The sequence below is a fragment of the Nomascus leucogenys genome, unplaced genomic scaffold, assembly GCF_006542625.1.
Source record: "Nomascus leucogenys isolate Asia unplaced genomic scaffold, Asia_NLE_v1 000994F_61778_qpd_obj, whole genome shotgun sequence".
In the NCBI taxonomy this organism is placed as follows: domain Eukaryota; kingdom Metazoa; phylum Chordata; class Mammalia; order Primates; family Hylobatidae; genus Nomascus; species Nomascus leucogenys.
In genome coordinates this window covers 1-61,541 of record NW_022096287.1, presented here as the reverse complement: position 1 = coordinate 61,541, position 61,541 = coordinate 1, and the positions used below count along the sequence as shown (strand labels likewise).

At 52.1% G+C, this 61,541-nt stretch overlaps 1 protein-coding gene and 2 pseudogenes across 1 annotated transcript; 2 read left to right on the top strand and 1 right to left on the bottom strand.

The window, feature by feature from the left end:
• Positions 1-9,577: 9,577 nt before the first annotated feature.
• LOC115833880 (succinate dehydrogenase [ubiquinone] flavoprotein subunit, mitochondrial-like) lies at positions 9,578-33,319 on the bottom strand. The gene is given in 15 exon segments (XM_030808691.1): positions 9,578-9,927; positions 11,980-12,093; positions 13,861-13,991; positions 14,225-14,336; positions 17,699-17,817; positions 21,978-22,041; positions 22,044-22,151; positions 23,285-23,480; positions 24,963-25,169; positions 26,806-27,005; positions 27,318-27,461; positions 28,361-28,522; positions 29,248-29,282; positions 29,285-29,333; positions 33,241-33,319. Coding segments are annotated over 15 exon segments (1,791 nt in total). The 5' UTR covers positions 33,304-33,319; the 3' UTR covers positions 9,578-9,840.
• A 1,594-nt stretch (positions 33,320-34,913) lies between these two features.
• Positions 34,914-39,316, top strand: LOC115833879 (annotated as a pseudogene).
• A 1,562-nt stretch (positions 39,317-40,878) lies between these two features.
• On the top strand, positions 40,879-42,366 carry LOC101177918 (annotated as a pseudogene).
• The last annotated feature ends 19,175 nt before the right edge of the window (positions 42,367-61,541 follow it).

Sequence of the window (61,541 nt, the reverse complement as noted above, 5' to 3'; positions counted from 1 at the left end):
GAAAAAACCATTCAGGCCACAACATGAAGTGGGGGCGGGTGGGACATGGCTGACTATGATCTCCTCCCTTTTGGAATTCAGGGAACGCCAACACAGACCTTAAGTCTAATGAGAAACACCATCTATTCTCTCTGAACCCTGCTACCCCAAGGCTTCATCTGCTGATAAAACTTTGGTCTCCACAGCCTCTTATAACTCAGACATTCCTTTCTATTGGTAATAAGTCTCAACTAATTGCCAATCAGAACATTTTTAAATCTACCTATAACCCAGAAGCCCCCACTTCGAGTTGTCCTGCCTTTCTGGACTGAACCAATATATATCTTAAATAGATTTGATTGATGCTCATGACCCTCTAAAATGCGTAAAACCAAGTTGCACCCCAGCCACCTCCTGAGGTCTGTGTCATGGGCGTGGCCACTCTATTTGGCTCAGAATAAATCTCTTCAAGTATTTCACAGAGTTTCAGTCTTTTCATTGACAAAGTATTCGTATCACTTGTTGAAGAATCCTTTCTAGAATCTTCCACAGCTCTTTGATCTGTAGTTTCTGAAGTCCATCTTTATTCTCCCTCCCATCACTGGCTCCTGTTTTGTTCTCCAGAGCTCTGAAAAATACTAACAACGATGATTTTGTGACACAATTTGGAAGTCCTTCTTACAGGGAAACCTCAGCAAGAAACAGCTCAGTGCTGGACGCAGTGGCTCATGTCTATAATCCCAGTACTTTGGGAGGCTGAGGTGGGAGGATCGCTTGAGGCCAGAACTTCAAGACTAGCTTGGGCTATTTTAAATTTTAAAAAAGGGGAAGCATCTCAGTGACTGCAGCAGGCCTCAGCCTCCACTCCAACAGTTAGTTGGGCTCTTACCAACTGTTGGCCGAGTCTCCAACCTGGACTACCACAGCCATCATCACCCATTGGCACCCAGGAGTGCTCCGTGATGCTTTCCCTTAGTTCTAGGGGTAGAAAATGCCTTCATTCAAGAGAGAACGCACTTAAGGAATGCAACCAGCTAGAATCCACCCTTTTAATATTTAATATAATTCCACCCTTATAATATTTAAATATGTGACTTTGTTTAATCCTCCCCATTGCCAAGGCACCACATCCACATTTTACGAAGAGAAAACTAGAGTTCAGAGAGGTAACTTGCCTAAGGCAAGCAGGCAGTAAGAGGAGATTCAAGCCCAGATCCTTTTGTGCTTTTTCTATGTCATCTCAGTGGCAGCAAGGCTGACTCTTGAAGGAGGGTTAATTACTATGGAAATTAAGGTTTAAAGAAAAAACACCCTGCTGGGCGCAAGGTGGCTCCACGCCTGTAATTCCAGCACTTTGGCAGGCCGAGGTGGGCGGGATTGAGACCATCCGTGGCTAACGTGGTGAAACCCTTTCTCTACTAAAAATCCAAAAAATTAGCTGGGCTTGGTGGCAGTAGCTGTAATCCCAGCTACTGGGGAGGCTGAGGCAGGAGAATGGCGTGAACCTGGAAGGCGGAGCTTGCAGTGAGCCCGAGATCGCACCAGGCACTCCAGCTGGGCAACAGAGCGAGACTCCATCTCAAAAAAAAAAAAAAAGAAAAGAAAAAGAAAAAACACCCTGCATACGTACTCATATGAATGTAACAAAGGGATGAGTCTGGAAACAAGAGATACTGGCCTGTTACATACACAAACATGCAGCTGCGTCCTGCTTCTTCTGCAACCCTGACCTCTAAGAAAACCTCTGGGCGCGATCCTGTCAGCACCTGGGCCGTGCTGCTTGGACAACACTGTCTTCACAAGTCCTCTTACATTCTCAGAGGTGGGGTATTGCCATTGATGGGGGGGTGCTGCCTGAGTCCCTCACCAGGGGACAAAGCTACAGCTGAGACCACCATCTGCCAACAAAAAGAGAGATCATCTCCCACCCCTGGTTCTGCTGACCAATCACTGGAAGCATCGAGGCACCACTATGTCCTCACCTACCTCGGATTCAATTTCCTCCTAGCCAGGTCTGTTCTAAGCTTTCCAGAAGTTGAGAAATTAACTGAAAGATAACACTTCCCTCCCTGTGTTAAGGTTAATCACATAAAGTATCCAAATACTGGTCAGTCTTTCCTTTGGTCTCGTTTCTCTGAGCTAATTTGAAAATGCCTTTTCTGTTTTCCTTAGAATTTTTCTAAACATTTCTGGGCACTTGTGTTCCTGAGGCTTTCCACAGTGCACCCTCTTGTGGCATCTGATGTCTTTGGCACATATAGGCCCTCGACAAGTATTTGTTAAATGAACAAGTATTTGTTAAATGAACGGATAACCATCCTGTCCTTTGTGTGAACAAGCATACGCAAGTGTACATTGTGTCTGTACATGTATCCAACAGCATCCGTCCGAAGCCACTTTGTTCACTTATTTTCTCAGGATGACTGATGGCTGCATCACGACATTTGCACACAGAATCTTTCCTTTTCCAGTCACTTTTCCTTTTTCCAGATTCCGGCCACAGAATTCCAGGGACAGAGCCAACCATGCCTGGCACCCCTCCTGTCTTGGGACAACGATACTTTCTCTGGTGGCTCTGGTCTTCCTTCCAACATTCTTCTGCCAGAATTCAGTAAGGAAGACAATGACTTACCACTTTTAATTTTTTCCCCTTTTTGCTTTTCTACCAAATACCACTTTTAACACAGGCTTTTCACTGAATAGTGGACAATCTATCAACTACGTGCTATTCAGTGTGAGGGGACATTTGCAAAGGTCTGCATCAGTGCTGGCTGATGGAACTTTCTAGTGATAGCATTGTTCCGTAGCTGCACTGTCCAGTGCGGAAGCTATTTGCCACTGTGTCTACTGCACGGGACGGCGCGGGCTGAACGTCTTACTCACAGCGGCCACTGTCTACTGCAGGGACGGCGCGGGCCTGACGTCTTACTCACAGCGGCCACTGTCTACTGCAGGGATGGCGCGGGCCTGAATATCTTACACACAGCGGCCAGTGTGTCTACCGCAGGGGATGGCACGGGCCTGAATATCTTACACACAGCGGCACTGTGTCTACTGCAGGGGATGGCACAGCCTGAACGTCTTACTCACAGCGGCCACTGTCTACTGCAGGGGACGGCGCGGGCCTGAACGTCTTACTCACAGCGGCCACTGTGTCTACTGCACGGGACAGCACAGGCCTGAACGTCTTACTCACAGCGGCCACTGTCTACTGCAGGGGACGGCGCGGGGCCTGAACGTCTTACTCACAGCGCCACTGTGTCTACTGCACGGGACAGCACAGGCCTGAACGTCTTACTCACAGCGGCCACTGTCTACTGCAGGGGACGGCGCGGGCCTGAACGTCTTACTACAGCGGCCACTGCTACTGCAGGGGACGGCGCGGGCCTGAACGTCTTCCCCCCACTCACCAACGGCGGCGGCCACTCACCCCCCTGTTCTACTGCACGGACGGCGCGGGCCTGAACGTCTTACTCACAGCGGCCACTGGTCTACTGCAGGGGATGGCACGGGCTGATGTCTTACACACAGCGGCCACTGTGTCTACTGCAGGGATGCACGGGCCTGAATGTCTTACTCACAGCGGCCCACTGTCTCTGCAGGGGACCGGCGCGGGCCTGAACGTCTTACTCACAGCGGCCACTGTTCTACTGCAGGGGACGGCGCCGGGCCTGAACGTCTTACTCACAGCGCCACTGTGTCTACTGCGGGGATGGCACGGGCCTGAACTCTACTCACAGCGGCCACTGTGTCTACTGCAGGGGATGGCACGGGCCTGAATATCTTACATACAGCGGCCACTGTCTACTGCAGGGGACGGCACCGGGCCTGAATGTCTTACTCACAGCGGCCACTGTGTCTACTGCACGGGACAGCACAGGCACTGAACGTCTTACTCACAGCGGCCACTGTGTCTACTGCAGGGGATGGCACGGGCCTGAACGTCTTACTCACAGCGGCCACTGTGTCTACTGCACGGACAGCACAGGCCTGAACGTCTTACTCACAGCGGCCACTGTGTCTACTGCAGGGGATGGCACGGGCCTGAATATCTTACACACAGCGGCCACTGTGTCTGCTGCACGGGACGCACAGGCCTGAACGTCTTAGACACAGCGGCCACTGTCTACCGCAGGGGATGGCACGGGCCTGAATATCTTACACACAGCGGCCACTGTGTCTACTGCACGGGACAGCACAGGCCTGAACGTCTTACTCACAGCGGCCACTGTGTCTACTGCAGGGGACCGGGCATGGGCCCTGAATATCTTACACACAGCAGCCACCTGTGTTCTACTGCACGGGACGGCGCGGGTCTAAATATCTACTCACAGCTCACCTTTTTGGTGCTTTCATCGTGTTAGGAATTATTCACATCTTCTCTCTGGGCATATTCTACCTTCTTTTTATATTGACCCAATATTTTACTTGTTTGTGTGTCCTTTCTCCTAAAACATATGGGTTCACTTGAACCTGAACCCACGTTTACAAAAACATTTGCAATATGAAACATCGGTCCATGACTCATTAGTGGAGTACCATTCAACATTACATTTCCAGACCACCCACTGCGCAGTGGTTTTCTTGTTCAGTACTCATGAAAATGGTCTAAGGTTTGTTTTGGGTTCCTAAGCAGTAAACACACACACAACACTGCCTGTCAGTTATTTCTCGGAAACGAAATCAGCCCTTCTGTTGCCATCCTATCATGCTTCAGGGGTGCCTGTGCTAGTTTTTAATTCTTTGTCCTAACACTTAAATGTTGCTCAAATGCCATATTAATACTTCCTCTTAGTTTACAAAAGGATTTACTTTCTTACTGGTTGGGATGAAGCTGCCTGAGGTTGCCACCTGTCATTTTTCCTCATTTATTGGACCATGTCATCCCATTACATGTCTGCCATGGAGTTTTCAAACTGTGGTCCCTGGACATGTTAGAATGCAAATTCTCAGGCCGAACCAGGACTGAATTGAAGATCTGGGGTAGGGTCCTCCAGGTGATCCTGTTACACAGGTTAGAGAACCATGGCATTAGGGTGGCAATTTGACAATTTTTTTTTTTTTTTTTTTTTGAGACAGGAGTCTCACTCTTGTTGCCCAGGCTGGAGTGCAATGGCGCACTCTCGGCTCACTACAAACCTCTGCCTCCCGGGTTCAAGCGACTCTCCTGCCTCAGCCTCCCGAGTAACTGGGATTACAGGCACCCACATCATGCCTGGCTGATTTTTGTATTTTTAGAGATGGGTTTCACTATGTTGGCCAGGCTGGACAATTCTTAAACTGTCATTCTTTACTCACTTATTTGCAGGATTTCTTATGTAAAGAACTTTCCCAATCAACAAGGTTTATCTGAATTGCAATTTGTAGAGAGAAGGCCAAGATAGTCACTGATCGTCCTTCAAGTGTCCATTCCCAGGTTAGAGTTAGTGCCCTAGGTACCTCCAAGAGTGACCAATTACATGTGTTGTGGTTGGTTTTGGCTTTGAAACCATCACTATGAATTCATGGTTTTCATGTATTAGAGACCAAGTCTAGGTGCTTGATGTGTCTACTGCTACTGGGACAGAGCTAGGAAATGTGTCTATGTGAAAAGAACAAGAGAGTTCACGCTTATATTTCTATTTCAAATTTAGTATATGGTTTTCCACCTTTTTCTCAGAAAAATCTTTTTTATTTTTTGAGATGGAGTTTTGTCCTGTTGCCCAGGCTGGAGTGCAGTGGCACAATCTCGGCTCACTGCAACTTCCGCCTCCTGATTCAAGCGATTCTCCTGCCTCAGCCTCCTGAATAGCTGGATTACAGGCACCTGCCACCATGTCCAGCTAATTTTTGAATTTTAGTAGAGATGGGGTTTCACTATGTTGGCCAGGCTGGTCTCGAACTCCTGGCCTCAGGTGATCCGCCCGCCTCAGCCTCCCAAGTGCTAGGATTACAGGCGTGAGCCACCACACCTGCCAGAAAAATCTTATTTTTAGTATTAACATAATTAGTTATTAGCTTTAACTCCCACCCCACATAATTTCAAAGGATTAATTCCAATAGACAAGTAACAGGAGATGATGGATTGAAATTTAGGATTTAGTGGCTCTATTTGTCTTTAGACTATGGCTCACTAATTCTGCACACTTGAAGTGCTGTGTTCTAGCCATGCTCTGATGACACATGAAGTAATAGGTGGCGTGACTGTCACCAGCCTGATGTGTAGTTGGGCTGCAGAACCCCATGCTGCTGCCTTAGCCCAGCCACCCCAGGTCACTCCTCAGACTCGAACTCGATGCTGACACCACCAGCACCTGGGACGCTGCCTAGGGGCTTTCTCTGGTGGCAGGAGCATGTCTGGAGCAGCCAGGGGTGCCCAGAATTGACCGTCCTGAGCCTGTGGAGCGTGGGCTGGTGAAGGAAACACACCAGCTCCCTCAGTGAGCACGGGCCCAGCTGTCCACATGGGACCCGGCTCCCGGACGCCCCGTGCTGCCACCTCTTTCTTGTCTCACCTCCTGCTTCCCTTCAGCTGCTGCTCAGGGCCACCTTCCAAATTTTGGTCTCAGGTTGGCGCCTGTAGAATGCAATCCAAGGAATTTAGATTCATTCATTTCAGATACTATTCTTTCAATTTAGGACTTCTTAATACAAAGATAAAAAAACTAAAGTGGTTGCTGTGGAGGACAGGGGTCAGTGGTGGAAGTGAGACCGAAATAGACTTTGAAGTAATATCTAGACTTTGAAATTGTGTTTTACGTATTACCAAAGTTTTGTTTTAAGAAAAAGCAAATATATATTTGCATTATATTATATGTACTCTGCCCTTATCAATAGGCATTCCTCATTCCTCCTTCTGGTACTGAGTTCCCCACTGTACGAATTAATGTTCCTAATCCCCTACTGATGGACATTTCGATTGTTTCCAGTTTTACAAATGCCACAGTGAAGAACTTTGTTGCAAACACATTCAGGCTGTGAAAAGAACTCTGTGTGTAAAGTCATTTCTTTGCCAGAGTTTTTTTGAGGCAGATTTGCTGAGTCAAAGGGCAAATGCCACATACTTTTGTTAGACGCTGCCAAATCCTCTTCCATGAGGCTGCAACGTTCTGCATTCCACAGTGACATATGAGAGTCCTCGTACCCCACAGCTTCATAAGAAAAGCACGATGGCAAACCTGCACATTTACAAATCACACAGGTGAGAAATTTTAAACTAGTTTCACCTTTTCTTTGGTTCGCATTTTTATTACCAGCTTTATTGTGGTGTAATGCGCAGAAGGTAATGAACTCACTCTACCCACAAGCTTTCTTCCTGTGCCTTTGGAATCTGCTCCTGCCAGTCTGCAGGGAACCACGGATCTGCCTTCCGTCACGTAGGAGGCATTCTTGACACCCTCTGTACACAGCATGCGCTTTTTTATTTGGCTTCTCTTACGCAGCGTAGTGACTTTCAGATTTATTCAAGCTGCTGCGTGTGCCAAGAGTCCACTCCTTCCTAGTGCTGAGGCCCCAGTCACACGAGCACAACTGTTTCCTGTGTGTGATATGTTGTTCTCTGGCTGTGCACTGCCAAAAAAGACATCATTAAAAAGAAAATCTAAATATAATGTAAAACCTGCCTTGCCTTAGGAAAAGTTTTTCTGGCAGTGGCTCACACCTATAATCCCAATACTCTGGGAGGCTAAGGCAGGAGGACTGCTTGAGCCCAGGAGTTTGAGACCAGCCTCTCGGCAAGATGGTGAAACCCCCTCTCTGTAAAAAATATAAAAATTAGCCAGGCATGGTGGCTCACGCCTGTACTCTCAGCTCCTTGGGAGGCCAAGGTGGGAGGACTGCTGGAGCCCGGGAGGTGGAGGTTGCAGTGAGCCGAGATCACACCACCGCACTCCAGCCTGGGCAGCACGGCAAGACTCTGTCTCTACCAAGAAAAAAACAAAAAATTAATAGTAGGAAAAACAAAAGGTTTTTCTTACCAAAAATACACTTTAAGGAACAAATTTATCATATTAAGTTGGTGCAACAGTAATTGTGGCTTTTACCTTTGAAAGTAATGGCAAAAACCGCAATTCCTTTTGCACCAACCTACTATTATTTTCTAATGACAAACTTGGAAATAATTGTCATTGTTCTCTGAAAAGAACAGCCTAAAAATAAAGCAGCAGCCCATTTACTTCTATGCCAGTGCTTTTGGTATTTGGTTATTTAAACTGGCAGTCCCTAACCTTGTTGGCACCAGGGACTGGTTTCATGGAAGACACTTTTTCCACAGACAAGTGTGGGGATGGTTTGGAGATGAAACGGTCCCACCTCAGATCAGCAGCATTAGATTCTCATAAGCAGCGCATAACCTAGATCCTTCGCATGCGCAGTTCACAACAGGGTTCCACTCCTATGAGAATCTAATGCCACCACTGATCTGACAGGAGGCGGAGCTCACACAGTAATGATCTGACAGGGGCGGGGCTCACACAGTAATGATCTGACAGGGGGCGGAGCTCACACAGTAATGATCTGACGGGGCGGGGATCACACAGTAATGCTGACAGGGGGCGGAGCTCACACAGTAATGCTGACAGGGGGCGGAGCTCACACAGTAATGCTTAATGGGGCGGAGCTCACACAGTAATGCTGACGGGGCGGAGCTCACACAGTAATGCTGACAGGGGCGGAGCTCCAGTATGCTCAGGGGCGGAGCTCACACAGTAATGCTCTGACAGGGGCGGAGCTCACACAGTAATGCTGACGGGGCGAGCTCACACAGTAATGCTGACAGGGGGCGGAGCTCACACAGTAATGCTCTAATGGGGCGGAGCTCACACAGTAATGCTGACAGGGGGCGGAGCTCACACAGTAATGCTCTGACAGGGGCGGAGCTCACACAGTGATGCTCTGACAGGGGGCGGAGCTCACACAGTAATGCTCTAATGGGGCGGAGCTCACACAGTGATGCTCTGACAGGGGGTGGAGCTCACACAGTAAGGCTCACTGGCCCGCTGCTCACCTCCTACTGTGTGGCCTGGTTCCTAACAGGCCATGGACTGGTAACAATCTGTGGCCTGGGGAATTGGGGACCCCTGATTTGAATAATTGAGGACACACTCACCTAGTAAACCATCTGCCAAGAAAAAGGAGGAAATGTTAGTTTTCTCCATTCGCTCTCAGGCGCCAACATTAATTCGAACTTAGAAATAAATTACAATAAGGCCAGGCATGGTGGTTCACACCTATAATTCCAGCACTTTGGGAGGCCAAGGAGGGAGGATCACTTGAGCCCAGGAGTTTGAGACCAGCTTAGGCAACACAGTGAGACCCTGTCCCTACAATTACAAAATAAATGAGCTGGGTGTGGTGGTGCACACCTGTAGCCCCAATTGCTCAGAAGGCTGAGTCGGGAAGATCACCTGAGCTGCCCAGGAGTTTGAGGCTGCACTGAGCTGAGACTGCACCACTGCACCGATCCTGTCTCAAAAAAAAAAAAAGAAAAAGAAAAAAACTGCAACAAAATATCTGGATTTTGATGTAACGGAATACAAAGATTATTACATTCAATTTTTAGGTCAACAAACATGACTAAAGTCATAACAGTAAAATATTTTAAATGGATTTGGAAATAAAAGTTTGTTCATTTATGTTTTATTTAAGAGCTGTGCCCAGTTTTATCATCTCAGAAGAATGAAGCAAGGGACAAAGGTAAGTGCCACACTCCCTGGCCACTGGGTTCCTGGCAAGCTCCCAGCCACTGGGTGCCAATCTCCCTTCAATGTACTCCTTCTTCCCTGGAGCACAGAAGCGCATGAAGACAGTTATGACATGGACACATGCATGAGCTATTACACATAATTACAAAAGCTGATTCTGTCATCACCGCATCTTGTCTCATCAGTAGGAGCGAATGGCTGGGGGGACAGTGGCACAGTCAGCCTCGTTCAAAGTTTTGTCGATTACGGGTCTATATTCCAGAGTGACCTTGAAAAAGAGTCAGTGGTAAGTTAAGCACAAAAATGTACAAAAAGCCATCTCTTGTGTTCCTTTTGAAACATTTTAACTATAAAAGTAGATTTACAGCATGGGAACTTAACAGTATTTGCTGCAGTATTTTCCAATAACAAATTTAAAAATGATCTACATGCACAACAGGGGACTGTAAATGACGGCAGATCCGCAGAGTGGAACAGAGCAACGAAAATGACACTGTACCAAATTCTCAGGGCTTTACAAAACTGCTCCCGTCATGAGAAGTGGGAGAACCCTTGTCTATACCAAGACACTTTATGTTTAACTATCTACTTCCAGTTTTTCTACTTCAAAGTAAATATTTATATAGGTTGAACATCTCCAATCCAAAAATCTGAAATTCTCCAAAATCTGGAACTTTCTGAGCACCAGCATGACATTCAAAAGAAATGTGCTATGGAGTCAGATCTTCCGATTAGGGATGCTCAGACAGTAAGTATAATGCAAATATTCCAAAGTCTGAACAAGCCTGAAATCCAAAACACTTCTGGTCCCAAGGATTTCAGAGAAGGAATACTCAAGCTGTGTATTAAATATGCACACACAGGAAAAGGTAGGCACATATACAAAGAAATTTAAACCATAATGGGTCGTCTCTGGTTAGTGAGCTCTTATTTCAATCTCTTTGTACTTTCTAAAAGAGTATGTAAACTGGCTGGGCATGTTGGTTCATGCCTGTCGGGGAGGCCAAGACAGGTGGATCACTTGAGCTCAGGAGTTCAAGATTAGCCTGGGCAACGTGGAGAAACCCCATTTCTACAAAACATACAAAAATTAGCCAGGCATGGTGGCATGTGCCCGGGAGGCTGAGATGGGAGGATCACCTGAGCCTGGGGGAGGTTGAGGCTGCAGTGAGATGAGATCGAGCCACCACATTTCAGCCTGGACAACAGAGATGAGACTCTATCTCAGAGAAACAAAAACAAAACAAAAAACCCAAACCCGGAAACATTAAAAATAGACTTGTGCTAAGCGAGTGAAATGTGATTTCTATACACTACCAGGAAATGGCCTTCATGATAAATCCTGAAAATGACCTACTGCCTGAATCACAGACACACCAGATGATAGTGAGAGTCCAATGGTAACTTCCACAGACACAGCTAAGTGATTATACAACTCTCTCTTACAGCTATGAAAAGCTTAAGGGTAAAAGCTTTCTATCTTCATTATTTCTGAATCTTAATGCCCAGCGGAAATGCCACACGGGTGAACCGTGCTTGTGTGGAACAAGGCTGCGACCCCCTACCACACCCTCGGCTGGCTGTTCCCAGGATGCTATGCTTGTGTGGAAGAAGGCTGGAACCCCCTACCACACCCTCGGCTGGCTGTTCCCAGGATGCTATGCTTGTGTGGAACAAGGCTGCGACCCCCTACCACACCCTCGGCTGGCTGTTCCCAGGATGCTATGCTTGTGTGGAAGAAGGCTGGAACCCCCTACCACACCCTCGGCTGGCTGTTCCCAGGACGCGGCTCACCCCCTACCCCGCCTCAATTTCGGCCCTTCTCTGCTTGCTCAGTGCCCGGGGGATGCTAACGGCTGCACCACATCCCCTCAGCTCCCCTGCAGATGCTTCCAGTTGGCCCAGCCCATGGGAGGAGAGGGGAGGGGTCTCTTCTGGGCTCCCTTGGCGTGGGACTGGTTTCTGGTAGTGGCTGTGTGTCCACCCGACAGATGCTGACTTTCTTGCTAGGTCCACAATCATCTCCTCCCCTGCCACCAGGCCTTGGACGCTTGCTCCTGCCCAGTGACTTCCATCTGGCCCACACCACGGAGCAACCCTTCCTTAACGCTCCTCTGAACCAGCTGCAGGGACTGGATTCTGTCTCCAGCCCGAAGCCTGACTGCTGTCAGAGTGCCTTTTTCAGTGGTGCCTCAAATCTGTCAGGAGTTGATTTAAATCTGGCCTGCTCCTCCCCGTTCACCATCAGCAAGGCCAGCCTGCAGACCTGGGCGGGGCCGTGCGGGTGCTGGGCTGTGGTGAGAACGAGCTCCACACTGACCTTCCCAGTGCTGACGTCCACATAGGACAGGGTGTGCTTCCTCCAGTGCTCCTCAAAGGGCTTCTTCTGTTGCCCCTGGATGGGCTTGGAGTAATCATACTCATCAATCCGCACCTGAGGCCAGAAACACCATCACATTTCTTATTACTCTAACAGAGCAATACAGAAAAAACACAGCAAACATTAAAATGATCTAAGAGACAGATGCCCTAGAACTCATTCCATTTCTACTTCAGCCCAGGAGGTTGGCACCATCAACACGTTCAGAACCCACAGAGGCCACATGGCTGGCCAGGGGGTGTGCAGCCAGCAGTGAGTCCACAGTAAGCCATGTCCGCATGTTCCCTTAGACATCCTTTATGTATCTAAGAATTTATCAAATACTTTGTCTTTTTACTCCATGCACTAGGAGACTACCTCAATCTTTTCTTTCAGCCCGTTTCTATTAAAAAAATTTTTTTTTTCTTTTGAGACAGGGTCTCGCTATGTCACCTGGGCTGGAGTGCAGTGGTGTGATCACAGCTCGCTGGAGCCTTGACTTCCCAGGCTCAATCATCTCGCCTCAGCCTCCTGAGCAGCTGGTACTTCAGGCATGTACCACCACGCCTGACTCATTTTTAAATTTTTGTAGAGGCAGGTTTCACCATGCTGCCCAGGCTGGTCTAGAACTCTGGGCTCAAGTGATCTGCCTGCCTCAGCCTCCCAAATGCTGGGATTACAGGTGGGAGCCACTGCACCTGGCTTCTATTCTAATTAAAACTTGCTGTGACCAACTAAATTTATGCTACTGGCTGGGCACAGTGGCTCATGCCTGTAATCCTAGCACTGTGGGAGGCCGAGGTGGTTCACTTGAGGTCAGGAGTTCGAGACCAGCCCAGCCAACGTGGTGAAACCCCGTCTCTACTGAAAATACAAAATTAGTCAGGCATGGTGGCATGTGTCTGCAATCCCAGCTGCTTAGGAGGCTGAGGCAGGAGAATCACTTGAACCCGGGAGGCAGAGGTTGCAGTGAGCTGAGATGGTGCCGCTGCACTCCAGCCTGGGGGACAGTGAGACTCCATCTCAAAAAAATAAAAATAATAAATTTATTATTATTCTGTATTCTGGCAAACACGGATTCATATACTTTGCAGGAAACTCTTAATATGTACAAGGAGACAAGAGCAAGTTCTGAGCAGTGATCACAGCCATCAGCATATTCTAGTGAAGGGTAAATCAGTAAAATTTCATGGTGAATAAAAATGGTTTTCCCATTCACCATGTTCAGCTGACTGGAAAGGCTGCCAACAGCCGCCCACACACAGTCCTGAACCAGCCTGTGTGCCTGCCTTGTGGAGCCTTTGTCCTTTTGCTGATGTGGTTTATCCTGAACTTGCATTTGCACCCCAAGTCTCCCTTTCTGTCATTTTTTGCTATCATATGTGAAAAACTCTTACCGGGCAGAATCCTACACGTGTGCTCTGCACAAAAATCAGTTCATCTGAAGAACAAGTGACCACAGGGCAGGCTCTATAATACCTTTTCCAAACCACAGGGCAGGTCTGAAACAGTGGCTTACTCATTATTTAATAAACTGGCACTTATTTCCTGGTCATGCCACTCTGGCTGCACTTCTAACCTTGGCCTTCTAACAGCAAAGCACATTGGCTTGGAGATGCCACTGCTGGCATCAGTGGACGCTGACCCAAAGCAAGGAAAAGGTCACAGTGATCCAGGAGATGGCGAGAACCCAGGGATCAAAGTTACTGGGGGGAAAAAGGCATTTTTTGGATTTACTTTTGGGGAAACGAAATAAAATGTAGAGAAAATGCAGGGGTGGGGCTGAGTCCCACCAGGTGGGAGGAAAAGGCAGGTGCAGGTGGGCGTGGCGAGAAGGCGCACCTTGTAGTCTTCCCTGGCGTGAGCGCCCCGTGACTCCTTCCGCGCCTCTGCTCCATTGATGGTCTGCAGCGCACACAGCATCAGGTTCTGCAGCTCCAGGGTCTCCACCAGGTCTGTGTTCCAGACCATTCCTGGGGACACAAAAAGTGCCATCGGGGCAGGCGGGACCCAGTCACATGGGCCCTCCGAGCTGTCAGCCTGGGCCTGCTAGTCCATGGAGTCACTGGTTGCGGCTTTATAGCTGAGGACCAGGACCCATCCAGACAGCAAGCACGGAACTAAGTCAGCACTGACGGGACAGACACCAGCCCACCCTGCAGAAGGCAGGGCCCAACAGTGTGCACAGAGCTCGCTGTCTGCTCACCCCGGTCGAACGTCTTCAGGTGCTTCAGGTCTCTGTAGAGCTTGCTGATTTTCCCACAACCTTCTTGCAACACGCTTCCCACACGGAACACGGCAGCATGATTTTGCATTGACTGTGGCACAAAATATTATTTGTAAACTTTTAATCCATAGAAGCAGCCATACCAAGAACTGCTTAACTTTTAGACCTGCTGTTTTGCATTTCGTTTTATGTAAATTAAACAGAAAAATTGGGAAATTCAGACTGTGAGTTTATTACTCTGAACTTAAAAATGAAGTTTTGACTAAAGCTTCTGAATAAATAAATGTAATGCTTCTATTACATACACATCTTAGACCCACACACATCCTTTCCAGCGGGATACAGCCAGGGTCCAGGACTCCAAGCAGACTATGGCACCATGTTCCATACGGCTCCATGGCCACCAGGCAGCGCTGCCTCCCTACACCCCTGGTGGGACTCCTGACGTGGGGTCTGGTGGTCAACGTGACATGAGCCAGCAGCCCTGTGGTGATACACACTAGGAGGAGCTGAGCAGAGCCCTGGTGATGGTCAGGTTGGAGCCAAAGGTCTTCAAGGAGAGGGAGGGGCGTGGGTGGCTGGGGCCCTTGGCCCGTCTGGCTACTGTCTTTTGCCTATTTTGTAGAAGTTCCTTGTACACTGAGTTCCTTCATAGTTTTACTGTGGTGAGAAACGTGCTATGCAGTGGACCTGAAGTTTACTGTAGGTATGCTGGGAACTGGACGTCAGCTTTTGCTTCCTGTGGGACAGACAGGCACCACCTCCGTTATCCCTCCTCCTCCTTGCTTCTCCCTCTAACTGTGCTTTGCTCCACTGACCCTAACTGTCTCTTCCTCTACCAACGCACCTCCATGGTTTAATTTGGACATTTCATCTGATTTTCCTTAGACTCATACGTAATCGTAACACTGTAATGCACATCAACCTAATGGTTTTTCAGGAAGAACAAATGAAAAACATGGCATCTCAGAATCTAGTATTACGTTCTTTCATGTACTTTAGCAGCCACGTTTTCATGTCCTTTTTTTGTATTTCTGGTTACATCATTTCAGACATTTTCAATTTCTTTTTTTGAAATGTGAATGAGATATTTACTGATGTCTGAGCAGATTACTGCTGACACATTGCAAAGCTACTGATTTTTAGATACAAATCTCTTACCCAGATACCTTACTACATTCTTGTTTTGTTTCTGTTAGTTTTTCAGTTTATTCTCTGGAAATTTTTTGGAAATTATACCTGTAAATAATGGCATTTGTATCTACTCCTTTTCAATATTTACTGCTGAGACCAGCTGGGTCGTGGAACCCTAACCCAGCGGCACTAGAGGAATTAAAGACACACACGGAGAAATATAGCATGTGGAGTGAGAAATCAGGGGTCTCACAGCCTTCAGAGCTGAGAGCCTTGAACAGAGATTTACCCACGTATTTATTGACAGCAAGACAGTGATAAGACTTACTAAAAGCATTCCTTACAGGAAATAAAGAGACAGGCTGAAATAAAGGATGGGTCTGGCTAGTTATCTGCAGCAGGAGCATGTCCTTAAGGCACAGATCGCTCACGCTATTGTTTGTGGTTTAAGATTGCCTTAAGAGGTTTTCTGCTCTGGGTGGGCCAGGTGTTCCTTGCCTCATTCCGGTAAACCCACAACCTTCCGGTGTGGGCATCATGGCCATCACGAGCATGTCACAGTGCTGCAGAGATTTTGTTTATGGCCAGTTTTGGGGCCAGTTTATGGCCACATTTGGGGGCCTGTTTCCAACAATTTACCTCATTTCTTTTTTTGATTGTTACTATTAATATCCAGAGTCAGCAGAAAAACCCCTTCCCCAACGAAACCCATTTCCACAAGCACAGGAAGCTCTGTTTGTTCAGTGCCGACTCCAGCATCTCACGGAGCCTGGGATACAGCACGCACCAAGACACACCTTGTTTGGTGAGAACACTTCTAGTATTCTCACGTCAAACTATCTCAGATTTGCCATTTCTATATCCTAAGGTGTGTTCCCATTCTCTAAAGCAATGGTTCCTTCTTTACCAGCTGGCCTCCAACCCTACAAAAGTACTGCAGGGCATCACTCGCCTTCTGTGCCTTAGTCACACTGTTCTTCTCACCGTTCCACAAAGCCCCCTCAAGCCCAGCCTCACTTGAAGACTGAAGGGCACAGGCCTCTGAAAATGTCAGCAGCGAACCTGTTCTCTTGTGTCTAACACCAAATGCCTTTCAGAATAGGACTAAAGCAATGGACTTCTTTTTAGAAATATGCAGAAATTCTTGCAAATAGTAGACAAGAGATCTCATTCTTGGACAAGAATCCTTGTTATTAGAGGAATTCAGTTTCTTAGACTGACTATATATCAGGTTCTCCACAGCCTCCTGTGGCTAATGGCTGCCATACTGGACGGCAAACACTCGACATTTCCATCATCACAGACGGCCCTACTGGACCGACTCCCAGCAGCACAGGCTGCACAGATCACTTTCCACCCACTGCCCACTCTCCCTCTCTTCCGAGTATATTTAGGGGCAGCAACAGGCCCAGCTTAAAGACATTTCCGAGCTGCTGGAAGCCAGGCATGATGACATGATCAATATCTGGGCCTGAGATGTAAGCACCAGGGTTGTGTTGAAGTCCAGGAAACCTCTAAGAGAAAGCTACCCTCCTGGGGACTGAGCTCCTCTGGCGGTCCTGCGGTTCCCTCTCCTCCACGCTGTGACTCATCCATGACAGCCGGCGACGGTCAGGGCACGGAGGTCACGCCCAAGCACACACGAGTGAACCACAGAAGGCTGTCCTGGATGCTAAGCGGTCACTAATTCTGCCCTAGCCTGCTGACCTTCTACGTGGAAAAGAAGTGCACTTCTGGTCTCTTTCACACTCTTGATACAGTGAGGAGTATGTCCTACTGCTGTTTACCTCCAGATACTGGTGCAGCCTTGTATGTTTATCACAGCACTAGTCACAATAGCAAAGTCATGGAATCAACCTAAGTGCCCATCAATGGACGACCAGATAAAGAAAATGTGGTACATATGTACCATGAAATACTACTCAGCCATAAAAAAAGAATGCAATCATGTCTTCTGCAGCCACATGGATGGAACGGGAGGTCACTATCCTAAGTGAAGTGACTCAGAAGGTCAAGTGTCACACATTCTCACTTGGAAGTGGGAGCGGAATGGTGAGTACACATGGACACACAGAGTGGACTAACAGAGACTGGGGGCTCCAAAATGCGGGAGGGGTGGGGATGAGCAATTACCTGCTGGGTACGACATACACAACTTGGGTGACAGGTACATGAAAAGCCCAGACTCCCACCACCTCACAGTACATCCACACAAAACTGTACCTGCATCCCCCTAAATCTATTTTTAAAAAAACGAAACCAGTGCAGGGCCAGCTATGCAGCCAGCTTGCTCACTCCCGAGCGAGTCCAGGCTCTTACCTTCTGCATGCTGAGTCGCAGTTCCGATGTTCTTATGCTTCCATCAGCAAAACTCAATTGGTCAAGATTCATGACAGATTCTTCCCCAGCATTTGGTTTAATTGGAGGGACTTTATCTCCTAAAACAACAACAAAAAAAGGTAGAATTTAACTTTTGAAAACCGTTTTAAAAAACCAAATGGATTTAGAATGACACACAAATACATAGCACAGCCGCTCAAGGAGCCTGGAAACTGTGTAAGTCTCCTGAGCTAACACACTGCCAGTCCACCCTACATCTGAGGCCATCTGTTGAGTTGGGGCCAATTTTAAAGAACAGACATGAAACGCAAAACTGTTGGCACACAGTAGATATCCATTAAGTGATCTTAGGGTGAATAAACTAGAAATCATCTCTAAAATTAAAAAATTAAATGTAGGCCAGGTGCGGTGGCTCATGCCTGTAATCCCAGCACTTTAGGAGACTGAGGTAGGTGGAGCACTTGAGGTCAGGAGTTCAACGGCAGCCTGGCCAACATGGCAAAACCTCATTCTACTAAAAACACAAAAATCATCTGGCATGAGAATTGCTTGAACCCGAAAGGTGGAGGTTGCAGTGACCTGAGATTGCGCCACTGCACTCCAGCTTGGGCAACAGAGCGAGACCCTGTCTTAAAAAAAGAAAAAATTAAATGTATACAAATTTATATACATTAATTGTATATAAATGTCACTTCGCTAAGGTGAAAAAAAGATACCTTCCAGATGGTGGTCCCGAGGGGCCAGCCACCCCACTGTCCTTCGCATTATGGGGAGGAAGGTGGCTGCTGTGTGCTTGAAAGTCACCTGCTGATTTGGACTCCTGTGTGCTCTCACCTATACTTCAAGATTTGCAATTCTTTTTTTTTTTTTTGAGATGTAACTTTGCTCTGTAGCCCAGGCTGGAGTGCAGTGGCACCATCTCGGCTCACTGCAACCTCCACCTCCTGGTTCAAGCAATCCTCCCGCCTCAGACTCCAGAGTAGCTGGGACTACAGGAGTATGCCACCATACCTGGCTAATTTTTGTATTTTCAGTAGAGATGGGGTTTCACCATGTTGGCCAGGCTGGTCTCGAACTCCTGACCTCAGGTGAGCCACCTGCCTCGGCCTCCCAAAGTGCTAGGATCACATGTGTGAGCCACTGCGCACGGCCCAGATTGGCAACTCTTGTGTTTCCACGACGTCTTGAAAAAAGTTTTAAAGTTTTTTTTTTTTTAAATAACATTATATAGATATATATTTTTTTCAATATGTAATACATATAGGAGGTATGAAATGCAGGAATCAAAGAGGCCCTGCCCTGCCTACCGCCTCTCCCCGGGCCCAGGCCGTGGGTCTCCTGAGGGTCTGCATCGCCTCTCCCCGGGCCCAGGCCGTGGGTCTCCTGAGGGTCTGCATCGCCTCTCCCCGGGCCCAGGCCGTGGGTCTCCTGAGGGTCTGCACCGCCTCTCCCCGGGCCCAGGCCGTGGGTCTCTTGAGGGTCTGCACCGCCTCTCCCCGGGCCCAGGCCGTGGGTCTCCTGAGGGTCTGCACCGCCTCTCCCCGGGCCCAGGCCGTGGGTCTCCTGAGGGTCTGCACCGCCTCTCCCCGGGCCCAGGCCGTGGGTCTCCTGAGGGTCTGCACCGCCTCTCCCCGGGCCCAGGCCGTGGGTCTCTTGAAGGTCTGCACCACCTCTCCCCGGGCCCAGGCTGTGGGTCTCTTGAGGGTCTGCTCAAATGCTTCCAGGCTCACTGGTGTTTCTCTTCCTTTTGATTATAATGCTTTAAAAATTGATCATTCAGTAAAATTGACTTTTTTCTTTTGGTGGACAGTTCTACAATTTATTTTTTCTTTTTTTCTGAGACAACGTCTCCTCCCTCTGTTGCCCAGGCTGGAGTGCAGTGGTGTGATCTTGGCTCACTGCAACCTCCGCCTTCCAGGCTCCAGCAATCCTCCCACCTCAGCCTCCCAACTAGCTGTCTAGGTGTGAACCACCATGCCCAGATAATTTTTGTATTTTTGGTAGAGACCGGGTTTCACTACCTTGCCCAAGCTGGTCTCGAACTCCTGAGCTCAAGCAATCTGCCTGCCTCAGCCTCCCAAAGTGGTGGGATTATAGGTGTGAGTCACTGCACACAGCCTCAGTTCTACCAATGTTAACACATGTATACATGCATATAACCACTTTGGGAGGCTGAGACAGGAGGATCACTTGAGGTCAGGAGTTCAAGACCATCCTGGGCAACACAGGGAGACCCTGTCCCTACAAAATATTTTTAAAAATTAGCCAGGTGTGGTGGCATGCACCTGATCGTACCATTGCACTCCAGCCTGGGCGACAGAGGGAAACTATGTCTAAATATACATATATAGACACATATATATATATGTCTAAATATATATATATATATGTCTAAATAATATATATATGTCTAAATATATATATATATGTATTTTTTTTGGAGGGGGGTGGGGGAGAAGTGGTGATGCTACAAGCATTTTTTCTTTCCTTTTCATTTTTAAAAATTAAAGCTTAAAGATACAGTAAAATAAACTCATCATTTTTAGTGTAGGGTTTTTCAAATTTTGACACACACAGAGCTGTGTCTGTAAGTATCAGCACAATCAGGAAACAGCCTCTGGCAACCACCAATCCCTTTTCTTCCCTAGATGTGCCTTTTCCAGAATGTCATATCAACAGAACCACAGGTGTGCAGCCTTTTGAGTCTGACTCCACAGCATTCTGCATGAGATGCTGCGTGTATGAGGTTTCTCAGATGTAAAGTATAGGGTATTCTTACAAAATGCTCTTTTTTGCATTTTCAAAGAAAGAGAAGCTCAAAATTTCTACATGGCTCTGAGAGAAGTCGTATCAGTCCTCACTGCTACAAAGTGCAGGGCTATGGAGTGAGACAAGCACAACCTGTGGCGTGAGGAACGATGGACCTGAACTCCGCCTTCGCCGATGATCAGCAACGGCCTGGGATAAGACGCCAGCTCTGCGTGTGCTGGCCTCCTGGGCTGTGGTCAGATCCACAGAGACAGAGTGTCTGAAGTAAGCCACCCTTTTAATACTATCTGTACCTTTCTAACTACAGATATAAAAGGGGGCATGTTTATAAGTTATGGCAGTGCTAGTTTTTATTTCACTTGAATCCATACAAAAAGCACCTGTTGTATAAAAACAGCAGAAATGATGCTAACAGTTAACACCAGAGAAAGGTAACGGGAAGAACGTGGGCCTGGGGTCCCACCATCCTTGCCACACAAACGTCCACCAGTGCCTCATCCACCTCACGCTGTTCTGAGCACACGAGGCTGGATAACCACCGTGAACATCTCTGAGGTGGGAGCGATGCTAACTGTCCTGTTCTTAGTGCACGTAAGACTCACACTCCCACACACGGTATTTCTTCTCCTGCACATTATTTGATGCTATCATGAAAAGAAAACCAGCAAGTGAAATCCAATCTGTCCGTAGAGGGTGGGAATCCTGTTCACTGTAAGTCATCCCTTCTCCTCTAATAGAGGTTAGTTGTACTTTGTTTTTAGAATGGCCTAAATTATTTTTCTAAGTACCAAGAAGTTACATATTCATTCATGCCAACTATTTTCAATATTTCACTGCAAATAAATGATTTTTATCAGGCAAGTAATACATAACGAATTTCCCCTAAAAATAACAACTTCCTAATAGTGCTTTTTCTAAGCAGAACATAATGACTGCAAAATAATTAAAAAAAAAAAATGTAACCACAAAAATGTCACCTTAACTGTTAAGATCCCCAACCAGCCTCTATCTAGTCTCAACATTACCACCATATAATCTCTGGATTTCTCAGTTTAATCACTTCTAGGGGAAAAAACCCAGGCTACCTCTGTATGATCACTAAGCAAATTTCCAGTAACAAATCAAGGCTTTGTAACCTGGCTGGGTGCAGTGGCTCATGCCTGTAATCCCGATACTTTGGGAAGCTGAGGCAGAAGGACTGTTTGAATCTAGGAGTTCAAGACCAGCCTGGGCAATATTGTGAGACCCTGTCTCTACAAAAAAAAATTTTTTGAAATTAGCCAGGTGTGGTGGTGCATATCTGCAGTCCCAGCTACTTGGGACTCTGAAGGTTGAGGTGTTGAGGACTGCTTGAGCCCAGGAGGTTGAGGCTGCCAGGACTGTGCCACTGCCCTCCAGCCTGGGCTGATCCTGTCTCAAAAAAAAGAAAAAAGACTTTGTAACTTCCAGCGCCTTCTCAAATAGTCTGGCTCCTGAAGAAAACACTTACCAGGCCTGCATGACTCTTCGATGCTCAGGGCACATGCCTGACCAAAGACAACCAGGTCCAACATTGCGAGTTTGCCCCGAGCCGGTTGGCACCACGTACCAAGGCACAGGCGGCGTCCCCACGGGTGTACAGGCCAGGCACAATCCGATCCTGGCCATTCATGTGCCTCAGGACCTGGGGGAAGGAAGATTCCAGGTGAAATGTCAAGGTGCCCATACCTCCACCAGCCCACCTCCCCCAACAGGGTGTCTGTGCTGCAGATCAGAGAAAGAGAGGGAAGTAGGCCAGGCATGGTGGCTCACACCTGTAATCCCAGCACTTTGGGAGGCTGAGGCGGGAAGATCACCTCAGTTCAGGGGTTCAAGACCTGTCTGGCTAACATGGTGAAACCCCGTCTCAACTAAAAATACAAAATTTAGCCAGGCATAAGGGCAGGTGCCTGTAATCCCAGCTACTCGGGAGGCTGAGGCAGAAGAATCGCTTGAACGTGGGAGGCGGAGGTTGCAGTGAGCCGAGATTGCGCCATTGCACTCCAGCCTAAGCGACAGAGTGAGTCTCCCATCTCCAAGAAAAAAAGAGAAGGAAATAAAGACCGTATCTAAGAGGGAAGTAAGGACCACAGCTACTCTTCTTTAGAAGGAAACTTCCGAATGTATCCCCCAGTTTCCCTTCTGCCCCTGAGCACCTGCTGTTACAAACACGTCAGAGGACCTCCAATGTCAGCATCTGCGACTGTCCCCCGTGTCCCATGTTCCCGAGGCCCTCCCCACCTGTGCTCTGGCTCAGACCCGGAAGCACGGCAGGTGGAGGAACATCAGCAGGGGACACTGATGTTCCAGACTCTTCTACCCCGTTCACCTCTTCATCTACGCAGGGAAACTAACAGCTTCCACCCACCTCGCCCAACAAGGAGCCTAAGTGACTGACAAGCTCTGTGTGAACCACAAACTACTCAAAGGAATGAATTACAAAGATCTCTCGATGTACAAGATCATTAGAAATAGGAATTACAAAGATCCCTCGATGTAGAAGATCATTAGAAATAACACAAGATCATATAGGAAAGTAATTATAAAATGGAAAAAGCTGCAAAGGATGTATCTATGACAGTTTACTAAGGAGGAATAAATTACTAAGCCCTGCTCCATGCTCCAGTGATAGAAATTTAAAGTGCGACCTAGAAAACAATACAGTACTTTCTCGAAGGAAACATCTGTCTCTTCCTCTAAGATCTAGAGACAACCGCGAGGTGGGCCCCGATGTCCCAGCCTTCTTTCCAGCTGTGGAGGAGGAGCCAGCACCATCACCTGCCCCTTGTAGTTGGTGGGAATGCCGCCCATGTTATAATGCACAGTGGGGAGGACAGGGATCGGCTCCTTCGTGACGTCCACCCCAGCGAAGATCATGGCTGTCTCTGAAATGCCGGGCAGGCGCGTGGCCAGCTGCTCTGGAGGGAGGTGGTGCAGCTGCAGGTAGACGTGATCTTTCTCAGGGCCACAGCCTCTGGTAAGACAGAACACCATCACATAAGGCAGAGAACGGCAACGGCAGGAGACCTGAGAATACGTCATCTTGGAAGCCTGTGAGTTTCAAAATGTTTTGATACTGAGGAAAATTTCCCCTCATGTATGGTCACCCTCTCATCGAATCTTTTCTAAGCATCTTCTGTGTGCCAGGGACAATCCTAGGTGCTGGGACACAGCTGAGAACCAGAACAAAAACTCTGCCCTCACTGAACTGACACTCGTCTCAGGAATCACAGCCTGCTGCGGCTGTCCTTGGTAAGAGCATTAGAAAGGCCTCTATGCCAAATACAGTCGCCCCTGCGTATCCGTGGCAGGTTCGGTCCAGGACCCCCACGGATACCAAAATCCGTGGATGCTCAAGTCACTAATATAAAATGGGAGAGTATTTGCATATAACCTATGCACATCCTCCTCTATACTTTAAATCATCCTCATTTAAAGTTTTACATTTAAGTTTTACAACAACTCCAGGATTACTCATAGTACCCAGTACAATGTAAATGCTAGTAAATAGTTGTTACACTGTGTTGTTTAGGGAACAATGACAAGGAAAAACAGTGCATAGTTGTAAGGAAGCAAATTTATTTTCAATACATGGTTGAAACCACACATGTGGAACCAATGGGTACGGAGGGCCATCATATTCCAAAAAACCATTTGACTTCTCTGTTTTGTTTTTGTTTTTGAGACGGAGTCTTGCTCTGTCGCCCAGGCTGGAGTGCAGTGGTGTGATCTCAGCTCACTGCGAGCTCCGCCTCCCGGGTTCACGCTATTCTCCTGCCTCAGCCTCCCTAGTAGCTGAGACTACAGGCACCCACCACTATGCCCAGCTAATTTTTTGTATTTTTACTAGAGACAGGGTTTCACTGTGTTAGTCAGGACGGTCTTGATCTCCTGACCTCCTGATCCGCCCGCCTCGGCCTCCCAAAGTGCTGAGATTAGAGGCATGAGCCACCGTGCCTGGCCTGACTTCTCTGTTTTTTTTAAAATATAAAAATGTAAAACCTCTAAAGGCCATACCCGCAGATATTTAGCAAGTGTCATTACATTAAAGAACAGGGTCAGGCAATGAAAGAGCTGCAAATTGTTTTACTGAAAGCCAAATAACCCACACACTTTGAAAGCTGCCGAAAAACATCTGTGGGTATCAGACACGACACCCAAGGCCCACATGCCGACTTCCGGTTGGGTGTGTCTCTCTCTCCCATACTCCATCACATACTCACACACACTAAGAGAAACTCTGTTCCACAGATGTGAGAAAGAAACTGGCTAAAATTTTCAAAATGTAGGTCTTTAGGAAGATATGACAGACTAACAGACGCCTGCCAGCAGCTGACAGAGGTGGCTGTGCACGTGTGCCTGCACCCGAAGGTGAGGGCGAGCGGTGCTGAAACTCACAGAAGCAACCCCGGCCCGTGTGCCCGCTCAGACAGCGCTGGTGGTAAATCACACGCACCTTCCTTCACGGATCTCCAGAGTCATCGACCGAGACACCACATCTCTAGATGCCACGTCCATTGCGACGGGGCCGTATCGCTCCATAAACCTTTTGCCTTGACTGTTAATGAGAATGCCTCCCTCTCCACGACATCCTTCCGTAATGAGACAACCAGCACCGTATATGCCTGCAAAAAACCACAAACATTTATAAAGACCTAAAGATTGCTAGGTCTCTATTTCAAATGCATTATTTTTTTCAAGATATTTTTTGGGGGAGAGAGGAAAAAGATATGCAGAAGGCATTATATGCAAAACTGAATAGAAAGAACAGTTAAGATGCAGTAGAAAGTCTGGATAACAAAAAGCACGGACAAGGCTGACAGCTGCAGCAGAGGCTGGGGCAGAGCGGTGTCCCCAGCGAGGAGAAAGGCCGGCCCACAGACCACTGGCCAATACTCTGATTACAGCCCGGTGTACGTTGGATGTCTCAAATTTTGTTTTAATTTTTGAACATTCTTTTGCTCTATGATACTGTGGTGACTAGTTAAGAATACTAGCTTGGAGAATTCATATCTAAATTACCCAAACAGTGGCAAGGAGAGTAATTATGATTATTTTAGTTAATATTTACACTGCACTTGCTATGGGCAGTTCTAGCTGCTTTCCACATATTAAACTCATTGAAGTCTTACAACTCTGGGTATACGACCCCCTTTCTCAGTGACAAGCAAATTAACGCTTGGTAACATCTAGTCATGCAGCTGAGGACAGAGCTCAAACCCAAACCTGGGCAGTCCGGCGGCCTGTGCTCCAAACAGCGGCTCTGTGACTCCTCGGTGCGATGAGAAACAGGGCGTGACAAGCTCTCGAATTTTAACAAAGGAGATCAAAAACCCTAAACTAAATGTATTTCAAAAGCTACAATTTTTATTTCTATATAAAAAGGGCAATCTTGCTTTCAAAACAAGAATGTGATTCTTGCATCTCACCTGTCTTTTGATTTTCTAAGTTTCAATGCTCTTTTTTCTGTGGTTACTTCTCACATATTGAAGACAAAGCATGAGAAGTGGAGCTCTAAGCAAATCACAGAGGGAATTCAGGGGCTCAGTGACATCTTACTGATTAAAAACAGTAATAAAAAATACAACAGGCCAGGTGCAGTGGCTCATGGCTATAATCCCAGCACCCTGAGGGGCTGAGGCAGGAGGATCGCCTAAGCCCTGGAGTTTGAGACCAGCCTGGGCTTCAAATGGTGACACCCCGTCTCTACCAAAAACAAAAAAACCCTCGAAAATTAGCTGGACATGGTAACACATGCCTGTAGTCCCAGCTGTTTCAGAGGCTGAGGTGGAAGGATCGTTTGAGCCTGGGAGACAAAGGCTGCAGTGAGTCTAGATTGCTCCACTGCACTCCAGCCTGGGCAACAGAGCAAGACCCCATCTCTAAACAAATTAAAAAAAAAACCTACAACAAATTCATTTCTTATTTTCATCCCTTCCAGGGATCAGAAAGCTGACACTGACAGAGAAAGAGAAGACACAGGTCTGGTCCTTCAGCACCACTTCAGGGGTCTCCATCGTCCACAGGTCAGAAAAGCAACCCAGAAAAGTCCAGGAGTGTCACATATCCCAAGTTAAAACCTGGTATAGAAGATTATCAATTCAACTTTCCAAAATAGATGCAAGAAGTCACACATTGCCTTAGGGGCAGCTCCTCAAGGCACATGTCTGGTCCTGTCACATCAACAGTCGCTGCATGTGTCCCACACCGCTGTTCTCTGTTGCTTTTTACGTAATCTCTGGCTGACTCACTGGGCACGCTAACCCATTCCCCGCTGTCACCATAAGCCCCAGCACTACGTGTCCTGTCTCAGGTGGACCGGGGGCGGCCTTACCCTCCTGTATAAGGTGTGCAATATTGAGTGGCCGGTCCGATCAGCCACACAGCAGCACCGACGGGCCTGCCCACCCTTTCCAAACTTGAGGCTCTGTCCACCAAATGCACGCTGATAAATCTTCCCATCTTCAGTTCTGCTAAATGGCAAGCCATAATTTTCTAGCTGTGAAAGATAAACAAAAACCTTATTACCTTAAAGGAGTCAAGATATTCACAACTAATCTACACTAAACAACTTTAACACAAATCTGCAAACCCAAAGTAAACTATTTTATGAACATGTCAACACTTCATCAAAGAGAAGCTTTTCTTGTTACATGTAATGCATAGTTCATGACGGACAAAGACTTCTCTTGTGAGCTTTGCTAATCACCATTCTTTCGGCTGCCGCATCTGCCTCAATTGCTTACATTTTGTCCCAGACTCTTGTACTAGAAACGGACCACGAGAGCACCCAGAGCCTCCCACCCATCACCTCGACCACGGCAGCGGGGGCCTGCTCCACCATGTAGTGGATGGCATCCTGGTCCCCCAGCCAGTCGGAGCCCTTCACGGTGTCGTAGAAATGCCACCTCCAGTTGTCCTCCTCCATGTTCCCCAGAGCAGCATTGATTCCTCCCTGGAAACACCAACCACTCCTTACGAGCCACAAACAGGAGCCCCAGCTTTCTCTTCCAGGCCCAAATCCACCCACTGGGGGATTCAGAGAAAGCCAACTACTCACACGGTGACTCCAGTGAGGGCTGACCTCAGCAGAGGAGCAGCGAGGCCTGACAGATCCCAGATCACAACCCCTCCCTGACTCGCCCAGTCATTCCATCCCTTAGCCTCAGTCTCCTCATCTGTGTGGTGGAGACACAGGGAACTCCCGGAAGGGCTGACTGCAGCAGTGAGTGAAAGGCTACCTGTAATATGCTTATTACCTAACATTATCTGGCACAGAAAAGGTACTCAACAAATCTTTCCAGACAGTTTGATTAACAAATCTTCCCAGTGGCATTTACGGGCATGTGTTAAAGATTAGAAGTGCTTCCTGCCAAGTAATAAACTCCACACTCAGAGTCACACTCCCCTGTACCCCTACTTCCTTTGGCTGTGTGTGCCCACCACCGTCTTACCCCTCAGAGAGTCCCAGAAGACAGCAGCACAGGGACAAATGAAACCCTTGCCCTTTTCTTCCCCAACCTAAACTCTGATTCCTCCTCTTTAGATGATCTCCTTTTCTTAAGGTGTTGGGGCGGCGGGGGTGGGTGGGGAGGGTAGCAGGCGAAATGGTCACAGAAAACCCAAGTGTGACTGGAGTCTCAATTAAGAGTGACAACAAGGCTCCCGCCCTTCAAAGTCCCCAGGGAAGAGGCTCCAGGGAGAGACCCCTGAGAGGGTGAGCTCAGTGAGTAAGGCACAGCAAGAGGCCATGTGGCTGGCACGGGGAGGAGGCAGGAGCCTCCCCAGGTAGAAAATGTGAAGCTGCGCAGGACCTGCACGGAGTGGGAGCACGGTGGGGCACCTTTCTCTTACCTGCGCCGCAACAGTGTGTGACCTGGTAGGAAACAGCTTTGTAACACACGCTGTATTAAACCCTGCCTCAGAAAGGCCAAATGCGGCTCGCAAGCCTGCCCCTCCAGCGCCTACCACCACTGCGTCGAATTCATGGTCCACTACTGGATACTGGGCAGAAATCTGGAAAAGAAAAATTCACCTGTCAATCACATGTTCCACTATGCCAAACATGAAGACTCTTGTGACAGTGAAAGAGCCTGACAAACACAAAAGGAGCAACTGCTGGGCACACAGGGCCTCCATCCTGTCCTGGGGCTGAGCCCTGAACAGTGCGGGCAGAGGTGGGCACATTCGCACCTGGAGAAGGGACTGACAATCAGATTCTATGAATGGTAGAGGGTCTATCCCATGGGATCAGACTGAGGACCACAACTCTACTTCAGGGCCGTGCCTATGCTTATGCCTGAGAAGGTGCCAAGGAGTATTCAGTCGCTATTGTGAGCTTATGAGAAAAGAACTTCTCAGCAAGTTTCAGTTTTCCAACAGAGAGAGAACAGGCACACTCAACACCAAGGAACCCACACCGGAAGGGCCCCACGGTCCTATTTTCAGTAGGATTTTATCATCTATCACAGCAGATACTGTTCATTTTATTCCTTTACTTGACCTAAATTTAAATCTAGTTTATGGATACATAAGAGATACAAGTAAAAATGTTAACATTTATGTTTATGTTTGTACTTACAATTAAGTATTATTACACTGAAAATAACTTCAGCATGCACTGGATACCTATGAGAAATTTTTCTCTTATGTCTATGACTCATATGAAAACAAACTGGTATAGATCCTTACCCCCTAAGCCAAAAAAATCATTTATAATGGAACAGAAAGCATGAACTTACAGAATCTGAAACTTTAGCAGATGCCCTCTTGTTCCTTCAACAGTGAAGTGAAAATCTCGGGTTCCTGTTTGCAACACTGTTGGCCACTGGAGACACAGAAGACACAGAGCCAGAGGGTTAGTGTCCTGAAGGAACAAATGCTGTGGGGGATAGTAATTCAGATTTCCCCCCGCAAACTGTTCACCTTCTTATGTATCCAGGTGCTCCTGTGCATCCAGAAAGCTCAGCTGGGACCCTCTACTTAACCCTGAAGGGCAGCCCAAGGGGCAACGAAGGACTGAGCCCCAGGTCCTCCTTTCCACCCTGACTTGGCATTCTAGAAAACCAGGATGAAGCTTGTTTCCAAACAGGACACTCACTGACTCAGATACGAAATGAAAAAGGCACACTTCTTCTGTAAAGTCTTCATTTATGCTACTTAGTGGAGAAGGGGAAAGACATCTATATCGTATTACTGTATGTGGTATTTTGCAAATAATGAAGCATTTTAACTGGCTCTATCAGAGCCCTTTCCACACTACAGTTCCAATCGTCCATGAGGACTTGCGGTCAGTTCAAAAGGCGCTGGACACTGAATCAGGAGATCTGTATCCTGGAACAGTAAAAGCTGACAGCCCAGAGGGAAGAGCTGCCATACCTTCATGACACAGGAGGATGTCGGATGCACACTCTCCCCTGCCTGGCTGCTCCTGGCTTTTTCCTGGCCAACGTCTACAACTTGACATATCTCACTGCTTAAATTTTCCATCTTAGAAACCTTTACTCAAGAAAACTCGTTTTAGTGTTTAGTTTTTAGTGGCTCTATGTAAGAGAGGTGACACTGTCCCATATGCTAAGGTTGGCCAGCCATTCGGGGGATACCTTTTCCATTCTGCTAGTGGCATTTTAGAAGACCACTGAATAGTCTCAGAAATATCATAGGCCGGGCGTGGTGGCTCACGCTTGTAATCCCAGCACTTTGGGAGGCCGAGGCGGGCGGATCACGAGGTCAGGAGATTGAGGCCATCCTAGCTAACATGGTGAAACCCCGTCTCTAATAAAAAATACAAAAAAAAAAAAAGTAGCCGGGCGTGGTGGCGGGCGCCTGTAGTCCCAGCTACTCGGGCGGCTGAGGCAGGAGAATGGTGTGAACCCGTGAGGCGGAGCTTGCAGTGAGCGGAGATTGCGCCACTGCACTCCAGCCTGGGTGATAGAGCGAGACTCCGTCTCAAAAAAAAAAAAAAAGAAATATCATAAAGAATAGTTTTAGGGGCTGGGCACGGTGGCTCATGCCTGTAATCCCAGCATTTTGGGAGGCCAAGGTGGGCGGATCACCTGAAGTCAGGAGTTCGAGTCCAGTCTGGCCAACATGGCGAAACCCCCTCTCTACTAAAAATTAGCTGGGCGTGGTGGCGGGCACCTGTAATCCCAGCTACTTGGGAAGCTGAGGCAGGAGAATCGCTTGAACCCAGGAGGCAGAGGTTGCAGTGAGCCTAGACTGTGCCACTGTACTCCAGCCTGGGCGACAGAGAGAGACAATGTCTCCAAAAAACAAAAGAAAAGAAAAAAAAAGCTTTAGGAAATAATACACTCAGCAATCAGAAAAGGGGATGTGAGGGATGTCTTCAAGTATTTAGAAATACTTGCAATTCAGAAATTACTTATTATGTGGGATAAAAAATTATTCTTTATTTCTCTAATTTCTAGTCTCTGTTTTTACTGACATAAGCTAATTTTGTTTTTTCTTTTTTCAGAAAAAAAATGAGAAAGAACGAATATTCTTCTACCTTAATATAATTTTTTACATGGTAAAATCATATTTTAAGAAAGAAGTCTTTGAAATAATTTTAATACAAATGTTCTTGAAAATTTTGTAAAGTGCCCTATTAACATAGGTAATAGCACCAATAAAAACAGTACATTATACCAAATGTAAGTAGAAACAGGGAAATCACTCAATGTTTATTTGTTCTTTCTAGGATGTCGAGGTGGAATACCCACTGCCCACCCCCCACCACACACACACAGAGCTGGCTTAAAAGGGGCAGCTACTATAACACAATCTTGAACAAATTATCATGCCATCCCCCTGGGGAAAAGGACACTAACCCTCTGCTTCTAAATCTAATCTGGGGCAGATTTTTGAATCTGGAAAGCCCAGCTTCAAGCCAATGTCAGTCTTTAGATAAAACTCAAAACTAGTTTTGACACAAAACTAGTCTTTTGTGCCAATTATTAATTTTTTTAGGAGAAACTATCAAACATTTCCTCTAAGAAAAAAAATAGGGAACATATAACTAAAAGGAATACTTAGACCTTGCTTAACAATACAGAATTTCAGATGACTGAATCAGGAGGTGGAGGGGGAAAAGTAAGAAGTGCAGAGACATTAATATCCGAAATCTAGCAAAGTAAGGCGTCCTCATCGAATAAAATGCACCTATAAATCATGAGCAAGAAGCTAGTCTGCATGTACAACCTACACAATTACAAAAGCAGCCAACGAAGAACCTAAAAACGCAAGACATTCTGTAGGAAAAGCTACCTTCATCAAGATACAAAGGCTTTTACAAAACCCAAGACTAAATTTTGGTTCCATTTTGCTATCTTGCCATCTTGTCTGAGGTGCGTGGGGTCTTAGTCTGCAGAAGGAACACTGGGCACCATCTGGGTTGAGGACAAAGGCACTAGCTCTAGCTTTTCTCCAATCACAAGCTACCATTTCCCCTAAAAAGCCCCACTGACCATGGGCTTTACTTCCTGCTTGTGGACGCCCTCCTAGCAGCTCTTAAGAGCCCAAGATGCGGCGGGGGTCTCTGCTCAGTCAGCACCAACCACAGCAACACACTAGAACGGTTTACATGCTTTCTGATGTTGACAGGATGGCTGTATGACTAATCCTCACATTTAATTCAAAGAGATTTTTAATAGCTATTTCAAAAAGGAGAAAACTTCACAAAGGCATAGTTCAAATCAATATTGCTGAATGCCTTGGTTCCTACTGAGATTTTTACTCTGCAATTTAAAATTACTTTGTAATTAAGGAGGTGGGTGGGTAAGTCCATTTAAAAGAACCGAACAACTAAACCTATCCAATTTAGCTTGATTAAATAAAACCCTAGAAGGCCGACTCTGATGATGCAATCGTAGAGGGCACATTCAGACAAACTCAGAGAGCAAGGCCTCAGGGAAGTGGAACCCTGACCTCATCCTGGACTAAACCGAGCCCGGCCCTCGAGGCACTCAGCGCACAGGCAAGCACAGGTCCCGGCGTCCTCGCTCGGTCAATGCCCTAAGCTCTCCGTCTGATTTTTAAACACTGGCACAGCTGCTTTTAAACACGGGCACATTTTTGGGGCACAAGGGCCACCAAACAGGACCCAAAGTAGAGACCCTTAACTTACAAGGTCTCGAAGTGGACATGCACAGATTTGCGCTTTCTCGAAAGGGGAACTGCAAGCCCAAGCTCGGGCGCTCCGCGCTTCCCACCAGACGCCCACCCGGCCCAGCCCGGCCACGCCTCGCCCCCACCCGGGCGGTTTCACCCGCCCCGCCAGCCCCACCCACGGGCTGCGGGCGGCCCCTCAGGACAACCCGCACAGAGGGCGGCAAAGGCCCAGCCCAGCCAGGGCTCCACCCCGGTGACCTTGGGCAGACACGACTCCTCCCCGAGTCCACCCGCCAGGCACTGAGGCGAGGAGCTACCTCAGCCCGCGAGGTCGCCGGACCCCAGGCCCGGACCAAGGCGGCGGAGGGGAGGCCCAGCAAGCCCGCGGGGTCGTGACCTTCACCGGGACGCGGACTACCTGCTAAGGACCGAGCTCCCCAGGCCCCCGAGTACGCCCCGCGGCTCCCCCTCGCACCGGCCCAGGGCTCTCCCAGCCCCTTCCCGATCGCCGGGCAGGGGGCGCGGGGACCCGGCGCCCGCTCCGCTCGGACCCACTGGGGACCGTCCCGCTCCTACCGCCGCCTCGCCCCCCGCCTGCCCCGCCCCGGTCCGCGGCAGGGACTCACCGCCTTGACCCGCACCAGGCGCCGAGCGCTCAGCATCCGCCACAGGCCCCGGACCCCCGACATGTCTGTAGTCGCCGCCGCGCAGCCCGCCAGTCCCCGCGCAGACTGCGCCTGCGCACCACACCGGGTAGAGCCGGCGGGAAACCCGGCCCGCGCACCACCCCCGGGTCAGGGGGGGGGGCGGTAGTGGGGGACATCGCGCCTGCGCAGCACGCTGCGCCCGGGCCGGGGGCTAAAGGGGAAGCCGCGCCTGCGCAAAGCGGACTCGCGGACGGTGGCGCTGGGTGGACACGGAGGCCCCGCGCTCCCCGACCGAGATAGGGCGGGCCCTATTCCGGGGAGGTGTTGGGCACCAACATTTTTTAAAGCCCCGTGGGTGGTTCTCCGGGATCTCCCAGACCGAGAGGGTCTGAACGTTCAGACCGCAGGGAATGGGGTGGGAGGGGCGGCGCTCGTCCGCGAGGTGGGCGGGAGCGGTCCGGGGCCTCCGGCCTCTAGTGACCAGGAGTGACCCTCGGTCTCCCGCCTCCGAGGGGCGGGAGCGATCCTCAGCCCTGTCCCCAGCCTCTGGTTTCCGGCTAATTTTTAAATTTTTTGTAGAGGCGGGATCTTGCTGTTGCCCGGGCTGGTCTCGAACTTGTGGCCTCAAGCGATCCTCCCTCCTCGGCCTCCCCAAGTGCGGGGATTACGGACAGAGCCACTGCGCACGGCTGTGGTCAGCTTTGAAAGCTGGGCAGATCCCTTTGGCTCATATGCCTTTCTGATTTTGCTTCTGGTTCAGATAGTATTTTAATTTTCTAGTGTGTCTTTTTGTAAGATAGCTGAAATCTTTTTGTGGAATGAAGTGGCATGAAAAATAAACAATAATCATTAGTAATTATGTTTCCTGTCTTTTCACTTTATTAAAATCTTCATCTTGTGCATAATGCTTAACAGTTTTGAGTTATTTTAGTAAATTGCAAGGGTTCAGTCCCATTTTGTTGATATTTGGTTGTTTCCCATTTTTGCTCTTAATAAATAACACCGTACAGAACATATCTGTGACCATCACTTTATCTTTAGGATTATTTTCTTAGATGTGTGCCCCAGACGTGGCCTTTATTGGCTTGCAGGGAGTGAACATAATACCTCCTGGAATTTTTTTAAGTTACGCAGTTTTAGTCCTGGGTTAGTTATCTAATTGTTTGGTTTGAGACAGAATTTCGCTCGTTGCCCAGGCTGGAGTGCAATGGCGCGATCTCTGCTCACTGCAACTTCTGCCTCCAGGGTTCAAGAGATTCTCCCGCGAGCTTACAGTGAGCGGAGATCGCGCCCCTGCACTCCAGCCTGGGCAACAGAGCAAGACTATATTGCTTTAATTTATTCTGCCGGCTATCTGGAGAAATGCAACCTCATCAGCAGAAATTATTTCCACCCTGCCGCTTTTTAAATGTTATTTCCTATAGCCAGGTACTGAGCCCTTCAATTGAGGTCTAAACCCTCCACCCTCTCCCTCCGGGATTGCCAAGCCTGTGGTTTCAGTTCCATGCTCCAGGTAGATTATGTCAACTCAGTCAATCCGCTTATGAAATACTTTTTGGGGTTTTTCTTGAGTTTTTTAATATGTTTTTCTTTCATGGAGGTGACACCCTCTTTGAGTTGTGGGAGCCTTCCTCCCAGTCTGCATGTACTGAATGAAGCGTTTGCTGTACAGCCTCTCAGCCGCAGCAGCCCACAGTGAGGTGCAGGTGCTCACGCCATCGCCCCAGAGAGCTCCTCCATTCGCCCCTCCACCCACAGCCCCTCAAACCACCGTCCTGCTCCCGACACGGTAGCACTGTCTTCAAGATGTCATGTGGCCGCATCCTTTGGCCTGTGCCCACCGAAACTAGCTTCCTTCACCGGGCATGCCTGGGAGACCTGGGGCATTTGGGTGCATCTTTCCACTGCTGGTTGGTGCCCCCTATGTGGAAGCATCCGCGTTGGTTCACGCCTTCTCCTGCCGATGGACATTTTGTTTTCTTCCAGTTATTGGCAATGAGGAATGAGGCCTAAACACTTGTGTGCAGGGTTGTGTGTGCACGTTTTTTTCTCTTGGGGGACATTTCAGGACGGGGTTGCTGGATGACGTGGTAAGGATGTGCTTAACTTCATAAGAAACTCCTGGACCACTTTCCAGGATGGCGGGACCCCTCCCATTCCCACTGCAGCTTATGAGGGTCCCAATTCCTCTGCATCATCACTAGAACCTGGGTTGGCCCATGGTTTTTGTGTTTTTAGCCATTTTAATAGATTTGCAGAGGTACTGTTGACTGGCATTTCTCCAGCATCACTATGATGTTGAGCTCTTTCTCGGGCAATACGCCCTCCTTATACCTTCTTTGATGAGGCCTCCATTCAAATATTTGCCCTCTCTTTAATACTGGGTTTTTACTTTCTTATAGTTAAGTTTTCATGGTTCTTCATATATTCTGCATGCCAGTACGTTGTGAGATGTGATTCACAAATATTTTTTTCTAGACCATAGCGTGTGTTTCATTCTCTTTAGATTTTTATATTGCTTTATAGAATTGCAATTTTAAATTTATGACTAAATTTAATTTGTCAATCTTTTATGAATCATGCTTTTGGTGTCATGTCTAAGAACTTTTCATCTAACCCCAGGCCATACAAATTTTCCCGTGTTTTTACCTAAGGGTTTGATAGCGTTATGTTCTCCATTTAGGCCTTTAATAAATGTTGAGTAACATTTTGTGCCAGCCATAGCCATACCTTTCTCCATCTCTCACAGTATCGTGGGCATTTGCAGCTCCCAGTGCCCTGTGCTGTTCCCGTCTTCTTGGTCCGCTCTTCCTGTGAGTTTCAGGGCACGTCTTAGTGCTGGGGCTGTCCTGGTCCATCAGGGGGTCCCATGAGCTTGTCCGTGTGGGAAGGTTGGGACTGTGATGTTCATGGGATGCCCTGTGAGTCAGGAAGAGGTGCTGTCGGGGGTTTCCATGTAGGAGAGAGAGGTGTTTGGTTTTCTGGATGGGTCAGACTTGAGAGGGGACAAACTTGAGAAATGCCACCAATGAGAAGCCCAGGCAGAGCAGGTCTCGGGGCCGCCCAGCCGTGCGGGAGCCCAACGTGGATGTGTCAGTGGCCATGCCAGGAGGTAAACCCTCAACCAAGGGCCTCTGGGTGTCCAAGGCCAAGTCTTGTTCAAGAGGTGCATTCAGCTGAGCCAACCATGGCAGAAATGCATAAGGGAGATCCCATGGTTCCTCTGTTTAAAACCCCTGCTAATCCCACCCGACTCAGAGAAGGAGCCAAGTCCTCACAGCAGCCTGCAACCCCCGCCTGACTCGGCCTCCTCTTGGCTCTGATTCTCTGTACCCTTCTATCCCTCTCTGTCTCTTCTCCCATCAGAGAGGAGATCTGGCACGTTTATCCTGGTGGATTCAAACCCATCTTTGCCACACAGATAGTCACCGGAATGAAAAGGTATCATCTACAAAGAGTCCTTTTGAAAAAGAAAAAGGCAGGCCGGGCATGGTGGCTCATGCCTGTAATCCCAGCACTTTGGGAGGCTGAGGTGGGAGAATCACCTGAGGTCAGGAGTTTCAGACCAGCCTGGACAACATGGTGAAACCCCATCTCTAGTAAAAATATAAAAATTAGCTGGGCATGGTGGCACGTGCCTGTAATCCCAGCCACTTGGGAGGCTGAGGCAGGAGAATCATTTGAACCCAGAAGGTGGAGGTTGCAGTGAGCTGAGATCGCGCCACCGCACTCCAGCCTGGGTGACAGAGTGAGACTCTGTCTCAAAAACATCATAATAGGAATAATAAAGGAAAAGTGCAAAAACTCAAACAACTTCACAGAAACTGGGCAAAAGAGCTGAACCGGCCCTCCACAGAAGAGGAAATGTGGAGGAATGGCTAATGAAAACATGAAGAGGGGCTCAGCCTAACGGGGAGATATCACGTGACACCCACCAGACGGGCAAAAATCCCACCACCCAATCCATGCCGGTGTTGGGGAGAATGGAGAGAAGCAGGAACGCCAGGCACTGCTAAGAACGGTTGTGAAGTATATTTCTGTTATGCTTGTATATGAAAGAGTGTGTGTTGTGGGTTATGAGGAAAATTACATTTCTTACCTGGGATGAAATTTTAAAACTTGAAAGCTACTGACCAGAAGAAACTTGCACTTGTGTACAAAAGAAATGCCCAAGAACGTTCCCAACAAAACACAGTCCTAAGGACCCCAACCTGGCCAAACACTCATCCACAGGAAGATGAAGACATTTCCCATGTTCCCCTCAGACGACGGGAGATCACGCAGCAATGAAATGAACCATGTCAGTGTGGGTGGGTCTCAGGGAGAGAATGGAGGAAAAAACAGACACAGAGCAGATGCTCAGAGCCACGCAGGAGAATTTCCTCACATCAAAGTTCAAAACTGCAGCCGAGGCAACAGAGCAACACCCTGCCTCAAAAAGAAAACAAAGTTCAAACACTAAATGGCACATTTTTTAGGGATGTACACACATGGTGAAAGAAACGTACTATGAAGGAAAGTGTGGGAATAATAAAGACTAAAGCAGGAAGTGATTCCCTCCGTAGGAGAAGGGAAGGGACCGGGACTCAGGCAGGGCCTCCAGGGAGCATCCAAAGTGATGTCTCTTGAGATTCTACTCCCTAAACTTGGTGGCGGTCCTCTGTGTCCAACGTGTCAATATTCTGTATACCTTACCCATACTGTACAAATGCTTTATTTCTACTCAATATTTAGAAGACAGTTATAAACAAGATGCACTAAATAGCAAGGTGGCAGATGAACATCAGGAAGGAACATCCAGGAGGTTCCATCCACGGAACCTCACCATGGATATGCTTGTGATCAAGGGCCTGGTCTCCCCTCAAGACACGGTCACAGATCTGTGACAGAGGCCACACCATCATAGAAGTGATCACAGAGGCCATCACAGAGGCCACACCATCATAGAAGGGGAGGCCACACCATCATAGAAGTGATCACAGAGGCCATCACAGAGGCCACACCATCATAGAAGTGGAGCAGGCCAGCCGGGACAGGGTCCTTCTGTGGCACCTGCTGCATCACCAGGCTGTGTGAACGGACTCAATTGCCAGAACTCACAGAACAGCAGTATGAGCACCAAAACCTCACAGGAAAAATGGTAAGTTCTAAGTTTCTCCATTAACAGTAACTCTCAGATTAATCTCTGTCATCCATCGCTTCTCCAAGAAATAACTTTTTAGGTTGACGTGCCAGGGGCCATGTTGGAGGGTTGGTGGTAGCGGCTTGGGGAGGTGCTCGCTCTGTCGGTCTCACTCTCTCACACGCTTCCCCTGGCTCCCTTCATTCCCCCTCACCCCACTTGCCCTGCGTGCTGGAGTGTGTGCGAGGGAGTGGGAGGATGTCGGGGGTGGGGGGAGGCGTTCCGATCCCCAAGAGACCCGCGGAGGGAGGCGGAGGCCGTGAGGGACTCCGGGAAGCCATGGACGTCGAGGGGCTCCAGGAGGCGCTGGAAGATTTTGAGAAGAGGGGGAAAAAGAAAGCTTCTCCTGTCCTGGATCAGTTTCTTTGTCATGTAGCCAAGACTGGAGAAACAGATTCAGTGGTCCCAATTTAAAGACTATTTTATTTTCAAACAGGAGAAAGTGATGGATGATTTCAGAACTTCAGCTCCTGAGGCAAGAGGTCCTCCCAACCCTAATGTCGAATATATTCCCTTTGATGAAATGAAGGAAAGAATACTGAAAATTGTCACTGGATTTAAGGTATCCCTTTTACTATTCAGTGACTAGGTGAATTGTTAACAGATCCAAGGAGAAACTATACAGGAACAGACAAACTTCTCAGAGGAGTCGAAAAGAATGTGATGGTTGTTAGCTGTGTTTATCCTTCTTCAGAGAAAAACAATTCCAATAGTTTAAATCGAATGAATGGTGTTATGTTTCCTGGAAATGCACCAAGCTATACTGAGAGGTCTAATATAAATGGGCCTGGGACACCCAGGCCACTTAATCAACGAAAGGTTTGTCAGCCCCAGCAGCTGGAGACCTGGCGGGGAGCTGATGTTCCAGTTTGAGGGCCATGCAGCTGGATACCCGGTGGGAAGCTGAAGTTCCAGTTTCAGGGCCGTGAAGCTGGAGACCCGGTGGGGAGCTAATATTCCAGTTTGAGGGCCATGCAGCTGGAGACCTAGAAAGGAGCTGATGCTCCAGTTTGAGGGCCGTGAAGCTGCAGACCCGGTGGGGAGCTCATGTTCAATTCTGAGGGCGTTGCAACTGGAGACTTGAGGGTAGACAATATTGCAGTTTGAGGGCCGTGCAGCTGGAGACTCGGGTGGGAACAGATGTTCCGGTTTGGGAGCGATGCAGCTGGAGGCACTGCGGGGAGCAAATGTTCCAGTTAGATGTTCCTCTCTGGGTCTCCAGGTGCACGGCCATCAAACTGGAACATCAGCTCCCCGGCCCTCAAACTGCAACTGGAATATCAGCTCAACATCAGCTCCTCTCCAGGTCTACGGCTGCAAGACCCTCAAACCGGAACATCAGTTCCTCCCCAGGTCTGCGGCTGCAAGACCCTCAAAGAGGAAAATCAGTTCCTCGCCGGGTCTGTGGCTGCAAGACCCTCAAACCCGAACATCAGCTCCTCCCCGGGTCCACGGCTGCAAGACCCTTAAACCAGAACATCAGCTCTTCCCCGGGTCCACGGCTGCAAGACCCTCAAACCGGAACATCAGCTCCTCCCCGGGTCTGTGGCTGCGAGAGCCTCAAACTGGAACATCAGCTCCTCTCAAGGTCTGCGGCTGCAAGAGCCTCAAACTGGAACATCAGCTCCTCCCCTGGTCTGCGGCTGCAAGACCCCCAAACGGGAACATCAGCTCCTCCCCGGGTCTGCGCCCGAAAGACCCTGAAACTGGAACATCAGCTCCTCCCCGGGTCTGTGGCTGCAAGAGCTTCAAACCGGAACATCAGCTCCTCCCCGGGTCTGCGGCTGCAAGACCCCCAAACGGGAACATCAGCTCCTCCCCGGGTCTGGGGCTGCAAGACACCCAAACAGAACATCAGCTCCTCCCCAGGTCTGCGGCTGCAAGACCCCCAAACCGGAACATCAGCTCCTCCCCAGGTCTGGGGCTGCAAGACCCCCAAACCGTAACATCAGCTCCTCCTCGGGTCTGCAGCTGCACGACCCTCAAACCGGAACATCAGCTCCTCCCCGGGTGTGTGCCTGCAAGACCCTCAAACTGGAACATCAGCCCCTGCCCGGGTCAGCGGCTGCACGACCCTCAAACCGGAACATCAACTCCTTCCCAGGACTGCGGCTGCACGACCCTCAAACCGGAACATCGGCTCCTTCCTGGGTCTGCGGCTGCATGACCCTCAAACCGGAACATCAGCTCCTCCCCGACTCTGCGCCTGCAAGACCGTGAAACCAGAACATCAGCTCCTTCCTGGGTCTGTGGCTACACGACTCTCAAACTGGAACATCACCTCTTCTCTGCGTATGTGGATGCACGACCCTCAAACCGGAACATCAGCTCCTCCCCCGGTCTGTGGCTGCGTGACCCTCAAACCGGAAGATCAGCTGACCGCAGGGTCTGCGGCCTCAAGACCCCCAAACCAAAACATCAGCTCCTCCCCGGGTCCACGGCTGCAAGACCTCCAAACCGGAACATCAGCTCCACCCCGGGTCTGCGGCTGCAAGAACCCCAAAGCGGAACATCAGCTGCTGCCCAGATCTGCGGCTGCAAGACCCCCACACCGGAACATCAGCTCCTCCCGGGGTCTGCGGCTGCAAGACCCCCAAACCGGAACATCAGCTCCCCGCCGGGTCTCCAGCTGAACGGCCCTCAAACTGGAACATCGGCTTACCACCAGATCTCCAGCTGCATGGCCCTAAAACAGGAACATCAGCTCCCCACAGGGTCTCCAGCTGCACAGCCCTCAAATTGCAACATCAGTTCCCCCCTGGGCCTCCAGGTGCACCGCCTCAAACTGCAACATCAGCTCCCCGCTGGGTCTCCAGCAACACAGCCCTCAACCTGGAACATCAGCTCCCCCGGGGTCTCCAGTTCCACGGCCCTCAACCTGCAACACTGGCTCCCCACCGGGTCTCCAGCTGCACGGCACTCAAACTGGAACATCAGCTCCCCACCGGGTATCCAGCTGCATGGCCCTCAAACTGGAACATCAACTCCCCGCTGAGTCTCCAGGTGCACGGTCCTCAAACTGGAATATCAGCTCAACGCCAGGTCTCCAGCTGCACAGCCCTCAAATTGGAACATCAGCTCCCTGCCGGGTCTCCAGCTGCACGGCCCTCAAACTGGAACATCAGCTCCCTGCCGGGTCTCCAGCTGCACAGCCCTACAACTGGAACATCAGCTCCCCCCGGGAAGTGAGGCGCTCCTCACTTCCCAGATGGGGCGGCCGGGCAGAGGCGCTCCTCACTTCCCAGACGGGGCAGCCGAGCAGAGGCGCTCCTCACTTCCCAAATGGGGCGGCGGGGCAGAGGTGCTCCTCACTTCCCAGACGATTGGTGGCCGGGCAGAGGTGCTCCTCACTTCCCAGACGATGGGTGGCCGGGCAGAGGCGCTCCTCACTTCTTCCCAGGCGGGGCGGCCGGGCAGAGGCGCTCCTCACTTCCCCCGGGGTCACCAACTGCACAGACCTCAAACTTGAACATCAGCTCCCCGCCGGGTCATCCTGCACGGCCCTCAAACTGGAACATCAGCTCCACCCCTAGGTCTCCAGCAGCACGGCCCTACAACTGCAACATCAGCTTCCCCCCGGGTCTCCAGCTGCACAGCCCTACAACTGGAACATCAGCTCCCTCCCAGGTCTCCAGCTGCACGGCCCTCAAACTGGAAAATCAGCTACCCGGCCCTCAAACTGCAACTGGAATATCAGCTCAACATCAGGTCCTCTCCAGGTCTGCAGCTGCAAGACCCTCAAACCAGAACATCAGCTCCTCGCCAGGTCTCCGGCTGCACGACCCTCAAAGCAGAACATCGGCTACACTCCGGGCCTGCGGCTGCAACACCCTCAAACCAGAACATCAGCTCCTCCCCGGGTCTGCGGCTGCACGACCATCAAACCTGAACATCAGCTCCTCCCCGGGTCTGCGGCTGTATGACCCTCAAAGCAAAACATCAGCTACTCGCCAGGACTGCGGCTGCACTACCCTCAAACCAGAACATCAGCTCCTCCCGTGGTCCGCTGCTGCAAGACCCCCAAACCAGAACATCAGCTCCTCCCGGGGTATGCGGCTGCAGGACCCTCAAACCGGAACATCAGCCCCTCCCCGGGTCAGGGGTTGCACGACACTCAAAACAGAACGTCAGCTCCTTCCCGGGTCTGCAGCTGCACGACTCTCAAACTGGAACATCAGCTCCTCCCCAGGTCGGTGGCTGCACGATCCTCAAATTGGAACATCAGTGCCTCCCCGGGTCTGCAGCTGCAAGACCCTCAAACCGGAACATCAACTCTTCCCCGGGTCCGCGGCTGCAAACCCTCAAACAGCTCCTCACTTCCCAGACGGGGCGGCCCGGCAGAGGCGCTCCTCACTTCCCAGACGGGGCGGCCGGGCAGAGGCGCTCCTCACTTCCCAGACCATGGGTGGCCGGGCAGAGGCGCTCCTCACTTCCCAGACCATGGGTGGCCGGGCAGAGGCGTTCCTCACTTCCTCCCAGACGGGGCGGCCGGGCAAAGGCGCTCTTCAATTCCCAGACGGGGCGGCCGGGCAGAGGCGCTCCTCACTTCCCAGAAGGGGCAGCCGGGCAGAGGCGCTCCTCACTTCCCAGACGATGAGTGGCCGGGCAGAGGCGCTCCTCACTTCCCAGACGATGGGTGGCCAGGCAGAGGCGCTCCTCAATTCCCAGACGGGGTGGCCAGGCAGAGGCGCTCCTCACTTCCCAGACGGGGCGGCCGGGCAGAGGCGCTCCTCACTTCCCAGACGATGGGTGGCCAGGCAGAGGCGCTCCTCAATTCCCAGACGGGGCGGCCGGGCAGAGGCGCTCCTCACTTCCCAGACGGGGCGGCCGGGCAGAGGCGCTCCTCACTTCCCAGACGATGGGTGGCCGGGCAGAGGCGCTCCTCACTTCCCAAATGGGGCGGCCGGGCACAGGTGCTCCTCACTTCCCAGATGATGGGTGGCCGGGCAGAGGCGCTCCTCACTTCGTCCCAGGCGGGGAGGCCGGGCAGAGGCGCTCCTCACTTCCCAAACGGGGCGGCCGGGCAGAGGCGCTCCTCACTTCCCAGACGATGGGTGGCCGGGCAGAGGCGCTCCTCACTTCCCAGACGATGGGTGGCCGGGCAGAGGCGCTCCTCACTTCCCAGACGATGGGTGGCCGGGCACAGGCGCTCCTCACTTCCCAGACGATGGGTGGCCAGGCAGAGGCGCTCCACACTTCCCAGATGGGGCGGCCGGGCAGACGCGCTCCTCACTTCCCAGACGACGTGGCCGGGCAGAGGCGCTCCTCAATTCTTCCCAGACGGGGCGGTTGGGCCGAGGCGCTCCTTACTTCCCAGATGGGGCAGCCGCGCAGAGGCGCTCCTCACTTCCCAGACGATGGGTGGCTGGGCAGAGGCGCTCCTCACTTCTTCCCAGGCGGGGTGGCCGGGCAGAGGCGCTCCTCACTTCCCAAACGGGGCAGCTGGGCAGAGGCGCTCCCCACTTCCCAGACGATGGGTGGCCGGGCAGAGGCGCTCCTCACTTCCCAGATGGGGCGGCCGGGCAGAGGTGCTCCTCACTTCCCAGACGATGGGTGGCCGGGCACAGGCGCTCCTCACTTCCCAGACGATGGGTGGCCGGGCACAGGCGCTCCTCACTTCCCAGACGATGGGTGGCCGGGCACAGGCGCTCCTCACTTCCCAGACGATGAGTGGCCGGGTCGAGGCGCTCCTCACTTTCCAGATGGGGCGGCCGGGCAGACGCGCTCCTCACTTCCCAAACGGGGTGGCCGGGCAGAGGCGCTGCTCACTTCCCAGACGATGGATGGCCGGGCAGAGGCGCTCCCCACTTCATCCCAGACGGGGTGGCCGGGCAGAGGCGCTACTCACTTCCCAGATGGGGCGGCCGGGCACAGGCGCTCCTCACTTCTCCGACGATGGGTGGCCGGGCACAGGCGCTCCTCACTTCCCAGACGATGGGTGGCCGGGTAGAGGCGCTCCTCACTTCCCAGACGATGGGTGGCCGGGCAGAGGCGCTCCTCACTTCCCAGATGGGGCGGCCGGGCAGAGGCACTCCTCACTTCCAAGACGATGGGTGGCCGGGCAGAGGCGCTCCTCACTTCCCAGACAATGGCTGGCTGGGTAGAGGCACTCCTCACTTCTCCCCAGACGGGGTGACCGGGCAGAGGCGCTCGTCACTTCCCAGATGGGGCAGCCGGGCAGAGACGCTCCTCACTTCCCAGACGGGGTGGCGGCCGGGCAGAGGCACTCCTCAGTTCCCAGGCGATGGGTGGCCAGGCAGAGGCGCTCCTCACTTCCCAGACGATGGTTGAGGAGCGCCTCTGCCCGGCCGCCCCGTCTGGGAAGTGAGGAGCTCCTCTGCCCGGCCGCCCCGTCTGGGAAGTGAGGAGCGCCTCTTCCCGGCCGCCCCGTCTGGGAGGTGAGGGGCGCCTGTGTCCGGTCACCCCGTCTGGGAAGTGAGGGGCGCCTCTGCCCGGCCACCCATCCTCTGGGAAATGAGGAGCGCCTCTGCCTGGCCACCCATCGTCTGGGAAGAAGTGAGGAGCGCCTCTGCCCGGCCACCCATCGTCTGGGAAGAAGTGAGGAGCGCCTCTGCCCGGCCACCCATCGTCTGGGAAGTGAGGAGCGCCTCTGCCCGGCCGCCCCGTCTAGGAGGTGAGGAGCGCCTCTGCCGGCCACCCATCGTCTGGGAAGTGAGGGGCACCTCTGCCCGGCCACCCATCGTCTGGGAAGTGAGGGGCGCCTCTGCCCGGCCGCCCCGTCTGGGAGGTGAGGGGCGCCTCAGCCCGGCCGCCCCGTCTGGGAGGTGAGGGGCGCCTCAGCCCGGCCGCCCCGTCTGGGAGGTGAGGGGCGCCTCTGCCCGGCCGCCCCGTCTGGGAGGTGAGGGGCGCCTCTGCCCGGCCGCCCCGTCTGGGAGGTGAGGGGCCCTCTGCCCGGCCGCCCCGTCTGGGAGGTGAGGGGCCCCTCTGCCCGGCCGCCCCGTCTGGGAGGTGAGGGGCCCCTCTGCCCGGCCGCCCCGTCTGGGAGGTGAGGGGCCCTCTGCCCGGCCGCCCCGTCTGGGAGGTGAGGGGCCCTCTGCCCGGCCGCCCCGTCTGGGAGGTGAGGGGCCCCTCTGCCCGGCCGCCCCGTCTGGGAGGTGAGGGGCCCCTCTGCCCGGCCGCCCCGTCTGGGAGGTGAGGGGCCCCTCTGCCCGGCCGCCCCGTCTGGGAGGTGAGGGGCCCTCTGCCCGGCCGCCCCGTCTGGGAGGTGAGGGGCCCCTCTGCCCGGCCGCCCCGTCTGGGAGGTGAGGGGCCCCTCTGCCCGGCCGCCCCGTCTGGGAGGTGAGGGGCCCCTCTGCCCGGCCGCCCCGTCTGGGAGGTGAGGGGCGCCTCTGCCCGGCCGCCCGTCTGGGAGGTGAGGGGCGCCTCTGCCCGGCCGCCCCGTCTGGGAGGTGAGGGGCGCCTCTGCCCGGCCGCCCCGTCTGGGAGGTGAGGGGCGCCTCTGCCCGGCCGCCCCTCTGGGAGGGGAGGGGCGCCTCTGCCCGGCCGCCCCGTCTGGGAGGGGAGGGGCGCCTCTGCCCGGCCGCCCCGTCTGGGAGGTGAGGGGCGCCTCTGCCCGGCCACCCATCCTCTGGGAAGTGAGGAGCGCCTCTGCCCGGCCACCCATCGTCTGGGAAGAAGTGAGGAGCGCCTCTGCCCGGCCACCCATCGTCTTGGAAGTGAGGAGCGCCTCTGCCCGGCCGCCCCGTCTAGGAAGTGAGGAGCGCCTCTGCCCGGCCACCCATCGTCTGGGAAGAAGTGAGGAGTGCCTCTGCCCGGCCACACATCATCTGGGAAAAAGGGAGGAGCGCCTCTGCCCGGCCACCCATCATCTCGGAAGAAGTGAGGAGCGTCTCTGCCCGGCCGCCCAGTCTGGGAAGTGAGGAGCGCCTCTGCCCGGCCGCCCCGTCTGGGAAGTGAGGAGCGCCTCTGCCCGGCCGCCCCGTCTGGGAAGTGAGGAGCGCCTCTGCCCGGCCGCCCCGTCTGGGAAGTGAGGGGCGCCTCTGCCCGGCCGCCCCGTCTGGGAAGTGAGGAGCACCTCTGCCCGGCCGCCCATCGTCTGGGAAGTGAGGAGCGACTCTGCCCGGCCGCCCCGTCTGGGAAGTGAGGGGCGCCTCTGCCCGGCCGCCCCGTCTGGGAAGTGAGGAGCACCTCTGCCCTGCCACCCATCGTCTGGGAACTGAGGAGCGCCTCTGCCCGGCCACCCATCGTCTGGGAAGTGAGGGGCGCCTCTGCCCGGCCGCCCCATCTGGGAAGTGAGGGGCGCCTCTGCCCGGCCGCCCATCGTCTGGGAAGCGAGGAGCAACTCTGTCCGGCCGCCCCGTCTGGGAAGTGAGGAGCGCCTCTGCCCGGCCACCCATCGTCTGGGAAGTGAGGAGCGCCTCTGCCCGGCCACCCATCGTCTGGGAAGTGAGGAGCGCCTCTGCCCGGCCACCCATCTTCTGGGAAGTGAGGAGCGCCTCTGCCCGACCACCCATCATATGGGAAGTGAGGAGCGCCTCTGCCCGGCCGCCCCCTCTGGGAACTGAGGAGCGCCTCGGCCCAACCGCCCCGTATGGGAAGTGAGGAGCGCCTCTGGCCGGCCACCACCCCGTCTAGGAAGTGAGGAGCGTCTCTGGGAAGTGAGGAGCGCCTCTGCCCGGCCACCCCGTCTGGGAAGAAGTGAGGAGCGCCTCTGCCCGGCCGCCCCGTCTGGGAAGTGAGGAGCGCCTCTGCCCGGCTGCCCCATCTGGGATGTGCGGAGTGCCTCTGCCCGACCCCCCCGTCTGGGAGGTCTACCACGGAGGCCAGAAGCGATGTGGGGTCTCGACGTGGTGGCTCACGCCTGTAGTCCCGGCGCTCTGGGAGGCCGAGGCGGGTTGATCACTTCAGGCTAGGAGTTGGAGACCAGCATGGCCAACATGGCGAAACATATGAAAAATACAACAGACCAACCAACCAACCCAGCGACAACAAAACAGTTAAAAGAGCTCTACTTGCCAGCTCCTGCATTATACATAAGTAGAAAGGAAGAAAGATGAGCTAAAGATCCTGGAAAGCAGAAGATCCAATTGTTGTTCTGGATTCTAAACATCACCTTGTGGCCTTGGATAAACTTCAATCTTTTCATATGTAAATCAAAGGAAGTTGAATTAAATTATTTCTAACCAAAAAAAAAAAAAAAAAAAAAACCCTCCATCCGGAACATCAGCTCCTCCCTGGGTCCAAGGCTACAAGACGCCCAAACCGGAACATGAGCTCCTGCCCACGTCTGCGGCTGTAGGACCCTCCAACCGGAACATCAGCTCCTCCTCGGGTCTGTAAGACCCTCAAACCCGAACATCAGCTCCTCCCTGGTCTCGGGCTGCGAGACCCTCAAAGCGGAACATCAGCTCCTCACCGGGTCTGCGGCTGCAAGGCGCCCAAAGCGGAACATCAGCTCCTCCCCGGGTCCGCGGCTGCAAGACCCCCAAACAGGAACATCACCTCGTCCCCAGGGCCGCGGCTGCAAAACCCTCAAATCGGAACACCAGCTCCTTCCTGAGTCGCGGCTGCAAGACCCTCAAACCGGAACATCTGCTCCTCCACGGCTCCGCGGCTGCCAAGACTCTCAAACCGGAACATCAGCTCCTCTCCGGGTCTGCGGCTGCAAGACCCTCAAACCGGAACACCAGCTCCTTCCTGAGTCGCGGCTGCAAGACCCTCAAACTGGAACATCTGCTCCTCCACGGCTCCGCGGCTGCAAGACTTTCAAACCGGAACATCAGCTCCTCTCCGGGTCTGTGGCTGCAAGACCCTCAAACCGGAACATCAGCTCCTCCCCGGGTCTGCGGCTGCACGACCCTGAAATTGGAACATCAGCGCCTCCCCGAGTCTGCCGCTGCACGACCCTCAGACTGGAACATCAGCTCCTCCCCTGGTCTGTGGCTGAACGACCCTGAAACTGGAACATCAGCTCTTCCCCAGGTCTGCAGCTACACGATCCTGAAACTGGAACATCAGCTCTTCCCTGGGTCTGCGGCTGCACGACCCTCAAAATGGAACATCGCTTCCACCCCGGGATTTTGGCTGCATAAACCTCAAACTGGAACACTGGCGCCTCTCAGGGTCTGCGGCTGCAAGATCCTCAAACTACAACATCGGCTCCTCCCCGGGTCGGCGGCTGCAAGACCCTCAAACGGGAACATCAGCTCCCCCCCGGGTCTGCGGCTGCACCACCCTCAAACCGGAACATCAACATCTCCCCTGGTCCGCGACTGCAAGACCCCCACGCCGGCATATCAGTTCTTACCCGGGTCCGCGGCTACAAGACCCCCAAACCGGAACATCAGCTCCTCCCAGGGTCTGCGGCTGCAAGACCCTCAAACCGGAACTTCAGCTCCTCCCTGGGTCCGCAGATGCAAGACCCTCAAACCGGAATATCAGCTCCTCCACGGGTGCGCGGCTGCACCATCCTCAAACCGGAACATGAGCTCCTCCCTGGATCCGCGGCTGCAAGACCCAGAAACCGGAACATCAGCTCCTCCTCGGGTCCATGGCTGCACCACCCTCAAACCGGAACATCAGCTCTTACCCGGCTCTGCGGCTGCAAGACCCCCAAACCGGAACATCAGCTCCTCCCCGGGTCTGCGGCTGCAAGACCCCCAAAGCGGAACATCAGCTACTCCCCAGGTCTGCAGCTGCAACACCCCAAACCGGAACATCAGCTCTTACCCGGGTCTGCGGCTGCAAGACCCCCAAACCGGAACATCAGCTCCTCCCCGGGTCTGCGGCTGCAAGACCCCCAAAGCGGAACATCAGCTACTCCCCAGGTCTGCGGCTGCAACACCCCCAAACCGGAACATCAGCTCCTCCCCGGGTCTGCGGCTGCAATACTCCCAAATGGGAACATCAGCTCCTTCCCAGGTCTGCAGCTTCAAGACCCCCAAACGGGAACATTAGCTCCTCCCAGGGTCTGCGGCTGCACGACCCTCAAACCTGAACATCACTGCCTCCCCGGGTCTGCCACTGCACGACCCTCAAACCGGAACATCAGCTCCTCACTGGGTCTGCGGCTGCACGACCCTCAAACTGGAACATCAGCTCTTCCCCGTGTCTGCGGTTGCACGACCCTCAAACTGGATCATCAGCTCCTCTCCGGGAATGTGGCTGCACGACCCTCAAACTGGAACATCAGCTCTTCCCCGGGTCTGCGGCTACACGAACCTCAAACTGGAACATCAGCTCCTCCCTAAGTCCGTGGCTGCACGAACCTCAAACTGGAACATCGGCTCCTCCCTGGGTTTTTGGCTGTACGAACCTCAAACTGGAACACCGGCTCCTCTTAGGGTCTGCGGCTGCAAGATCCTCAAACTACAACATCGGCTCCTCTCCGGGTCTGCGTCTGCATGACCCTCAGTCTAGAACACCGGCTCCTCCCCAGGTCTGCGGCTGCAAAACCCTCAAACAGGAACATCCGCGCCTCCACAGGTCTGTGGCTGCAAAACCCTAAAACCAGAACATCAGATCCTCCCCGGGTCGGCGCCTGCAAGACCCTGAAACCGGAACATCAGCTCCTCCACGGGTCTGCGCCTGCAAGACCCTTAAACCGGAACATCAGCTCCTCCCTGGGTCTGCGGCTGCAGGACCCTCAAAGCAGATCAGCTCCTCGTCGGGCCTGCGGCTCCACGACCCTCAAACTGGAACATCAGCTCCTCCGCTGGTCTGCGGATGCAAGACCCTCAAACCGGAACATCAGCTCCTCCCCAGGTCTGCGGCTGCACGACCCTCAAATTGGAAAATCAGCGCCTCCCTGGGTCTGCGGCTGCACGACCCTCAAACTGGAACATCAGCTCCTCCCCTGGTCTGCGGTTGCACGAACCTCAAACTGGAACATCAGTTCTTCCCTGGATCTGCGGGTACACGACCCTCAAACTGGAATATCTGCTCTTCCCCGGGTCTGCGGCTGCACTACCCTCAAACTGGAACATTGGCTCCTCCCCGGGTTTTCGGCTGCACGAACCTCAAACTGGAACATTGGCACCTCTCCGGGTTTTCGGCTGCACGAACCTCAAACTGAAACACTGGCACCTCTCGGGGTCTGCGGCTGCAAGAACCTCAAACTACAACATCGGCTCCTCTCCAGGTCTGCGGCTGCACGACCCTCAATGTAGAACATTGGCACCTCCCCAGGTCTGCGGCTGCAAAACCCTCAAACAGGAACATCCGCGCCTCCACGGGTCTGCGGCTGCAAGACCCTGAAACCGGAACATCAGCTCCTCCCTGGTCCGCGGCTGCAAGACCCTCAAACCGGACCATCAGCTCCTCCCTGGGTTTGCGGCTGCAAGACCGTCAAACCGGAACATCAGCTCCTCCCCGGGTCCGCAGCTGCAAGACCCTCAAACCGGAACATCAGCTCCTCCCCGGGTCCGCAGCTGCAAGACCCTCAAACTAAAACATCAGCTCCTCACCAGGTCTGCGGCTGCAAGACCCTCAAACCGGAACATCAGCTCCTCCCCAGGTCCGCAGCTGCAAGACCCTCAAACCGGAACATCAGCTCCTCCCCGGGTCCGTGATTGCACCACCCTCAAACCGGAACATCGGCTCCTCCCCGGGTCCGTGGCTGCAAGACCCCCAAACTAGAACATCAGCTCCTCCCCGGGACTGCGGCTGCAAGACCCTCAAACAGGAACATCAGCTCCTCCCCTGGTCTGCGGCTGCAAGACCCTCAAAGCAGAACATCAACTCCTCCCCAGGTCTGCGGCTGCAATAGCCTGAAACCGGAACATCAGCTTCTCCCCGGGTTTTCGGCTGCACGAACCTCAAACTGAAACACCGGCGCCTCTCAGGGTCTGCGGCTGCAAGATCCTCAAACTACAACATCGGCTCCTCTACAGGTCTGCGGCTGCACGACCCTCAATGTAGAACACTGGCACTTCTCTGGGTCTGCACCTGCAAAACCCTCAAACAGGAACATCCGCGCCTCCACAGGTCTGCGGCTGCAAGACCCTGAAACCGGAACATCAGCTCCTCCCTGGTCTGCGGCTGCAAGACCCTCAAACCGGTACATCAGCTACTCCCCGGGTTTGCGGCTGCAAGACCGTCAAACCGGAACATCAGCTCCTCCCCGGGTCTGCGGCTGCAAGACCGTCAAACCGGAACATCAGTTCCTCCCCGGGTCTGCAGCTGCAAGACCCTCAAACTGGAACATCAGCTCCTCCCCGGGTCTGCGGCTGCAAGACCCTCAAACTGGAACATCAGCTCCTCCCCAGGTCTGCGGCTGCACGACCCTCAAAGCTGATCAGCTCCTCACCGGGCCTGCGGCTGCAAGACCCTCAAACTGGAACATCAGCTCCTCCGCTGGTCTGCGGATGCAAGACCCTCAAACTGGAACATCAGCTCCTCCTGGTCCGCGGCTGCAAGACCCTCAAACTGGAACATCAGCTCCTCCCCTGGTCCGCGGCTGCAAGACCCTCAAACCGGACCATCAGCTCCTTCCTGGGTTTGCGGCTGCAAGACCATCAAACTGGAACGTCAGCTCCTCCTGGGTCCGCAGCTGCAAGACCCTCAAACCGGAACATCAGCTCCTCCCCAGGTCCGCGGCTGCAAGACCCTCAAACTGGAACATCAGCTCCTCCCCAGGTCCGCGGCTGCAAGACCCTCAAACTGGAACATCAGCTCCTCCCCAGGTCTGTGGCTGCAAGACCCTCAAACCGGAACATCAGCTCCTCCCCGGGTCCGCGACTGCACCACCCTCAAACCGGAACATCGACTCCTCCCCGGGTCCATGGCTGCAAGACCCCCAAACCAGAACATCAGCTCCTCCCCGGGACTGCGGATGCAAGACCCTCAAACCGGAAAATCAGCTCCTCCCCGGGTCTGCGGCTGCACGACCTTCAAACCAGAACATCAGCTCCTCCCAAGGTCTGCGGCTGCAATACCCTGAAACCGGAACATCAGCTCCTCCAAGGGTCTGTGGCTGCAAGACCCTCAAACCGGAACATCAGCTCCTCCGCGGGTCCGTGGCTTCAAGACCCTCAAACCAGAACATCAGCTCCTCCCCGGGTATGCAGCTGCAAGACCCTGAAACCGGAACATCAGCTCCTCCCCAGGTCCATGGCTGCAGGACCGTGCAACTGGAACATCAGCTCCTTCACGGGTCTGTAAGACCCTCAAACCCGAATATCAGCTCCTCCCTGGTCTGCAGCTGCGAGACCCTCAAAGCAGAACATCAGCTCCTCCCCAGGTCTGCAGCTGCAAGACCCCAATCCGGAACATCAGCTCCTCCCCGGGTCTGCGGCTGCAAGACCCTCAAACCGGAACTTCAGCTCCTCCCCGGGTCCGCAGACGCAAGACCCTCAAACCGGAATATCAGCTCCTCCAGCGGTGCGCGGCTGCACCATCCTCAAACCGGAACATGAGCTCCTCCCTGGATCCGCGGCTGCAAGACTCAGAAACCGGAACATCAGCTCCTCCTCGGGTCCATGGCTGCACCACCCTCAAACCGGAACATCAGCTCCTCCCCGGGTCTGCGGCTGCAAGACCCCCAAACCGGAACATCAGCTCCTCCGCGGGTCTGCGGCTGCAAGACCCCAAAAGCGGAACATCAGCTGCTCCCCAGGTCTGTCGCTGCAAGACCCCCAAACCGGAACATCAGCTCCTCCCCGGGTCTGCAGCTGCAATACTCCCAAACGGGAACATCAGCTCCTTCCCAGGTCTGCGGCTTCAAGACCCCCAAACAGGAACATTAGCTCCTCCCCGGGTCCGCGGCTGCACGACCCACAAACCGGAACATCACTGCCTCCCCGGGTCTGCCACTGCACGACCCTCAAACCGGAACATCAGCTCCTCCCTGTGTCTGCGGCTGCACGAACCTCAAACTGGATCATCAGCTCCTCTCCGGGAATGTGGCTGCACGACCCTCAAACTGGATCATCAGCTCCTCCCTGTGTCTGCGGCTACACGACCCTCAAACTGGATCATCAGCTCCTCCCTAGGTCTGTGGCTGCACGAACCTCAAACTGGAACATCGGCTCCTCCCCGGGTTTTTGGCTGCTCGAACCTCAAACTGAAACACCGGCTCCTCTTAGGGTCTGCGGCTGCAAGAACCTCAAACTACAACATCGGCTCCTCTCCGGGTCTGCGTCTGCACGACCCTCAAACTAGAACATCGGCTCCTCCCCGGGTCTGCGGCTGCAAAACCCTCAAACAGGAACATCCGCGCCTCCACAGGTCTGCGGCTGCAAGACCCTAAAACCGGAACATCAGCTCCTCCCCGAGTCTGTGGCTGCAAGACCCTTAAACTGGAACATCAGCGCCTCCCTGGGTCTGCGGCTGCAAGACGCCCAGATCAGAACATCAGCTCCTTCCTGGGTCGCAGCTGCAAGACCCTCAAACTGGAACATCAGCTCCTCCACGGCTCCGCGGCTGCAATACTCTGAAACTGGAACATCAGCTTCTCCCCAGCTCCGCGGTTGCAGGACCCTCAAACCGGAACAACGGCTCCTCCCCGGTTCTGCGATGCAAAGACCCTCAAACCTGAACATCAGCTCCTCCCCGGGTCTGCGGCTGCAAGACCCCCAAACCGGAACATCAGCTCCTCCCTGGGTCTGCGGCTGCAAGACCCTTAAACTGGAACATCAGCTCCTCCCGGGGTCTGTGGCTGCAAGACGCCCAAACCAGAACATCAGCTCCTTCCCGGGTCACAGCTGCAAGACCCTCAAACTGGAACATCAGCTCCTCCACGGCTCCGCGGCTGCAATACTCTGAAACCGGAACATCAGCTTCTCCCCGGGTCCGCGGTTGCGGGACCCTCAAACCGGAACAACGGCTCCTCCCCGGGTCTGCGGCTGCAAGACCCCCAAACCAGAACATCAGCTCCTCCGCGGGTCTGCAGCTGCAAGACCCCAAAAGCGGAACATCAGCTGCTCCCCAGGTCTGTCGCTGCAAGACCCCCAAACCGGAACATCAGCTCCTCCCCGGGTCTGCGGCTGCAATACTCCCAAACGGGAACATCAGCTCCTTCCCAGGTCTGCGGCTTCAAGACCCCAAACGGGAACATTAGCTCCTCTCCGGGTCCGCGGCTGCACGACCCACAAACCGGAACATCACTGCCTCCCCGGGTCTGCCACTGCACGACCCTCAAACTGGATCATCAGCTCCTCCCTGTGTCTGCGGCTACACGACCCTCAAACTGGATCATCAGCTCCTCCCTAGGTCTGTGGCTGCACGAACCTCAAACTGGAACATCGGCTCCTCCCCGGGTTTTTGGCTGCACGAATCTCAAACTGGAACACCGGCTCCTCTTAGGGTCCGCGGCTGCAAGATCCTCAAACTACAACATCGGCTCCTCTCCGGGTCTGTGTCTGCACGACCCTCAGTCTAGAACATCGGCTCCTCCCCGGGTCTGCAGCTGCAAAACCCTCAAACAGGAACATCCGCGCCTCCACAGGTCTGCGGCTGCAAGACCCTAAAACCGGAACATCAGCTCCTCCCCGAGTCTGTGGCTGCAAGACCCTTAAACCGGAACATCAGCTCCTCCCTGGGTCTGCGGCTGCAAGACGCCCAAATCAGAACATCAGCTCCTTCCCGGGTCGCAGCTGCAAGACCCTCAAACTGGAACATCAACTCCTCCACGGCTCCGCGGCTGCAATACTCTGAAACCGGAACATCAGCTTCTCCCCGGGTCCGCGGTTGCGGGACCCTCAAACCGGAACAACGGCTCCTCCCCGGTTCTGCGGCTGCAAAGACTCTCAAACCGGAACATCAGCTCCTCCCCGGGTCTGCGGCTGCAAGATCCTCAAACCGGAACATCAGCTCCTCCCCAGGTCTTCGGCTGCAAGACCCCCAAACTAGAACATCGGCTCCTCTCCACGTCTGCAGCTGCAACATCCTCAAACTGGAACATCAGCTCACCGGGTCTCCAGCTACACGGCCCTCAATCTACAACATCAATGCCTCTCCGGGTCTGCAGCTGCAGGGACCTCACGGTAGAACATCAGCTACTCCCCGAGCTAGAACACCTCTCCCACCTGGATCTCCAGCTCCACGACCCTCACACAACAGCCACACTGGCTCCTTCATTGTCTTCAGCTCCTCAACCTAAGACATCAGCGGCAGCACCGGCTCCTCCCTGGACGTCCAGCTCAATGACTCTCAGACTTAAAAGGCAGCACCTGTTGCTCCCCAAGGCCCCATCTCCACCACCCTCAGATTTGAACAGCGGTAGCACCAGCTCCTCTCCAGGTCTTCAGCCCCACGACCCTCCCGGAACAATCCCTTCTCATGAAATTCAGCAGTCAACAAAACTGCAGCTGAAGTAAATGAATAAATGTTTTGTTTGCAAATCGGTATCTCTTCTATGTTCATGAGTTAACTTTTCTGTTTCCATTAGCCTTGCAATCTATTATGTCCAATGTGAAACAGAAACGCACCATTTGAAATCACGTTTAAAAACTTAGTAGTATTTTTAAATAAAATCATCACACAGCTGTAGACGCGATCTTATTTCTCTCTCCCTGTGCAGAAGTCTTATGAAAATTCGAACTATGAATTTACTTTGTTGAGATTCCCAGAATACACATTAATCCCAACTGCTATTCCCCTCCTTAAAATCTTCTAACATATTCCCATCACCTGAGCATAAATGCCAGCTCCCATCCACAGCCCAAAGTGCCCGGCACGGCCCTGCCCTCTGCCCTGGTCTATGGTCTCCCCTCTGAAATGCCAGCACCATCCACAACCCACAGTGCCCAGCACAGCCCTGCCCTCTGCTCTGGCCTAAGGTCTCTCCCCTGTGCCGTTCCCTTCCTGCCAGACAGGCCTCTGTCCGTTCCTCAAACCACACAGGCTCGGGCCCGACTCCAGGCCTTTGCCCTGCTGTGCCCTCTGCCTAGGGTGCCTTTCCCGGGCTCTGCATCCTCCTCTCAACCCGCTGAGCTCCAGCCTGCTGGTCGCCCCTCAGGTGGATGAACACACGGTGTCCTCTCACCCCGCCGGCTTTTGCACAGGCTCTTCTCTGTGCCAGACACACACCCTCTCTATCGGGGTTTAATCTCTAAATACCATTCATCCTTGGAGTCTCCACTGAAATATCGCTCCCTGCCCACCCTCCTCACTTGGACTTAACCTTGGTTAGGTTGCCAACCCCCGTGTCCTGACGCCGGGAAGCTAGATGCTCTCCTAGCACTCGGAACTTCCCAATTGCCACATTTTGCACACCCATGGTTACTGTGTTAGGTTGGGGCACAAGTCATCGCGGTTTTTGCCATTACTATTAATGAACTGCAGCAGCGGCTCCTCCCCATTTCTTCTTTTCTTTTTTTGGCCATTCCTTTTAATGACTGCTGCACCAACCTATTAGAATCATTTATATTTATCCATCCATCATCTGCCTGCCCCTCTAGAAAGGAAGCCCCATGAGAATAGAGGCCAAATCTACTCAAATCACTCCACCTTCCCAGCACATTGTTTGTCAATAATCATTTACCAACTGACTGATAGGGAAATGCCTTCACTGTTGCTGGGATGAGGCACATGACACGCCCCTTTGAAAGTCAATTCCATGGACAGTTAGCATTTGCTCTTCACTCCTGCACCCGTGGCGTGGCTGGGCTTAGGCTGATCTAGTCTGGGCTTGACTGCAGGCTAAGGATGGGAACCATGCCTGCTCCACACGCCTCTCATCCCGCAGCCAGAGCCGCCGTTCCCTGGGGCACGTGCATCTCGTGGGGAAAATCAAGAGCCTCAGAGGGCAGCCTGGCAGTGCCCACACATTCCAGGCTTCTGCTTGTGCCGTGTCTGAAAATCTCACTGGCAGAAGCAAGTCACCCAGCCACGAGCAACACCTATGGGATGGATAAGTCCATCCACCCTCCCTCAGGCCCTGGCAAGGTTGTGGCTATGTCATACTCTTACGGGGGGAGTGAAAAATTGAGGCCCAACATTAAATCACCCATGGCAAGAAATGTCAGCCTCCGTCAGCACACTGGAATCATTCTTCATCAGCGGGTTTGCCTGACTTCTCTTTGCAATGCTGTCTGCAGGTTTAGGCCAATGCTATTCCTCACGGAGGACAGAGAAGCCTCAATGGGCCTCCGTCTGTTGGGAAGAACAAGATATTAGCTTGGTGTAAAACCACCGCAAGCCCCAGGTGGCCCTTGCCCTGTGAGACAGGAGAGGGGCAGAGAACTGTGGGAACTCAGGAAAGCTTGCATCCCCAGCCCCTCCCCTGCGTTCCAGCCTCCTCCCCAGCATGCCCCCATCCCTGCTTCCTTCCTTCCTTCCTTCTTCCTTTCTTTCTTTCTCTTTCTTTCTCTTTCCCTTCCTTCCTTCTTCCTCTCTCTTTTCTCTCTCTCTTTCTTTCTTTCTTTTTCTTTCTTTCCTTTTCTTTCTCTTTCTTTCTTTCTTTCTTTCTCTTTCTTTCTTTCTTTCTTTCTTTCTTCTTTCTTTCTTTCTTTCTTTTTCAGGTTCTGGCTCTGTCATCCAAGCTGGAGTGCAGTGGCATGATCTCGGCTTACTGCAACCTTCACCTCCTGGGCTCAAGCAATCCTCCCTCCTCAGCCTCCCCAGTGCTGGGACTACAGGTGCATGCCACCATACCCAGCTATTTTTTTTTTTTTGAGACAGGGTTTTGCTGTGTTGCCCAGGCTGGCTCGAACTCCTGAGCTCAAGCAATCCTCCCACCTCAGCCTCTCAAGTGTTGGGATACAGGCGTGAGCCACTGAGTCCAGCCTGCTTTATTTTTCTTTACAGTACTTGGAACCTTCTTTTTTTTTTTTTTTTTTTTTTTGAGACGGAGTCTCACTCTGTCTCCCCAGGCTGGAGTGCAGCGGCCGATCTCAGCTCACTGCAACCTCTGCCTCCCTGGTTCAAGTGATTCTCCTGCCTAGCCTCCCGAGTACCTGGGACCACAGGCGGCGCCACCACCTCTGGCTACACCTTGATCTGAGAGACTTCTGGCCTCCAGAACGGTGAGACAACAGGTTTCTGTTGTTGAAGCCCCAGTCTCTGGAACGCTGTTAAGTAGCCCCGGAAGCTGGCACAGAACCCGGCCAGCCCTCGTGGGCAAGCTGCTTTCTGCCAGGCTCTGGGGTGGCGGGTGGCCTTTCACTGATCTCCTCCAGCACTTGCCCCTCTTCTGACTTGTATTTTGGGGTGTCTTTATCTTCCTAGTGTTGACAGCCTCACACACGTGGCATCGTACTGGCACCCGAGAACCAGCACTCACGTATGCAGTACTTTTCAGAAATTAGTTATATTTATGCATGGTCATGGTCATACTCATAAATGTAATTGGACTTCCTTTTTAAGAAAGTGAAACAAAGCCTGAATTCTCCATTGTTGTGTAGGCCTCAGTTCCCGGAGCTGTCCTGTAAGTTCCTTGAAAACATGTGCACCCAACCTGTACTGGGACCTCTCAGCAGCTGCCTCATAGCCTGGGTCCTGGACACTCTGAAGTCAGAGGAGTGGGGCTTCAGTAGGTTGCGCTGGGGTGAAATCCTGGCCGTCACCCACAAGGAAAGACCAATGCAGCAGAACCGTCCTGAAGCAGCGAAACGTGGTCAGGAGCCGTCCGTCAGCGAGCCATCCCTTTGGAAGTTCTTCACAGGACAATATGTCTTAGAATTTTTACACATAGTGACGTGCCACGAGGTGGCTTTCCCGTCCCGTTCCTACTGATGTACGTTTATATTCAAAGGTAGAAACAGGAATCATCTTTTACATAAAAGTCCTGAAAATCGTCACAGCTCTTAGCCACGCGGTTCTCAGCACCACATGAGCTGACCTCCAGCCAACGATCACACGGACAGACTAAGACATGACTGTAGAAGCGTCGGTATTTTATATGTATCAATTTCATTTTTAAAAGACATTTTTAAGGGGACAGAACGTTAAGAACAACTTTAATGTTCCACAAAGTTAAATAGTAAAAAGGAAATTAGTACGTGTGAACTAGGACTCCATGAAAAGTACCAGTAGTTGAAGCTGCACGACTCCATGGCAGAAGTTGCATAAATATTTAAGCGATGGTAGTCCTGAACATCAGGACTGAACATAAGCAAGCCATGGAGGTCTGTGGCAGAGCCTCTGGCGTCCTTGCTGGAAGGCGCCGCTCAGGGGCTCCTGTTACTGGTTGAGGAGGGGAGACATGCCCTCCCCTCCCAGGGAGCCCTGGCCACGGACTCTGGCAAGAACAATGGGGCAGAAACTTGAGGAAGTGGCAGGCAGCAGGTGCACCTGCGTCCCTCCCGATCCCCTGCATCCCCTGCCCCATCGGGCAGCAGGGTCCAAAGCTCTCAGGGCCACGTGCAGGACACTCCAGGAAGGACCACAACAGCCTGAGCTGGGGCCTACAGAGAGAGGACCTAAGGGGAAGGGAAGACACCCCACCCCTCCCTACACCCTGCCTCCTGCCCCTGCCCTCTGCCCCTGCCCCTGCCCCGCAATCACTGGGTCTGTGGCAGCGAGCTGTGGGGACAATGGCAGAGGGCAGACCCAGCCCCGCGGGGGAACTCCCTCTGCATGTGGGGCTCCAGCAGGATGGGGCCAGCCCCCACTGCTTCTTTCTCTCTCATCTTCCCAGGCCTTGGCCCAGGCCTGCCACAGCCATGAGAGTGCACATCTCAGCAGGTAACTAAATCCCCGGCTTTCTAGCTAGAGAATGAAAATGAGGGTTCCCAGGGAGAAAGGACATTTTAGGGAGATTCAAGGAGAGGGAGAGTCTTGGTAAGTGGCGTGTGGCCTCCTGGGCTGCCCTGAGCTGCTCACATGTGGATTTGAGCTCGTGGGCAGGCCTCAGCCTAGACCCCGGTGGTGCACACACAGGGCACGTGCAAACAGCATTGAAGGCTTTGAGAAAGGAACTGGCTGTGGAAACCCAGACCACAAATGTTAGTTGAAACTTGCAGCCTGAATTTAATCGGGTTAATGCTCACTAAACAAACCAATACAAAATCAACATCTTCATTGGAGTAAAATAGATGCAGAGTCTCCTAACTAAATTCATGGGTTCCAATGCAATTCAACCTTTCAGGTATGAAGAACCAGGAAAATCAACTACGAGGAACCGCCAGCCCCATCCCATTGCCAAGCGCTGAGATGTTGTGATCTGTGAAAAAACATGAAATGGCTATGATAAAATCACTCCACCCCTAGTCACAAACACTCTTGAAACAAATGAGAAAGGAGAAAATCTCAGAAAGGAACTAGAAGATGTAAATATAAACCAAATGGACATCTTAGAATGGAGGGGCAATAAGTTCTTTTTGAAAAAACCTCACTGGATGGGATTATAGAAGACGGTAAAGAAATATCAGAATGGAAACAAGAGTTTGTGGATTTGAAAATAGATCAATGGAAATTATCCAATCTTAACAACAGAGAAAAACATGAGAAAGGAATGTTTTAAATGAGAATATCTTCTCGTGGAGACTCAGTGTGCAGACCTAGCTTGTAACTCTCCTGCCACTAGAGGGGCAGGTGAAGGAGACTTACGTGAAGATGGATTCACAAATTCCAACTAGCAAATATGGATTCCAGGCAAAGTGTGAAAAGTTAACTACGTACATTTTATTTCCTAGACAGTGATGCACTGTGTAAAATTAAATCACCCCAAATATAATGATAGAGATAGAATGAAAATCAAAAGACAAAAAGTGAAGCAAACGCCACACAAACCCTCATCGAAGACAGCAGGATAAGCCACGTTAGTATCAGGCAAAGTAGGCTTTGCAGCAAACAGAATCACCAGGGATAAAGAGAAGAAATAAATAATGACAAAAGGGTCAAGAAAACAACAATCCTAAATGTGAATTCACCAAATGCCAGAACTCTAAAATACTTGAAACAAAAATTTAAAAACCCAAAAAGAGAAATAGACAAAGTCCACAGTGAGGAATGGTAACACTGCTCTATTAACAAAGATTATACTAAAAAGATAGAAAGTTCTCAATAATGTAGGTTTCCACTTTTTAAAAGGTAGAAAAAGGAAACCAAAATGAATGAAAACCAAGCAGGAGTAGGGAAATAATAAAGGTAAGATCAAAAAACAACAAAATTATTTTAAAATACAATAGAAAAATGAATGACACCAAACCTAATTCTTTGACTAAATTTGAATAAAATTGATGAACTTCTAACAATA